At 46.4% G+C, this 72,089-nt stretch overlaps 1 protein-coding gene across 1 annotated transcript; it reads right to left on the bottom strand.

Moving 5' to 3' along the window:
* Nucleotides 1-34,764: 34,764 nt before the first annotated feature.
* HRCT1 (histidine rich carboxyl terminus 1) lies at nucleotides 34,765-51,373 on the bottom strand. Its single transcript, XM_063932266.1, has 4 exons — nucleotides 51,329-51,373; nucleotides 39,693-39,733; nucleotides 38,803-39,029; nucleotides 34,765-34,955 (listed from the first exon to the last, which is right to left on the bottom strand). The coding sequence occupies exons 2-3, from the start codon at nucleotides 39,721-39,723 to the stop codon at nucleotides 38,812-38,814; spliced, it is 249 nt and encodes an 82-aa protein (XP_063788336.1). The 5' UTR covers nucleotides 39,724-39,733; nucleotides 51,329-51,373; the 3' UTR covers nucleotides 34,765-34,955; nucleotides 38,803-38,811.
* Nucleotides 51,374-72,089: the final 20,716 nt, after the last annotated feature.

Genomic DNA, 72,089 nt, shown 5'->3' with positions numbered 1-72,089 from the left:
TTAGTATACACTCGGGATACCCGTAGGGCCTGGTGAAGTGTTTCAGGAATAGTTCGGCCATAGTCTTAGCAGTCAAGTCTTTCGCAGGGACCGCCACTAAGAACTTGCTATAGTGGTCGGTCATGGTTAAGGCATAGTTGTGTCCGCTGTTGCTGGGCTCTAGTTTTACGTGGTCGAGAGCGACAATTTGCAGTGGACGGTGACTCTTGATGGGGTGCAAATGGTCCTTCTGATGTGCATCTGGGTGCTTCTTCAGGTTGCAGGGGACACAGTCCCGGCACCATCGCTCTACGTCATCATGCAGACCTATCCAGAAGTACCGTGTACGCAAGATGGCTTCCGTTTTTCGTGTACCAAAATGCCCTGACTTGTCGTGGTAGGCGGTAAGTATAAAGTTTGCTTGTTTCCTGGGAACAACCACTTGGTCCACTGTCTGGTGGGTACCAGGTTCAAGACTGGCACGTACTAGGATGCCTTGTTTCAGGTGAAGTTGTCTCCGATGTCGCAGTAACTTTACCAGCGCCGACCCCGCTTCGGCACGTTGTGTCCGGGTCAGCTGGTGGTTCCGTCGGAGTAGGGCTGTGAGCTCCTTCAGCACTGGATACTGTCGCTGGATCGCTTCCCAGTCTACAGCAGGGGCTTCGGGCAAATCCGATCGCTGTCGGTCCATTACGGCTAATCGATCTGAGGTGACCGTCCACCTTTTCCTCGAGGCTTTGAAGACTGGGGCTTCTATTTCTTCCTCAACATCATTTCCCTCCTCCGCCACATCGGTGGTGGGCAATCGGGACAGAGCATCGGCGTTGCCGTTGGACTTCCCATTCCTGTAGGACACAGTGTATTGGAAATTGGCGAGCCGTGATATCCATCGCTGTTCAAGGGCACCGAGCCGGGCGGTGGACAGGTGCGCCAATGGGTTGTTATCCGTCATGATGATAAATGGTGTATCAGCGAGGTAGTGTTTAAATTTTTCCGTGACGGCCCAGATTAGAGCGAGCAGTTCCAATTTAAAAGCACTGTAATTCTCGCAATTCCGTTCTGTTTTGCGTAATCCTCTGCTGGCATATGCGATTACTCTCTTGTGCCCATTCTGCACCTGGGACAATACGGCTCCCAATCCACGATGGCTGGCATCTGTGCAGACTTGGAACGGCTGCACGTAATCGGGATAAGCCAATAGCGGGGCTTCCGTCAAGGAGGTCTTTAACTGGTGGAAGGCCTGTTGCTGTTCTTCACCCCACTGCACCGGTGACGATTCCCTTCTTTTGCGGCCAGACTGACCTCTCAGCAATTCATGGAACGGGGCTGCCACTTTGGCAAAGTGCTCCATGAAACGCCTGTAGTAGCCCACGAACCCGAGGTAGCTTCGGACATCCCTGATGGTCTTCGGCACTGGCCAGTCCCGGACAACTCGGACCTTCTCAGGGTCGTGCATCATGCCTTCTGTGCTGACGACGTGGCCTAAGTACTGGACCTCGGGTTTGAGCAGGTGACATTTCGTTGGCTTAAGTTTCAGACCACATTTTGTCAGATCCGTAAGGATTGAAACGCGTTGGTGGGGGCACCTGTGTTAACAAAAGGGACTTTACCTGGCAAGGAGAGGGTTCTGGGACTGCTGAAACGGGGCCCCGTTTTTATGCACACGTCATCATATTCCTGGACATCTCTCTAAACCGGGTATGCCTTCTTATACATTTTTAAAGAAAAGTAATTAAAGTTGTTTTATATCATCCAACACTGGTTTATTCTTCTGCTTCACATTGAGGATTCACCTTGGAAGTTGGCTGTGAATTTTAAAGAAAATAAAGACCCACCTGTTCTGCTTTTATACAAGGTTCAGACTGTGAGTTTTTTGGTGAAGGGGATATCCCCTGTCTCTTATATTCCCTCTATATGATGGAGTCATGAGGATGGAATGTTTACCACGCCTTAGTTAATTTATCCCCCTGTGAGTTCTCTGTTGAAGGGGGCATCCCCTGAGATCCATGGTGATGGTGTTCTAATAATGAATGATTATCTATGCCTTCTCTTCTTCTCACGATTGTGAGTGGTTTGGTTTAGGGGGTCAGAAAACCCCGACATAAACTTATTCATCATCACTGGTGTTGCAATTGTTGATCACCTTTGAATGTGCATGTATATTCAAACAGTATTACACAAGGGTTTTGCATTTTTTTCTTCCTTTTATGTCACAAACGTCGTTCCTGAATAAAAAGGGAATTGTGAAGAAGAGTGCTAAACCAGGGGAGTACATCTTTCTATATATCAATTTTTTGTTTTATTGGGGCGCACATATGAACTGGAGTCAAGTCTGTTTTTTCTGTATTGGTTGGGGGATTCTGGGTGTAATCCCATTTTCTCTGGTCCATTAGAGCTGCCCATTTGTGCGCAAGAAAAACAGCACCAATTTTCTTTTCTGTGCACATTTTGTCAGTTGTTGTAACACTTCTAGATGTTGCAAGTGGTTCTCGTAACTCTTTGAGAAAATGATTACGTCATCGAGGTATAGCAGGACCATCTCAAAGTTGTGCTGTCCAAGACAGTGTTCCATGATGCGTTGGAGTGTGGCGGGCGCGTTACAGAGCCCGAAGGGCATCCTATCGAACTCAAACAGACCCATCGGCATTGTGAAGGCTGTTTTTTCCATGTCCTCGGGGGACATCTGAATCTGCCAGTATCCACTGGTGAGGTCAAGGGTCGAAAAGTATGCAGCAGTCTTCAGGGCCGTCAAGGACTCTTTGATCCGAGGAAGCGGGTAGGCGTCTTTATGGGTGGATGCATTGAGCTTGCGGTAATCAACGCAGAAGCGAAGGCTGCCGTCCTTCTTCTTAACGATCACTAGCGGAGCTGCCCATGGGCTGTGACTTTCCTTGATAACTCCTGCATCTTTCATCTCCACTATCATTTTCCTCACAGGCTGGTACAAGGCTGGGGGAAGGGGTCGGTGTCTCTCCTTGATAGGAGGGGTCTTCCCTGTAGGAATATGATGGTACACTTTGTCGGCTCGTCCGAAATCAGAAGGGTATTGGCTAAAAGTTGCTGCATTCTGCCGCACCACTCGTAATACTCCCGCTTTCTGTTCGTTGGGGGTATCTGCGTTGCCGACCTGAATATCAGCCCACCATGGAGGTTCTAGACCCGTTGTCGACGGCCCCTCGGTCGCCGTCTATTGAGCAGCTGTGGTCACATCCTGGCCCACAATGTCTTGGAAGTCAACTGAGCTTATTTTCACCTCCAGGCAGCGCTTGTGTAGCCTGATAGCATAGGGATGCGGGTTCAATATGCGCACTGGCACTCTTCCGTGTTCCACCTTTGCCAGCATTCTCACCACCGTGAAGGGTTGTTGGCCCTCCGAGTCACAGGGTTCCACCAAGGCTTCATAATCTCGTCCTCCTGGACCGATTCTCGCCCTACACCAAATTACATGTTCAGAGTTCGGCTTCAAGCGGATAGACCGGTGGTCGCGATTCTGGCCTTCCCAACCTCCCCTCAATGGTTGGTGAATTTCTTCTCCCTCTCCAGCAGGTGTACCATCTGTTGCAAGGCTCTCCGCTCCACCGGGGCTGCTATCTGCATCTCCTGCCGAAAGGCTTTTACTAGCTCATCAGGGCAGTTCTTCAAGACATTCATGCCCAGGATGACGGGAGGTAGGTGAGTGTTAGGAGCAGTAGTGACGAGATACCCTTGCCGGGGTAATGTCGCATTTCCAATTTTTGTGTCCGCTTCCCAATAACCCTGATACGTTATGGGTTGCCCGTTGCTGGCCAGCAGATGGAGCCAGGTGGTTGGTGGGGACACAATGGCGGCTTCGTCCCTGTGCTGAAGGAACTCGGTGATCCGGATGGTGGAGACTTGCGACCCAGTATCCTACAGAGCTGGCATTTGAATTCCATTGACACAAATATTCATGTGCGGGCACTCTCCGACGTACCTGGACCATTCTTGGGGCAGTGGACCACTTACTGGTTCCTCTCCCGAAGGTCGGTCCGTTGCCTCGGGAGTTCCTCATTTAAAGCAGCCGCAGGGCAGTTCCATTCGATATGGCCACTCTGTCGACACCCTCTGCTTATCGGGCTCCCCTGAGAGTCGAACTGGTCGGTGGGTCTTCGGCCAGATTCTCTTACCACGTCCCAGCGAGGACGATTCTGCCCACCTCGTTCTTGACGTCATTATCGGCGTCTATTCCTATCTTGATCCCTGTCGAGTTCATCCATCCTTCGGTTCATTCCGGAGAGATTCATTGTCATCTCTGCCAGCTTCTGTTTGAGCTTTTCCATAGAATCTGGTCCCGGTGAGGCTTGCGCTAGCTGGAGGACCGCTCCTACTTGGGTTAGTCCGTCTGGCGTCCTGAGCGGCACGGTTTCTCTGTAGCCGTCTACTTCACTCCACTCTGAAGACGCGACTTTCTCAACATTATTGCTCTGATTTTTCCCAAGGATCTGCAGCACCGTCTCTTTGAATTCGGAGAAGGAGCGCCCTGGTTGCTGTCGTCTCTCCATGCGCATTTGAGAGCGAATCGTCTCTCCTCTTGCCCCTTCCACAAACAGGTCTGTAAACGTTCTGTCTATCCCTTTGACTTCTCGTTCATCCAGGGCCCGTATAGCCTTTGCAGCTCCTTGTAGGGCCAGCGCGAAGTCTCGCAGTGATTCGTCGGGTCTTTGTTTCCTCGCATAAAGGCGGCTCTTTAATTCCGCTATGGTGTGGCAGTCGAATATGGTCACCAGCTTCTTGAAGATGCATTCGACGGTCTTCTTCTCACTGTTTTCCCATGCCTTCACTTCCCGTAGTGCCGAATCCGTCAATTGACCCATCACGATCTCTATTTTCTGTTCTTCAGTTAGTGGGTACAGGCGGAACATGGAATACATCTTGTCTTTAAATTCTTTAAGTGTAATCAAACCCGGAACTTGTTTTCCTGCATATGTTGGTAGCCATGGTGCTCCAAAATAGTAGGGCATAGTCAATGGTGATGCCGCCATGGTGGTCGTGTTTCTTTGCCTGGGTGACGCTGGTAGCATCCTCCTGCCGGATGCCGATGTGGGGGTAGCAGGAACCCGTGGATCCGTCATCTTGTTCGTATCCTGTTTGTGACGCCAAATGTGAAATAGGAGCATACCTGGAATTCCCCGTCTGTCCTGTTTCGGCTTGTCTGTCGACCAGTTCCCAGGTGCGGCTCCTGCTGGATCTGCGTAGACCACCTGTATAGAATTTGGGCAGAAGGACGGAGATACCCCAGTACGGACAACACCCCCAAAGTGTGTAAGGACCACTACGGTGGGATACGGTAACACAGATTTATTATAAAAGTGAGTGGTACCTGTTCAAGTACGTGAGTGGCTGATGACAAGGCTTAGTACGTTTCAAAAAAGTCACATTACGGTATACCACATATCAATTGCATAGCAAGCTGGGACATATAACACTATCAACATAAGCACTCCTCAGCATCTCAATACACAAATTTTCGTCAGGAAAGTTGATGCAGTAATATTCAAACAATATATTAGTAAGTCACTAGATGGTGCTGTGGATCCAGCAAAAGGAGTCTCAGCCCCTATACACAATCCGGAGAAGTTCAAAAGTGCGTTTGCACGGTAATGTCACTGCAGTGATGTCTGTTCTTACACCAAAGGGGAGGCAGGTTAATGGCTCTTACTCCTTTAAGGTCAGGATGTCCCTGTAGTCAGGTAGCTGCTGTAAAAGTGGTAACTCAGGCTTAGGGTTATAGTGACCGAGGCACAGTGGTAGCTCAGAATCCTGCCTTTACACGGTCCTTGTGGTTGCAAAGGACCTACTTATTAAGGGGTGCAACTGCGGCCATATCAGTGCCATATATATATATATATCTGAGGGTCTCTAGGTGGGTTATCTCTGACCAGCAGTGGACAAGAGGGGGGTGGAATACTGTAAGTGCTGGGACTACCTGTGTGGTGATGATGTCTCCTCCCTCCAGCTCCACTCCTCTGTCTCCTTGGGCAGTACAGCTGCCCTGTGCTGCGGCTCCCACGATGCTCCCCTTTCTGGGTGTCCCCTCCTGTACAGCAGCAGTGGTCAGCGGCGCTTGGCTCCTCTCTGTGCAGTGCCTCACTCCTTGCAGATGGCAGCAGGGTCACCTCACCTCCGTCTGTGTGCAGCTCGGCGCCGACGGCACTGGCAGTGGTGCTCGCGCCGCTTTCCAGCTCCTGTCCGCGGCTCTCCTTCCACACTGGCTAGCGGCTCTCTTTCCTCACAGGGCCTGTCACGCGCCGCTGCTCTTCTCACTCTCCGCTTCCGTTCCTCTTCAGGCGCCAACCCCGCCTTCTCCTTCTCCCACTCGGCGGGCAGCCAATCACCCCCAGTCTCCAGCTTGTTCACTACCGGGTCCTAGTGTCCTCCAGGTACCTGCCCGGCCCGCTATTAACCCCTGCAGGGGAAGCGGCTGCAGTTGCGGTTAGCAGGGATCAAGGGGGGGCAGATGCTGGGCATCACACTAGCCAGTGCCTCCTCAGCCATTTTCCTCACCGCACATCACTGATATTAGTATCAATGTGTTATGCTAGAGTTAAACTCGACTAAGCCTGGGTACAACATTAAAGTGCTTCAAACACTGGTAAGAAAACACAATATCAATCATGTTTGAACTATCATCAAACAATGCAAATTAAAATAAATAACTATGGCTGCATGAACAAGGGATTTATATTTACTTATATTACTTAACCGTATTTAATTATTAAAGGCTGACAATCTGGTGGGTATATGACTGATATAGTGAATAATCTACCTCTATACCATTGTAGGAATGTACTATAGAGACCTGGCATTAAGGTAATATACAGGTGCAATATAGCCAATAAATCTATGTGATTGTTCTAACCCTCAGTTCAGGGACCCAGCATTAACATTACACTTATTTCATTCTTTTTACTCTCTTCAAATACTGTAGATTTGTTTTACCATAACATTTATTTGGGCCCCATGAACTCCGATGTGCAGGGCGGGGGTGGTTCATAGGGTCTAGGTCGACCATGTTTGTGTCAACCACTATTGGTCGACAGTAACTAGGTTGACAGGGATGCTAGGTCGAAAGGGTCTCTAGGTCGACATGGTCTAGGTTGACAGGTCAAGAGGTCGACATGAGTTTTTAATGTTTTTTTGGTGTTGTTTTCTCTGTACAGTGACCGGAAACCCCAATTAGTGAACCGTGTCCCCTCGCATGGCGAGAGAACTTTGGGCTGGTTACTATTCCCAATCGTAGTCCGCGTGGATCGTTAAGTATGAAAAAGTTACAAAAAAGGAAAAAAATTAAAAACTCATGTCGACCTTTTGACCCGTCGACCCAGAACATGTCCACCTAGCATCCCTGTCGATCTAGTTACTGTCGACCAGCAGTGGTCGACCTAAACACTGTCAACCTACTGTAGTTACTGTCGGCCTAGAGACCGAATCCCGTGCAGGATAAAGTGAGATATAGCTATTGGTGTGCCTTTTATTAATTGCTTCTACAGTGAGGTCAGAACTAATTCTAGTGCAATTGTGCAATTGAATTGTGAAAATAAACGTGTGAGTTTAGGATGGAATACCCTGGTTGCTTTTATAACGATTGTTTTAACATTGCATATTGTGTCTGATTGCATTTACTCTAGTTACAGTGTGCAGGCTGTCATGGAACAAATGTGTCAAAATTCCCATGTGCAAGAAGGTTACTGTCTCTTTACTGTATAGCTATGAGCTGCAGGAGACAGATAGTAGGGTACAAGAACTTGCCTATCACTTATCTGACAAACAGCAATGCATAGCGCATCCACTGAATGGCTTATGTTCTGCTGTGCCTCACTATCAATCTTGTGTACATGACCGACCTCCACCACCTTTTCTGTGTGACTGTCACACCCTGGAAAGCAATTTCAGTAACCCTGACACCCATAGGTGATGTGGCTGGGACTTTTTGTCAGCGCACACCTTTGTTTACAATGATATGCTGTGGTGCATGAGACAAAACGCTTCCCACACACAGGAGAACTTGGGCTAGGTGAAGTAACAAAAATAATCAAATCATTAAAAAAAGGACAGGTTACCCACAAGTATTGAGGAAGCAGCAGCGCTGGACTTCCTGGTCTGGTTTCCACTACAACATGGAGTCTCAGCTATAGACTACAGCAGTGGCTAATGGATTCCCTGAAGAATTGTGCCCCTTTCCCAAAGGCTACCAGCTCCAAACTGAAAAGTGGTCGGGCTCCTGCTAATCCACTATGGGGGCCTGGGTAATAAAATCATAACACCCCTGGCAGTTATACAGTAACAGATACTTGCCTTTTAAACAGATTGTACTTACATTATTTTTATTGTGTATAACATCTTTTATTGTATTTACAGTGCGTGGGCTGTCACAGAACAAGTGAGTCACAGTGCCCAGTTGCAAGGTTACTGTGAATGTATAGATATGTCCTCAGTTAGGAGATTGACACCGTGCTATCACCACAACGGCATTGCATAGCACATCCGCTGGGTGCTCTATGGGCCTAATTCACATTTGTACGTAGACCCAATGGTTAATGTACATATTTGATGGTGTGGGGTATGCGCAGGTGCAAGAACCGTTTGTGCATGTGCAGAACCGGTCTTGCGATATCGCTTGCAGCCCCCTGTCAGCTGCAGCATGAACGGCATGCTGCAGCACCGGTCTGCTACCTGTTTTATAGGCATGATCGATCCAGGGTTAAGTGTCGCCAGGCGCAGACTTGCTGGACCCGGGTGTCCGGATCTGACGTCTATCCTGAGTAAGCTTCAGCTTCCGCAGCCTGACCGGTGCCTAAAAATATTGCGAATCCTCAGTTCTCAGGCACAGCACTCGGATCTCGGAAATGCATGCAGGAGGCTTCTGTTCTATCTCCTGCAGACACCTCCGGCTGCATTTATACTTTGATTACACAGAATTGCACAGTCGCTTCCTTGCAGCTGTGCAATTCCTTACAAACATGAATTAGGCTCTATGTTACACTGTACCATACCTACCAACTGTCCCGATTTTTCGCGGGACAGTCCCATTTTTATGTCCCACCCGCGGGCTATAGTGTCCCGCGGTGTGTGGGGGCATTTGGGAGGCTCCTGTCACTAATTAAGTTACTGCTCTGCAGCGGTGGGTGTGGATCACAGGGTCGACAGTAACTAGGTCGACAGTCATTAGGTCGACCATTACTGGATGAGTGACTAGGTCGACACCTGAAATAAGTCGATACGGTCATTAGATCGACATGAACAAGGTCGACATGGAAAAGGTCAACATGAGGTTTTTTTTGGGTGTCGTAAAGTGACCAGGAGCCCCAATTAGTGCACCGTGTCCAAGGTACCTCGCTATTGCTGCGCTTGGCACAGGTTACTATTTCTAATCGTAGTCCACGTGGATCGTAAAGTATGAAAAAGTTCAATAAATGGGGGGGGGGGGGGAAATGTAAAAACTCACGTCAACCTTTTTCCATGTCGACCTTGTACATGCCGACCTAGTGACCACATCGACCTATAGCTCATGTCGACCCTAATGCATGTCGACCAATAGTGGTTGAGCTAATGAGTGTCGACCTAAGTGCAGTTGACCTAAAGACCGGATCCCGCAGCGGTGAATAGACGCTGTGCGCATTCACAGAAGGCAGAGAAGCTGGGGGCACGGCCAGCAGCTCACAGAGCACTGGCCGTGCCACCCCAGTGATGAATATGAGAGGCAGAGGCCACTCCAATTTTGGGGCGCACGCAGGAGTCCCGAATCCGGGATTTTGACTGTTGGAAGGTATGCTGTACAGTAATTGTGTACGTTACTGTCATTCTCGGTTCCATGACAGTCCTTGACTACTTCCCTGTGTATGACACACCTTGGAAAGCAATTACAGTAACCATGACACCCATAGGAGATGCAGCAGGAACTGTTTGTCAACACAAGTCTTTGTTGCACAAGTGCACTGTGTAATAAAAACCCCCATTAAAGACAGAGAACTTGCCTGGGCTGGTTTCCACTATAATATGGAGGGTCTACTATGGTAAAGAGTCAGGACCAGCCGCAAGCTGGTGCCTCTATAGCATGGGTGGGGAACTTTTCTTCTACCAAGGGCCATTTGGATATTTATAAAATCCTTCGGGGGCCATACAAAAAGTTCAACTTAAAAATTACCCTGCCCCCAGTAGTTATGCCCCCTCATAGATCTGCCCCAGTAGATATACCCCTAGTCAGTTGTTATGCCCCATCAGATATGCCCCCAGTCAGTTGTTATGCCCCCAGTCAGTTGTTATGCCCCATTAAATATGTCCCCTGTAGTTATGCCCCATTAGATATGTCTCCTAGTAGCGCCGGTTACACACACACACATTAAAAGAAAAAAAAACACAATACCAGCCCCGCTCCTGCTTCTGGACCACTGCCCTCTGCCTGGCCGCCTGCTCCTCAGAACTATGGGAGAGACATCATGACATCTCTCCCATAGCGCCGCACAGCCGTTCATGTACACTGCCTGAGCCGGATGCCGGAGCTCAGGAGTCAGCTGGTGCCTCCGGCTGCTGCTGAAGAGAAGGAGCCGGGCGCCCGCTGGTAACAAAATATCAGCGGGCGCCCGGCATCTCCCTCGGTTAGGTGAGCCCTGCCGGGCCGTATCAAGTGGCTTTGTGGGCCTTATACGGCCCGCGGGCCTGAGGGTCCCCGCCCCTGCTCTGTAGGAAGTGGGTCCAATAAAAATAGTGTGCCCTTTCTTCCAGAAGTTATGATGTGCTGAATAAGTACACATACACAGGCTGCTATAAACCAGCTACTTTACTGCAACTACTGTAGTTCAGCGTGTACAGCATTTACAACTCAGATGAATCAGTACAGAACTATATAGCTGGTTAGACTTGTTATACATTGTTGGGTTGTTATTTTTAGTGCAGCACAGTGTCACGCAAGGGGAGTATAAGCTGGCAAGGGAACTTCTTCCTGATTGCTTATTTGTGTACTAATGGTTGGCTGGTGTATTCTTGTTTTTTACTTGGATTTTGTTGTGTGTCTTTTGTATTATTATTTTTTTTATATTCATTCTCTTCTCTCTCTAGAGAGGCAGATGTACTAAGCCTCTGAGAGTGATAAAGTGGAGATAGATAAAGGGCGGGATATACTAAGCATTTGTGGTACATCCTGCCCCACATCGCATTGATACTAATTTCATATGTACTAACATATGTGATTAGTATCACAAAGCTCCCGATAAGAGGTGTCCTTTGCAATCAGAGTCGGTTACTGGACTTCTTGGTTTCGGCCCAGGAGTCGGATCCCTCGAAGGGGGAATGCGGAAAGAAGCCCATAGGCTTCTATGGGGTAACTATGCTTTGTAAATGATTGCCACTTTAAAAAAACATCAGAGATCGGCTGGCATCTCGCACCCCTGGCAAACTCGGACCCTATTACATATATACCCCCTGGTCTGGCCAGGTTTTTGAACATGGTTCTTACCCTGGTAAGACCCCATTCACACTGCACCTTCAACCCAGGTTATTCCAAGTCGGCCTTATTTACACTTCACCCATTTGCGGTCTATTCTGTCGTGGCTTGGATCTATCTATCTATCTATCTATCTATCTATCTATCTATCTATCTATCTATCTATCTATCTATCTATCTATCTATCTACAGTGGCAAACGCAGGATTTCTATAGGGGGGTTTCCAAATGCAATCCACAATCTCCTACTCTGCGGAACATGGAATACCATATTAATATTTAACACTATAGATTGCCTATAGTATTGGCTGTATCAAACACATTTAAATAATATAAATAAGTGGTCAGGAAAAGTTTAAACATACTGTAATAAATACACAAACATAATAGAACCAGTACTGCACTTTCTACGCACACATCCTCCCACCTCAGGGTAAGGCTCCTGTCTCTTCTTCCTGGTAGCAACTCTCCGGTCCATTGCACTGATTGAGGACTGAGAACCACACACACAGACTGGGCATGTGCAGCAGCTCTGCTCTGTCCCTTACACTGTATGATGTGGTAGCAGCTCTAGTAATCGTATTATATACCATTGCTATTGTCCTAATTTGAGCTACTTGCCAAGAGGAGGGGGTTTCCGGGCAACCGGAACCCCACCCCACCTGCGTTTGCCTATGATCTATCTATCTATCTATCTATCTATCTATCTATCTATCTATCTATCTATCTATCTATCCCTCTTTCTCTCTCTTCTATCTAGACTGTAATCAAGTTGATAGGAGAGCACTAAATAATAATCATTGCACAACAGTAGTCAGTCAGTCAGTGCACTTGATGTTGTGACACTAGATGTCACAATGTGTGAGGTGGAGTCTCTGGTTAGTGCACTGTCATTGTATGAATCACACTAGGTAAATAGGAAAGTTTAAGAATAAACACAGTAATCGAGATGGGCATGACAGCCTTCCCTTATAAGCGGATGTAACAAGCTGAAGAATACTGTAGTTAAATCACAGAGAATAATGTTTTTTTGTATATTCAATGTTTATTTGCTGTCACAAATGTATAAAAGCAATAAAATAATCTTCCAATACAATCACGGTGTAGAAAATAATATTCTGTTCATTAATAGTAACTTATGTAGCTAGTTCTATTCCAATCACATACAGTATGCCAGCAAAGTTTTTAAACACCTAGATCAGAGGGATATATTTTATACTATGAGATAATACATATGAGTGACATAACTCTATTTGTGTTACACAAGGTAATTGGTAATAAAAACACATGATCTCTTAGGTATTTAAATATAATCCAACAATTAGTCATCTTCAGAGAGCAATACCTTGTTTGACAGGCTTTGCAAAGTGATCGGAGTAAATCTGTATACTAAATGGCGATTAACTAGATTCCTGTTATTAAGCAAAGTTCTTACAAATACCGCCATCTGGTTGTTAGCTCTATGGGGGTCATTCCGAGTTGTTCGCTTGTTATTTTTTTCTCGCATCGGAGCGATTAGTCGCTAATGCGCATGCGCAATGTCCGCAGTGCGACTGCGCCAAGTAAATTTGCTATGCAGTTAGGTATTTTACTCACGGCATTACGAGGTTTTTTCTTCGTTCTGGTGATCATAATGTGATTGACAGGAAGTGGGTGTTTCTGGGCGGAAACATGCCGTTTTATGGGTGTGTGCGAAAAAACGCTACCGTTTCTGGGAAAAACGCGGGAGTGGCTGGAGAAACGGAGGAGTGTCTGGGCGAACGCTGGGTGTGTTTGTGACGTCAAACCAGGAACGACAAGCACTGAATTGATCGCAGATGCAGAGGAAGTGTGGAGCTACTCAGAAACTGCTAAGAAGTGTCTATTCGCAATTCTGCTAATCTTTCATTCGCAATTTTGATAAGCTAAAATTCACTCCCAGTAGGCGGCGGCTTAGCGTGTGCAAAGCTGCTAAATGCAGCTTGCGAGCGAACAACTCGGAATGACCCCCTATATCCTAACGAGTAAGATATAGGATGAACTCATGATATTCACTTTTAAATGCTGAGAGTACTAATCCCGTTTTAAATATCAATTCCTGTGAAATTATTATCTTGTAGGTGTTAATATTGTTATTCAAATATTAATAATAAATGTGCATCTGACTCAAATATTACTGTAGATCGAGACAAACGTTTATCAGGGTGAGGCCATGTATCCTTACATTGAACAAAAATACTGTATGTGGCAATACAGTAGATATTCCCATATAGGGCAAATAATTGAAAAAAATTGTGGCGCTAAAGGTATATAGGGTCATAACACAATGCAACCAATACAACACATTTATTGTACAAACTTAAACACCAAAGAATTAATAAAACATGTACTAACAACAACAAATTGATATAACTCCTGGGAGTGGGACATAAACTAATAAATAGCTATGCAGAAATGGCATATAGAAAATATATTCAATAAAATGAATACCTATCCATATATGCATGATTACTTCAATAAAAAACAGCAGTGAGATGAGTTTGTTAATGACACAGCATACCGGAGTGTGGTATGTTAGATAGACTAGACTTAGGTCGACAGTGTCTAGGTCGACCGCTATTGGTCGACAGTAAGTAGGTCGACATGGTTTGTAGGTCGACAGGGACTCTAGGTCAACATGTACTAGGTCGATGTGACAAAAGGTCGACATGAGGGTTTTTTTTACTTTTTTTGGTGTCGTTTTCTCCATACAATAAAGGGGAACCCCAATTAGTGCACAGTGTCCCCTCGCATGGCTCGCTTCACTCTCCATGCTTTGGTCAAGGTTCCTCGCTCGGCACAGGTTGCCATTCCCAATTGTGGTCCTTGTGGATTGTAAAGTATGAAAAAGTAAAAAAAAAAAAAAGTTAAAAACTCATGTCGACCTTTTGTCACGTCGAACTAGAGTTCCTGTTGACCTAGAAACCATGTCGACCTACTTACTGTCGACCAGTAGTGGTCGACCTAGTCATTGTCGAGCTAAGTCTTGTTGACCTAAAGATCGGATCCTGCATACTGTTGCATCTAAAGTGTCACCACAATTGATTCAATATAGTCAGTGTAGATAGGCAAAGTTCCTATTGTCTCACAGTATATCCACTGATGTTGAAAAAAAAGCAATAGTTATCACAATTCCTTACCCACAAACGAGGGAACTACTGAAGAGGGGTCTCCCAATCCTCCAGTAGCAAATAGGGAGTCTATAGATGATATCATCCAGAGATAAATTGGTGCTAGTAGAATCGCACTCTCCTCACTACCATAAAAGGAAAATCAAGAACAGAGTGGACTTCTCTACACTACTAAGGGACTTATATATCTTATATAGGAATTTTAGAGGAATTTTACCCTACAAAACAGCTTCATCTCTGTTATGTTGATGGGCTTTCTCCCATGAACTGCTTGCTTCAAGTCCTTCAACAACATTTCGATTGGATTAAAGTCAGGACTTTGACTTGGCCAATCCAAAACGTTAAATTTTTTTCTTCTTTAAACATTCTTTGGTCGAATGACTTGTGTGCTTTGGGTCGTTGTCTTGCTGCATGACCCTAGTTGCCTTGAGATGCAGCTCATGACCAGATGTCCTTTTTCCTTTAGAATATTCTGATATAATTCAGAATTCATTGTCCCATCAATGACGGCAAGCTGTCCTGGGACAGATGCAGCAAAACAGCCCAAACCACGATACCACCACCACCACCACCACCACCATGTTTCACAGATAGTATGAGGTTTTTATGCTGGAATGCAGTGTTCTCCTTTCTGTTAGGAAATGAGTAACTGGAACTCTGGAGATCGGGTGGCTACTGGGGAGTTCCAGAACCCACGTGTGGAGCTGTGACTGGGAATGAATAGTCACAGCTACACCTACTCTACCCCTGACTCCGTTACTCCTCCCAGTGGTCGGATGGTGCCTGCAGAGCTAGTCTTCTGCCTTTAGCAGCCGCATTTGAATGGGTGAATTTGGTCCGCGCAGACTCCGATGCCCCCAGGTCTTATTAGGTAACAAGGCACCAACCGAGACTACGGGTGAATAAGGGGAAATCTAGCTAAGGCTAATGTGATGAGTAACAGGTGAGAATACAGAGAAAACAATAAACAGATTATGTGTGGCACAGCCGCCAAAACCCCTGCATAGGAACAAAGGCAAGTGGTTGAACCGCAGATTACAACACTGTTGCTACCCAAAGAATACAACAAAAGTATTGCGGCCTAGCTGCATAATGCAACACCGTTACAAATAAACAACTAAGGCTATGCGGAAGCCACCGCAGAAATACACAACTGAAATAGAAACAGAAGATGTGACCTCTGTCGCCAAATACGGCAGAGCCGCTGGACTCACTATACCACGAGATGTGTATAAAGAAACCACCGGAGTTCCAAGGTGCTCTAGAACCAGGCTGAATCCACTGGAAGCAGAATAGGAGACGAGCTGGAAACAACCCCTCAGACTGGATACTGGGAACAGGACACCTGGAACCATAAACTGGAACTAAAGCCTTAGCCAGAGGCAGGCTGATTCACAGGAAGATGGAACTCAGGTAGTGGGTAATGCACACTGGACTCTGTCAGGACAGGATACTCAGGATTCCAACCAGATACCACAAGGAATACAATAGCACCAATACAAGATTTCACCATCGGACTGGGCCTGGACACAGGTACAAACTGGACATGAAGATAGAATATTCTATCACCGGCTCCAGGTGCAGTGCAGGCTGGGTAATAAAGGAAGCATGCCCTAATCAGGATGGCAGGAAGCCAGACACAAGATGATGGCCTAATTAACTAACAGGTGAGACAGCACAGGCCAAATACAAGAGACAGACTGCAGTTACACAGATTCACCACATAATGACCTAATGATCTGACAGGTGAGGCTTTACAAGCCACACATATAGGAAACAGGCTGCAGTTACACAAACTCACCAAGGGTGGCCCGCAACAGTACTCTAAACAAGTACATGAGAAAACCTGGCATGCAACCAGAAATATAACATAAAATACATGAACAGAATGCAAACAGGAATGAGCCACGACAGCGGCTTATAACAGTTTCTCCAAATATAACGCTTCTCATTTAATCCAAAAATCTCTATTTTGGACTCATCTGTCCACAAAACATCGGTCCAATAGCCTTCTAGCTTGTTCAGATGATCTTTAGCAAACTGCAGACGGGCAGCAATATTCTCTTTGGAGAGCAGCGGCTTCTCCTTGCAATCCTGCCATGCATACCATTGTTGTTCAGTGTCCTCCTGATGGTGGACTCATGAACATTAACATTAGCTAATGTGGGAAAGGACCAAATAGAAATACAGGGCCCAGACGCGCTGTCACTGCTGCCAGTAAGGGATTGTCAGTCCAATAATAATAATGCACAAAGAAAAAATGTGGGAAAGGCCTTCAGTTACTTAGAGGTTACCTTGGGTTCCTTTGTGACCTTGCGAACTATTAGACGCCTTGCTCTTGGCGTGATCTTTGTTGATCAACCACTTATGGGGAGGAAAAAGGGGAGAGTGTGGCACTGCGCTAACAGATAGGTATTCTGACTTTACTATGGATGCTGCTCTGGGAAGGGATGCGGAATCACTACCTGGTTCCGCTATGGAAATCGAGTACAGATGGGTTTTCTTCCCCTAGCGCAAGATTAGTAAAGATGAGAGACACAGAAGTGAAAAGAAATTTCTTTTATTCTAAAATTGTATAAAACATAATATGGTTATAATCATCAGTGTAAAATCACTGGTTATGTGATGTGCAAGTGATTATGACACCTATTACCGGTAAACATATAGACAAACTACATAAAACATATATAACATGTACTAATGCCAATTGTCCATAGCAAGAAAAGTCTATTTATTATAAAAGCTGTTGTCTGAGTACAGAGGAGGTGCACTTTTTAGCGACTTACCCTCTCTGATGTATTTCAGGTTCTGCAATTTCCAACAGGTGCAGGATATATCGGTGCATATGTAACACAGTCTTTAATGTGTGCTGTGACGTCAGAAGTCCCTGTTAAGCAACTTGTGACCTATTGTTTTTAAAGTTCAAGAGTACCTTGATATTAGTTGCATAGCCAGTCTTGAATGGTTTCAGGTGGGTCTTCCAGATGAGAGTATCCCCCCTAAGACAGATGGAGCTGAAGTCCGCCGGCGGAGATCCTGCAGATGCCGTTTCTCAGCGCTGAATGGCAAAGTGCGGGATCGATTCAATCTGTAATCGACGCGTTTCGCCTTGGATCAAGGCTTCCTCAGGATAGCAGATAGAATCCTCCACACTTCATCCCGTCTTTTTATGGGGTTTGCATGTAGCGTCATTTAAACGCACTTCCGGTATAGAGTGCGTTCCATAGTAATCACACATCCTGTATTTGCGTTCCAAAGAGCGTGGCGTGCTTCCTGGATGTCTTGCGTTCCACGGCGATTTCATATCCTATGTTTGCGTTCCAACCTGATGTTTGGTTTCGTGCATTGCACAGATCTTCAATTTCTTTTCCCCCATTGTTACACTTTATAGTGAAGGTATTCAAATCATATGGGGCTTAATTACCTGATTGTATCACTTTTAAGGATATTTTCAGTATTTCATTTGGCCACAAATGGTGTGGACCGAAAAGGACAAACAGACAAAACAAACATGACAAACATTTAACAAACAAAAATTTCTCACCTATAGATTAAATTCAATGAAAAAGTTAATGGGATATATAGATTGAATAGAGAATCGATAGTTTATTTTTAGTGTGTGTTTTTTTTATAAAAAATTAAGGAGTGTCTTCTATGGCTGGTCCTTATTTTGGTATGGTTATCTCTTATCTGTAAAATAAATATTAAATAAAATCAAGAAATAAAATGCACATGTAAAAAAGAAAAATATTGAAAATGGAAGAGATATATATAAAGATAAAGTGTATAAAAAAGAATGAAAATATATATATATATGTATAGATGGGGAATATGTACTATATATATATATAATGGATATATAAAGTTATATGAAATATAACTGAACCAATATTTTGGGGGGAAAAAAAAAAAAAATTTAAAAATAAGTACATAAATGAATAAATAGTGTATATTAAGCGTAATAGAGGTTGAGGAGGTATACGTACAGGTGGGACGGTCTTATCCTAATGTATGAATTATTTTATGTTAGGAACGGGTTAAGGTCGAAGTCGACGTTCAGCCCTTTAGGTTTCAATGTTCCCATTCTGTAAATTAGTTTTGTTTCCTCTTTAATAAGGTAATCTTCTAACTTCCCTCCTCTCCACGGTGTGGTAATTTTTTTCAGACCTATAAATTGTAATACATGTGGATTTGCATTATGTTTATCTTGAAAATGAACAGGGATGCTGTGTTCTTTCTTTTTGTTTTTAATATTGCAGAGGTGTTCTTGGATTCTAATGTGGAGTTTTCTCTTCGTCTGGCCTATGTATTGTAGGCCACAGGGACAATATAATAAGTACACAACACCAATGCTGGTGCAGCTTATTCGTTCCTTGATCTTGTACTCGGTCCCATTTGTAAATGAGGTGACGGATTCTACAATTTTGATAGAGTTTGTTCTTGTTTTTCTGCAAGCTGTGCAGGTACCGCACCTTGAGAAGCCTTTCCGTCCTTCTTCTTTCTTGTTCGTTGTTTTTTGGTGACTGTTGACCAGTATGGATTTTAAGGTTGGTGCTCTTTTATATACAAACCGTGGTTTCGGAGGTAGTACTTCTTTAAGAATTTCATCTGAAAGCAGAATGTGCCAATGTTTCCGAATACTGTGCTCAATTTCCCTATTTTGAGTAGAAAAAGTGGAAATGAAAAGAACATCTTTCATTTCGCTAGTTTTATGTTGTTTGTATTTAAGAAATTCTGTGCGGGATACTTGTTTGATGTTGTTTTTTGCCTCTTGTAGGGATGTCTTATCATAATTCTTTTCTTCAAAATTCTTGATGAGATCTTCGACTTGAGCATCAAAGTCGGTTTCCTTAGAGCAGTTTCTTTTCAGTCGTCTCATTTCTCCTCCCGGAATGTTTCGTATCCAATTTTTGTGATGATTACTTTTGGCATTTAAGTATCCATTGCAATCTGTTGGTTTTATATATGTTCTGGTCTCTAATTTGTTGTCCTCCACATATATTGTTAAATCTAGAAAATTTATAGATTTATCGCTGATGGTGCTGATGAATTCTAGATTTACCGTATTTGTATTTATTTCCTTAATGAACTGTTCCAAATCATTCTTCTCCCCTTTCCATATGATGATAATGTCGTCGATGTACCGTGCCCAAAGACGTAATTTATCTACATGTCTGTTGTTTTGCCATATATTTCTCGTTTCCCATTCTGCCAGAAATAAGTTTGCATATGAAGGTGCGAATTTGGTGCCCATCGCAGTTCCTGTGCGCTGGACATAAAATGTGTCCTCATACCAGAAGAAATTATGTTGTAAAATGAAGGTAATGGACTCCATGATGAAATCAATTTGTTTTTGTTTCAGAGTGTTGGCTTCTGTTATTTTGTTTCTTACATATTCGCATCCAATGTCATGGTGGATGCACGTATACAGGGACTTGATGTCACATGTGGCTAGTAATAGGCCATTTTCCCACTGTATGTCGTTCAAGATATTGATAACTTGAGTTGTGTCCTTTATATAGCCTTTTTGTTGTGTCACTACCGGCTGCAAGAATTTATCTATGTATCCTGAAAGGTTTGCTGTTAAAGAACCGACCCCCGCTATAATGGGACGTCCCGGAGGATTCTTTTTATCTTTATGTATCTTTGGGAGTAGGTAAAAGACTGGGATAATGGGATTCTTATTGTTCAAATAAGCAAATTCTTGTGCATTCAGAATTCCTGCGTTTTTTCCTCTTCCCAAAAGGAGACTGAGTTCTTTCATATATTTCGTTGTTGGATCAGTCTTTAGGGCCTCGTATGTTTGTGTGTCCTTTAGTTGGTTAAGTGCTTCTTCATTGTACTTCTCTCGGTCCTGAATGATAATACTACCACCTTTGTCCGCAGGTTTTATGATGATGTTATTGTTCTTCTTCAATTTTTGCAATGCTATTCTCTCCTTGTTCGTAAAATTGACACGTTTGGGGGGTAGCTTCTTTTGGACCTGTTCTATATCTTCCTCCACCAGTTTTTGGAAAGTTTTGATTTGTGAGCCCTTACAATGATGGGGATAAAAGGAAGATTTTCCTTTCAAAGTTGTGTGTACATATGGGTCCTCTTGTATTTGTTCAATTGAAGGTATATTTTCTCTGGTTTTGAAAAATTTCTTAAGTGTGATCTTTCTTAAGAACTTATGAAGATCAATATAGGTGTTAAAACGGTCCAATGTATTCGATGGTGCATATTTTAACCCTTTATTTAAAACACTTTCTTCAGTTCCGTTTAATGTATAGCTGCTTAAGTTGAAGATGCCCGTTTGCCCTGTTTTCTTTGCTCCTTCCTTTTTTTGTTTTTGTTGTTGTTGTTGAATCTTGCGCCCTCCTCGCTTTCCTCGCTTATACTTGAATGGTTTCTCCCTCTTTTTCGTTTTTTCTTTTCTTGTTGGGTGTCTGTTCTCACCTTCGGTATTGCTCCCGAGTTTGGTCGCAGTTGACTTCCATTGAAGGCCAGGTCTAAAAAAATATCCATACATTTTTCCGGGTCTTCTTCTTCACTATCTTCTGTTTCAGTATTAAAGACTGTGTTACATATGCACCGATATATCCTGCACCTGTTGGAAATTGCAGAACCTGAAATACATCAGAGAGGGTAAGTCGCTAAAAAGTGCACCTCCTCTGTACTCAGACAACAGCTTTTATAATAAATAGACTTTTCTTGCTATGGACAATTGGCATTAGTACATGTTATATATGTTTTATGTAGTTTGTCTATATGTTTACCGGTAATAGGTGTCATAATCACTTGCACATCACATAACCAGTGATTTTACACTGATGATTATAACCATATTATGTTTTATACAATTTTAGAATAAAAGAAATTTCTTTTCACTTCTGTGTCTCTCATCTTTACTAATCTTGCGCTAGGGGAAGAAAACCCATCTGTACTCACTTATGGGGAGGGCAATAATGGTCTGGAATTTCCTCCATTTGTTCACAATTTGTCTGACTGTTGATTGAGTCCAAACTCTTTTCCAGCCTGAACAACGCTTCTTCTCAGGTCCTCAAAAATCTCCTTTGTTCGTGGCATGATACACTTCCACAAACGTGTTGTGAACATCAGACTTTGACAGATCCCTGTTCTTTTAAAAAGACAGGTTGTCCACTCACACCTGATTGTCATCAAATAGACTGAAAATACCTGACTCTAATTTCACTTTCAAAATATCTGCTAACCCTAAAGGTTCACATACTTGTGACACTCACAGATATGTGTTTTTGGCAAGTTTTCTTCAATAAATAACTTAGCACGTCTAATTTTTTTGTCTCATTTGTTTAATTTGCTTCTCTTTATCTACTTTTAGGACTTCTGTGAAAATCTGAGGTCGTTTTAGGCCAAATTTCAGCAGGAACATAGAAAATTCTGAAGAGTTCACAAACTTTCAAGCACCACTGTATATAACTACACCTATAATCCATTTTAATTTGTTTCTCGAACCATCAAAGGGAGTGTCTGCTGTTGACACGGGATGCAGTCACGATACCGGCGGTCGGAATCCCAGCGATCAGCATACCGACGCTGGGATCCCAGCCGCCAGAGTGCTGGCAGGGGGCCGAGGGCTATTCCCAGTCGTGTCCACGACACCCATAGAGTGGGAAAAGAACCTGTGAGGAGTGCAGCGAGCCACGAGCTCGCAGTGTGGCGAGCGCAGCAAACCCTCATGGGGCGTTTTAAAGTGCATTTAAGGAATTTGGTAAATAAATAAATAGATAACACATACCATTACATACCCAATTGGTAGTGGGCAAGTTGTCCTCTAACTTCATATATACACAAATATACATATTTTTTGTCGATAACACCAAAAAGGTCCAGATGTTACTGGACACAATAAATGGGTTCACTACTTTCTGCATTATGTATCATAGAAAAAATAAAGGTAAATGCGCTGACAGTTGCATCGTCGTAACTGCTAGGACTACTTTTAAATCCAATCAAAACAGTTCATCTATTAATTCATATAGTGTGGAACACTTCTAAATTAAGACATCTGATTGGTATAGAAAACAAATAAATATATAGCCAACAGTAAATATATAATATAGTATCCATGCTCCTGTCAAATTCCTTCATAAACATGCAGATCCAAAGGGAATTACGTTATTGTATACACCCTTTATAGAATATGCATACATAAGCACATACAGTTAATCAAACCCAAAAGCAATGACCCACAGAGGCTTATATTATATTATATTGTTAAGTTCCACTGCCTCATTTAGTCCTTCTGGGAAGATCGAATTCATACATAACATCCAGAAGACTTCTTGACGGCACAATGTTTTAAAGCGATTCCCTCCCCTGGCGGTATTTAAAATATGTTCAACTCCTACCACACGAAGTCAGAGGGGTCACTGTTGTGGTGTTCAAAGAAATGTTTTGATAAGCTATGGGTCAATACTTTATTAATTATGTTTCGCCGATGTTCTTAAAACTTTATTTTTAATTTCCTAGTGGTCCTACCCACATGTTTGTAGTTACAGCTACAGGATAGGACATATATCACATAAGTAGAGTTGCAATTAATAAAGGTTTTAATTATCATAGATTTCTGGTTAGTCGAGTTTTCTATCTCAAGGATTTTATTTGGCACATGCTTGCACAAAAGACATGTAGTGCCCCCACACTTGTAAAAACCTCTGGGTTTTAATGTTAACCAGGTTTTAGTTGTAGTTACTGGTACCTTCTCTGTTCTTAGATAACTTGGTGCCAGAATATTCTTTAGAGACCTCTTTTTTTTCCGAAATAAAAAATTGAGGTTTCTCGGGGAGACTTTCTAATAAGAGACAGTCTTGTTTTAGTATATTATAATTTATTCGTATAATGTTTTTAATATGTGATGTATGGCTATTGAAAGTTGAAATAAAGGCAAGATCTCTCTTTCTCCCTTTCATTAGTACATATCGGCTTCCGATTCAGCAAGGTATTCCTTTCCGTCTGAGATACTTCTAGATAGGCTCTGTTAAGTAATGCCTTAGGATAACCTTGTTGTTCAAATGAGGATAGCATTGTGATTGCTTGTTCTTTAAATATATCAAAATTTGAACAGTTTCTTCTGAGGCCGGAGTAGCTGTCCCCGGGGAATGCTCTTTTTCCAAGGCAGATAGTGTGCACTTTGAAAATGTAAATAATTGTTAGTATTAACCTCCTTCATATAGTTGGAGGTGACAATTTGATCATTGTTAACCTCTAGGGTCAAATCCAGGAAGGAAATGCGGCTCGTGTCATAGGTGTGAGTGAATGTGAGGTTGTAAGGGTTAGAATTAAGGTGTTCAACAAATAGTGAAACAGAGGATAGATCCCCATCCCAAATAATAAACAAATCACCTAAAAAGCGGCCATAGAGGACCAGATTTGTGCCAAAGCCACCACCCCAGATGAGGTAACGCTCCACCTCACCCATATAGAGGTTGGCATAGCTAGGCACAAACCTGGTCCCCATGGCCGTCCCCATCACCTGTAGATAAAAAGTGTCCAAAAACAAAAAATAATAGGGCTGTAAAATAAAAGAAATTGACTCAGTGATAAAGCGTCTGTTTCTCCGTCAGATACCCATCTTTGTCGAGCCTTGCTGATATGGCTCCAACTCCTAAGTCGTGCAGAATATTAGTATATAAACTTTGAACATCTAGGGTAAGGAACCCATATGAATTCTTCCATTTTAAATTTTGAATACGCTGTAAGAAATGTGTAGTGTCCCTGATATGGGATCTGAGGGTGGAGACCCGAGGCTGTAAAAGCGAATCAACATAAAAAGACAAATCAACTGTTAAAGAATGAATACCCGAAATAATAGGTCGCCCAGGGGGTAAGGATAGTGAATTGTGAATTTTGGGCAAATGATAATAAATGGGCACCACGGTATGTTCATTGTGAAGGAACCGCAATTCCTCTCTGGAGATGACCCCATCGGTGAGTGCTCTATCTAAATGATCATACAAATCTTTCAAATACCTGTTAGTGGGATCATTCTGTAATTTCATATAGAAGAGGGGGTTATTCTGCTTCCTGTTGGCCTCACAGACATAATCCTCCCTATTTTGGATCACAAGCTACCCCCTCCCCCTGTCAGCTGCCTTAATAACAACAGTTGTGTTTTTGGTCGGATTATTGAGAGCTCGCTTTTCCCATTTATTAAGATTAGTTTTCTGCTCTTCTCGGGGCTGAGTACCGATTTCTATACACATCTGTCTGAAATCTTCTAATGTGGTCTTGTAAAAACTTTCTACATTTGTTCCCTTGTATTTAATCGGGAAGAATTCAGATTTTTTCTTAAACTGTCCATAAGGTCTGGTCAAATCAAAAAGTTTTGTTGGACTGTTAGATGATGTGGTTTCCCCTTCCTCCAGCAGTTCAGCAAGTGTGGTTAGAGCTAAATGATCATCCTGATCTAATAGAATAGGAGTGGCATCATCCTGGTTCAATTTTAGGGTCTGTTGTGCGAAATATCTCTTCCGACACAATGACCTAATGAACCTATTCAGTTCAACAAAAAGATCAAATATGTTAGGGGCTGAGGTGGGTGAAAATTTTAAGCCTTTTTTAAGGACAAAAAATTCTACTTGTGTAAGTTTTTAGAAGATAAATTAAATATATTTGTTTTGATGTTCTTATTCTTAGTTTTTATTCTCTTCACCTGTTCCTTCTTCCCTCCCCTTCTTCCTCTATACTGTGCTCTCTCCTACGTTTTGGTGTTGCGTATTTTCCTAACTCTGGTTGGTAATCTCCCTGATGATGAACCTGGTATCCCTATCTCAGACAGGCTTCTAAAAAAACTTCTGAATTGATTTTATTATCAGCTGGTCTAGATGTTTTCTCTTTTGGTCTATCTGCAGTATCATTAGGGTATCTCTCGGGGGCATAGTGATATCTGGGGGACCTCCAATTGATCGCTCAGAAACTTTTCTTGGTTTCTAGCATGTATACCCCTCACCTTTACTGGTGGAGTACCGATCTCCCGTCTTTATATTTGATCTATATTGTTGCATAATTTTATTATTGTATCTTTCAGAATTTTTATCTTCTGTGGTCAATCTATTTTTATATGACCTAACCATATTATTTTGATAGTCATAGAGGTCTCTTCGGAATTTTTTACACTTGTTATCCAATATCATCTGTTCAAACCTATTTACCTTTTCGGTTGTGTTTTGATCTCTTTCTTCAAATACTTGTGTCTGACATAGAGGTTCTAATTTAGTTTTAATCGTGTCTATTTCTTTCTCTAGTGTCTGTAATTTATCTTTCCTATACGTAATAACCAATTCCATCAATGCTAGCGAACAGTTGCCCAATTTCTTTTCCCACTTATTCTGGTACTCAGGATCCCCCTGAAAAATAGGCTTAAAAAGTCTCTGGGGATCATCTGATTATTAGAATACTTTTGCATATTCACACTATCCAACCAGTGATACATCTCTGATTTCAAAAGATCTTCAAGTTTATAAAATTCTACCTTTAAATCAACATCAGAATCATTCTTTGGTGGATCTTCTTCTAGGTCCCATTTAGTAAAATAGGTCTGCCTCCTTTTAGCCCTATCAGCATAATTTGCAAAAGCAACTCATGACAGCAGCCGATTGAAACTAAGTAAACAAACAAAATAATATACCATAGTATATACTGTATAAATAAGTGGCTCTTATGTCACGACCTGCTATGACAAATATAGCTGTTGCCACACTATCTATTCTCCCTCCAGGGGGGTCGTGGACCCTCAGAGGGAGAAAAGCTGTCGGTATGCCGGCGGTCGGGATTCCGACGCCGGTATGGTGGTCGTCGGGAGCCCGGCCGCCGGCAACCTGAAGACCACCCATTGGAACAATGAACAATTACAGTAACTGAAAAACTAAAACAGAGCACAGGTAACAATCAGCAACACAAATCTCAGTACACACTACAGCCGAGATGTAAGAAAGCAAATGAGTAATCAGCATACTACTAGGGGCGGGCAGCCGTTGGATGAGATTGACTTTTACAAGCGAGAGGAGATGCGGGTATAGATGGTGCTGAGTAGGAGAGAGCTGTAACTGAAGTGCGAGAAAAGAGGGCTGAGAACAGAAGGGAAGAGGGCCCTGCTCCAAGAAGCTCACAATCTAGGAGGAGGGTGAAGATAGACAGGTGACATAAGGTTTACATACAAATCCGATGTTTGAGGAACTGCGCATGGGTAGAATGAGTCCTCCATGATTGCGTGCAGGCCCCCCTATGATTGACATGCGGCAGCATTTGGAGGCATGGGCAATGACCACTGAGACCCTCATGGAGACCACAGCCCTAGGGATACTACATGCTCATGAAGTCAGGACAACTTCTCTAGACTTGGAACTGGGTTTGAATTTGAAAGGATGAGATGGATTTTTCATGACACTGCACATTGGGGGTCATTCCGAGTTGATCGCTCGCTAGCAACTTTTTAAAGCGCTGCAATCAGGTTAAATCTCGGCAAAACTGCGCATGCATACAGGTACAAAGCGGATCGGTGCTGGGCGATGGTTTTAACGAAGAATCCATTTGCACAGATGATCGCAAGGTGATTGACAGAAAGAGGGCATTTGTGGGTGTCAACTGACCGTTTTCTGGGAGTGTTTACAAAAAGGCAGGCGTGTCCAAGCGTTTGCAGGGCAGGTGTCTGACGTCAGTTCCGGGACCAAAAAGACTGAAGTGATCGCAGCGGCTGGGTAAGTCCAGAGCTACTCAGAAACTGTAAAAAACTTTTTTGTGTCGTCGGCTGCAACAGCGTTCGCACACTTGCAAAGCGAAAATACACTCCCCCATATAGGCGGCGATTATCTGATCGCAGCGCTGCAAAAAGTTGCTAGCGAGCGATCAACTCGGAATGACCCCCATTGTTGTACTTCTGCTGGTGAGTCTCTCTGCAAATACGCATCTCTGACTTATGGGGCCCCTCAGTGGTGTAACTACAGGTTTCGATGCCCGGGCAAACTCTCAAGGTGGACCTCCTATTTTGATTTCTACAGTATAAACCCTTAGGACTACATGTGCAGCTGCAGCTGTGTATGTACCAATGGAGCCAAACAGATGAGGAGTGAGCTCTACAGAATGCTGGTCAGAGGAACTCCCAGGGAAGAGACACACCAGCGGACAGCCGCGGGGGTACCTGCGGGGACATCAACTTCCACAGGCGGACCCCAATGATGGAGTATGCAGCAGACAGCGGGGGAATAGGCGGGCCCTACAGGCATCACCGTCAGCATGGCTGCAGGAGGTGATCCAGGAGTCCTGGAAATCCAGCCCGCGGCTTAAGGCCTATCCAGACACAGGAGCTCAGTGGGTCCCCTTCAACTAGTGGGCTCTGCACATTTGCAAGTCTAGCCACCCTGTAGTCACACCCCTGGGTCCCCTAAAAAAGTATAGGGCTTGACAGAAAAGAGTATTCTAAGTACACCTCAATGTCACGAACCTCGGGCAGCGGCGACCGCGCTTGTCCCTGCGGGTGGCCTGGTCTGCCCGGCGCCTCTCTTCCCCTGACGGTCTCCGGCTTCAGCGGCGGGTCGGCGCTGCTCTCCGGCGGCTTCCCGGAAGCAAGGACGCCGCCATCACAAGCGAGGGCAAGGAGGCGGAGCAGGTCTGACGTCACCTGCCTGCTCCGCCAATCAGGCTAGGGCGGGGAATTTAAAATCAGATACCAGGCAGAGATCCGGTGCCTGAGTATCTTCGTTTCTCCTGCGGAAGCTGTGATTCCAGAGCTCCCTCGTCCCTGCAAGCATCCCGTGCTTCCAAGCATCCTGTGCCTCCAAGCATCCTGTGCCTCCAAGCATCCTGTGCCTCCAAGCATCCTGAGCCTCCAAGCACCTCCGTGCCTCCAATTATCTCCGTGCCTCCAATTATCTCCGTGCCTCCAAGCACCTCGTGCCTCCAAGCACCTCGTGCCTCCAAGCACCTCTGTGCCTCCAAGCACCTCTGTGCCTCCAAGCACCTCCGTGCCTCCAAGCACCTCCGTGCCTCCAGTTACCTCCGTGTCTCCAAGCACCTCGTGCCTCCAAGCACCTCATCCCTCCAAACACCTCGGTGTCTCCAAGCACCTCCGTGCCTCCAAGCACCTCCGTGCCTCCAAGCACCTCCGTGCCTCCAGTTACCTCCGTGTCTCCAAGCACCTCGTGCCTCCAAGCACCTCATCCCTCCAAACACCTCGGTGTCTCCAAACACCTCCGTGCCTCCAAGCACCTCCGTGCCTCCAGTTACCTCCATGTCTCCAAGCACCTCGTGCCTCCAAGCACCTCGTGCCTCCAAGCACCTCGTGCCTCCAAGCACCTCATCCCTCCAAACACCTCGGTGTCTCCAAACACCTCCGTGCCCCCAAGCACCTCCGTGCCTCCAAGCACCTCCGTGCCTCCAAGGGCCTCCCTGCACTCCCTGTACTCCCAGCACCTCAGTGCCTCCAATACCACAGTGTCTCCAATATCTCAGTACCCCAGCCTTCAGTATTTCTACAAGTCTTGTCTTACAGGAGACCTTCAAGAATTCCTCTGGGCCTCCCGCCTGCCGTCTTAGTCCTGCATGAGGAAGACCTACATCCGGCCATCTCTACTATGACCTAGTGGCGGTTCCTCTTCCCGGTCATCGGAAGAAGCCCCGAGTCCACAACACTCCCAAACCAGGTCAGTGATAGTATACTCAGGCCACATGGACTCGGGGAATCGGAACACGGACTCGAGTGCCATCCAGAACCTGGCTTCTCGAGTGCAAAGTCAGGAAGCAGCGCAAGGCCAGGTGATGCAGTACCTCCAGCAGTTGTCCGGGCGTCTGGATCAGATTCAGGCGTCTCTGGCCTCAGTAATTCCGGCACCTGTTCCAGTAGTCGCACCAGTTGCCATTGCCAGCAATGTTCAACCATCGGCCGGTGTCACTCCACGCCTTCAGTTGCCTACTCCGTCCCGCTATAATGGGAATCCCAAAAATTGTCGTGGTTTCTTGAACCAATGCGAGGTACATTTTGAGCTACTTGCACACAACTTTCCTACAGACCGGTCCAAGGTAGCATATATTATTTCTCTGTTGGAAGGTTCTGCTTTGGATTGGGTGTCTCCATTATGGGAACGATCTGATCCCATGGTTTCCAACTACACCAACTTCATCTCGTCCTTTCGAAGGCTTTTCGACGAGCCCGGCAGAATGACCACTGCTTCTTCCGATTTGCTCCGTGTTCGGCAGGGCGCCCGTTCCGTGGGCCAGTACGTGGTTCATTTCCAGACCATTGCTTCCGAACTACGCTGGAATAATGACGCCCTGAGAGCTGCCTTCTGGAACGGTCTTTCCGACCGGCTGAAAGATGAGCTGGTTACTAGAGATCTGCCGGATCCATTAGAAGATTTGATTTCCCTTTGCGTCAAGGTGGATCTTCGGATGCAGGAGCGTGGAAGAGAACGTAGCCGTTCGGATCGTTCCAGGTTCCGGAATCCTACTCCTAGGCCGGTGGCCTCACCCAGCTCAGATGAGCCCATGCAAATTAACCGCTCCCGACTGTCTCCGGAAGAACGACAGCGTCGTCGTGAGGGTAAACTCTGCCTTTACTGTGGAGCCGCAGATCATTTTCTTAAATCTTGTAAAGCCCGTCCGGGAAACGGGCAGGCCTAGCTTGTTCCGGAGGAGTCAAGCTGGGAGTTACGACAAAAGCTTCTCCAACTTCGGACTGCTTGCTTCCAGTAACTCTAGTCTCCAATTCAGTCTCCAGGTCTTGTGAAGCCCTATTGGATTCCGGAGCTGCAGGGAACTTCGTTTCTTCTTTCTGTGCCCAAAGTTTGGGTTTAAAGTTACGGCCTATCGAGCGGCCAATTTCACTGACGGCTATCAACGGGACTAGAATTTCCAAAGGTCTTATAATGTGGCGCACGGGGCCAGTTAAGCTGCAGGTCGGGGCTCTACATCAGGAAGATTTGGAACTCTTGGTAATCCCAGAAATGCCTCATGATCTGGTTCTTGGAATGCCTTGCCTGAAAAGTCATAATCCCCACATCGACTGGAAGTCGTCACAAATTCTGTCCTGGAGTCCCTTTTGTCACACTAATTGTCTTACTCCTGTTTGTCCGCTCCGTGTTACCTCCAAAACGGATGAAGAGCACATTCCGGAGGCATATCAAGGGTACAAGGACGTATTTTCGGAACAAGCTGCTGACCTGTTACCACCTCACAGGCCTTGGGACTGCCCTATTGACCTTGTCCCAGGGAAGACGCCACCTCGTGGTCGCACATATCCTCTGTCTCTTCCCGAGACTCAAGCCATGTCGGAGTATATTAAGTCCAATATGCTCAAGGGATTCATTCGCCCCTCTTCCTCCCCTGCCGGTGCAGGCTTCTTTTTCGTGAAGAAAAAGGACGGGGGGTTGAGACCATGCATCGACTACCGCGGCCTAAACGACATTACTATTAAGAATAAATACCCCTTGCCACTAATCACAGAGTTATTTGATAGGGTTCGTGGTGCCCGCATTTTTTCAAAACTCGACTTGAGAGGAGCTTATAATCTTATACGCATCCGAGAGGGGGATGAATGGAAGACTGCCTTTAATACCCGAGATGGGCATTACGAATACTTGGTGATGCCGTTTGGTCTTAGTAATGCTCCCGCGGTTTTCCAGGGGTTCGTCAACGAAATCTTTCGTGATATGCTGTATCAGAGCGTTGTGGTATATCTGGACGACATACTGATTTTTTCCAAGAATCTTGTCGAACACAGGACTCAAGTCAAAGAGGTGCTACACCGTTTACGAGAGAATCATCTCTACGCCAAGCTTTCCAAATGTACCTTTGAAGTAACATCTATTCCGTTCCTCGGTTATGTCATCTCGGGGACGGAGCTTCGCATGGATCCGGAAAAGTTGTCGGCCATTCGTGACTGGACTCAGCCTCTTTCCCTGAAAGCAATACAAAGGTTCCTGGGCTCTGCGAACTACTACAGGAAATTCATTAAGGGTTTCTCCACCATTGTTGCGCCCATTACTGCCCTGACGAGGAAGGGTTCTAATCCTAGTTTGTGGCCTCCGGAAGCCATTGTAGCTTTTTCTCGCTTAAAGTTAGCTTTCATGACGGCTCCAGTTCTCCAACAACCAAATTTCGAGGAACCCTTCTTCTTAGAAGTTGATGCATCTTCAGTCGGGGTTGGGGCTGTTCTCTCCCAGTATTCCTCTGATAAAAAATTACATCCGTGTGGCTTCCATTCTCGTAAATTCTCTCCAGCCGAACGAAATTACACTATTGGAGACCAGGAACTCTTGGCAATCAAATCTGCCTTGGAAGAATGGAGATATCTTCTAGAAGGGGCTAAACATGTGTTTACCATCTACACGGATCACAAGAATTTGCTGTACATCAAATCCGCACAATGCTTGAATCCTCGCCAGGCGAGATGGGCACTTTTCTTTTCCCGATTCTCGTTCATTATCAAGTACCGGGCCGGGACTCTCAATATTAAAGCAGATGCGCTTTCTCGTTCACAAGTTCCCACAGACGAGGATGAACCTCCGGAGCGGGGTTTAATTCTGAATCCAGTTTCTGTCTCTGCTGCTTTAACTACTCCAGCTCCTCCTCCTGGAAGAATGTCCGTGCCAGCTAGATTCCGCCCAGGAATACTACTGTGGGCCCATAACTCCATGTTTTCCGGTCATCCCGGCGCTCAGAAGATGTACAAGTTTCTGCAAAGGTCTTACTGGTGGAACACCATGAGGAAGGATGTACAAGATTGCGTTAATTCGTGTCCCCAATGTACACAACATAAATCTCCTCGTCTGCCTCCTGCAGGGTTACTGCGTCCTCTGCCTATCCCTGTGAGACCCTGGACTCACATTTCCATGGACTTCATCACTGACTTGCCCTGTTCCAAGGGTTGCAACACCGTTTGGGTTATCGTTGACCGTTTTTCGAAGATGGCACACTTTGTGCCCTTGACTGGTCTCCCGACAGCACCGAAACTGGCTCTATTGTTTATCCGAGAACATTTTCGTTTGCATGGGTTGCCACAAGAGATTGTTTCTGACCGTGGAGTACAGTTCACCGCCAGGTTTTGGAAAGCCCTTTGTTCAACTCTACACATTAAACTTAAGTTTTCGTCTGCTTATCATCCCCAAACTAATGGGCAAACGGAACGAGTCAATCAAGATCTAGAGACTTTTCTTCGTTTGTATCTCTCTCCTTCACAGGACAACTGGGTGGAGTTGTTGCCTTGGGCGGAGTTTGCCCATAACCATTTGTTTCATTCTTCCACTGGGGAATTACCATTTTTCGTCAACTACGGGTTCCATCCCCGTGTTCCGGAATTTCCAAGCCTTCCGATAATAGAGGTTCCTGCTGTAGTGTCCACTCTACGACACTTTGGACAAATTTGGAGAAAGGTTCATGCTAATCTTAAGCAGGTTTCTGTTCGGTACAAGTTCTTCGCAGATAAGAAACGGCAAGCCGCACCTCAATATAAAGTTGGGGACAGGGTATGGCTGTCCACACGGAATCTCCGGTTGAAGGTGCCCACCATGAAATTCGCTCCAAGGTTCATCGGTCCTTACCCTGTGCTACAAGTCTTAAATCCTGTGGTCTGTAAACTGGGTTTGCCTGCCCATCTTCGAATACCTAACGCCTTTCATGTTTCTCTACTCCGTCCCCTCATTCTGAATCGGTTCCACTCAGCACTCCCTAGGCCAACGTCCATAGTGGCAGAAGCTGGAGCGGAGTTTGAAATCAAAGCTATTCTTGACTCTCGTTATCTTCATAAAAAATTACAGTACTTGGTGGACTGGAAGGGTTATGGTCCTGAGGAGAGAAGTTGGATTGGGGCTACTGAAGTAACGGCTCCTCGTCTGATTCGGATCTTCCACTCCAGACATCCGACTAAGCCCGGGAAGTGTCCAGGGGCCACTCCTGGAGGAGGGGGTACTGTCACGAACCTCGGGCAGCGGCGACCGCGCTTGTCCCTGCGGGTGGCCTGGTCTGCCCGGCGCCTCTCTTCCCCTGACGGTCTCCGGCTTCAGCGGCGGGTCGGCGCTGCTCTCCGGCGGCTTCCCGGAAGCAAGGACGCCGCCATCACAAGCGAGGGCAAGGAGGCGGAGCAGGTCTGACGTCACCTGCCTGCTCCGCCAATCAGGCTAGGGCGGGGAATTTAAAATCAGATACCAGGCAGAGATCCGGTGCCTGAGTATCTTCGTTTCTCCTGCGGAAGCTGTGATTCCAGAGCTCCCTCGTCCCTGCAAGCATCCTGTGCTTCCAAGCATCCTGTGCCTCCAAGCATCCTGTGCCTCCAAGCATCCTGAGCCTCCAAGCACCTCCGTGCCTCCAATTATCTCCGTGCCTCCAATTATCTCCGTGCCTCCAAGCACCTCGTGCCTCCAAGCACCTCTGTGCCTCCAAGCACCTCTGTGCCTCCAAGCACCTCCGTGCCTCCAAGCACCTCCGTGCCTCCAGTTACCTCCGTGTCTCCAAGCACCTCGTGCCTCCAAGCACCTCATCCCTCCAAACACCTCGGTGTCTCCAAACACCTCCGTGCCTCCAAGCACCTCCTTGCCTCCAAGCACCTCCGTGCCTCCAAGCACCTCCGTGCCTCCAGTTACCTCCGTGTCTCCAAGCACCTCGTGCCTCCAAGCACCTCATCCCTCCAAACACCTCGGTGTCTCCAAACACCTCCGTGCCTCCAAGCACCTCCGTGCCTCCAAGCACCTCCGTGCCTCCAGTTACCTCCGTGTCTCCAAGCACCTCGTGCCTCCAAGCACCTCGTGCCTCCAAGCACCTCATCCCTCCAAACACCTCGGTGTCTCCAAACACCTCCGTGCCCCCAAGCACCTCCGTGCCTCCAAGCACCTCCGTGCCTCCAAGGGCCTCCCTGCACTCCCTGTACTCCCAGCACCTCAGTGCCTCCAATACCACAGTGTCTCCAATATCTCAGTACCCCAGCCTTCAGTATTTCTACAAGTCTTGTCTTACAGGAGACCTTCAAGAATTCCTCTGGGCCTCCCGCCTGCCGTCTTAGTCCTGCATGAGGAAGACCTACATCCGGCCATCTCTACTACGACCCAGTGGCGGTTCCTCTTCCCGGTCATCGGAAGAAGCCCCGAGTCCACAACACTCCCAAACCAGGTCAGTGATACTCAAGCTTTGCACACACACTAAAGTGCAAGTAACAGACAGACCACACTAAGGGGTTGGTCTAATCACTTTTATTATACAATATAATTATTGTACATTCAGAAATGTATGAATAGACTCATGAGAAAAGGATGTTGGTTCAGGTTATCCATATTTGGGTAAGTGTATGAGGATTACACAAGCATCATAATATCTTATATACTCTTCTCAGCGACAGACATCTCTGCTGCTCAGTGCACACCCGTCCTGCAATGAGAATAAACACCAGTTAGTGCTGTTTGTAGTCATCTCTAAATCAAACTAATTGCCAAACATTTACAGCTAAATATAACAGGTAATGTTACCTTAATAATTACCACATACAGTATGACCCTGGATATACTTATATAAGCACACAGGTTAGCATCGCTGCTGTATAACTCTGAAGTCATGGGTTCAATACCAACCAGAGCCCTATATGTGTGGAGTTTGTATGTTTTACATGTTATGCTTCGATTTCCTCCTGGCACTACACACACATTACAGAAACGTAATGGTACAGACAGTGACGGACTGGGCCTCCATTTTGGCCCAGGCAGCGCTCGTCACGTAATAAGGGAGCGTGCCGCGAGTCATGGGGGCGTGGACTTGTGGCGTGCCCCCATTACCATGGTGATGCTTGCTGGGGGTGGGGGCACAACGCGAGTCCGGGGGCGTGGACGCGCGGCACGCCCCCATCTCCATGGAGCTGCGCGCGGCTTTCCCGGATCTCTGAGGGACCGGACCGGCCCACCTGCCCATCGGCCCTTCTGGTATATGCCAGAAGTGCCAGATGGCAGGCCGGCCTACACCTATCCTCAAAATGGGCTAGTCCTTGGACAAGGATGTAGCTACCATAGGTGCAGGGAGTGCTGCTGCTATGGGGCCCAGAGCTGAGAGGCGCTACCCTGATACAGTTACATGTGTTACATACATTTTTACCATGGGTAGATGCATAGGGGCCCTTAAAATTTGTTGCCTTGGGGCCTACAATATATCTAGTAATGCCCCTGGACCTGCTCATTGCAGTTTTCCATACAATGAACTGGACAAAAAAGAAATAAAACCCTGGTATGTATAGTTGTGGTCAATGCAATAGTGAATATAGATTGTAAGCTCCAGTGGGGAATATTTTCTGGGCATGCACAGAATACATTTGCATGTTTTACACGGGTGTAGTATGGTTTGCCGGCAGTCGGGGTCCCGGCGACCAGCATACCGGTGCCAGCATACCGACAGCTGGGCGAGCGCAAATGAGCCCCTTGTGGCCACGGTGGCACGCTACGCGCGCCACTCTATCTATTCTCCCTCCAGGGGGTCGTGGACCCCCAAGAGGGAGAAAAGATGTCGGTATGCCGGCGGTCGGGATTCCGGCGCCGGTATGGTGGTCGCTGGGAGCCCGGCCGCCGGCAACCTGAAGACCACCCGTTTTACACAACCTCTCCTCAGTGTCTTAGAGTTCATTGAGGTGGATGGGTTTTGGTGACTCAAAGGGGCTTATGCAGAGTAGAAACATATATTGTGCTATACAATTGGGAGATGAATGCTGATGTGGCCCTGAGTACAATTAAATGGTAGGCAACATAAGAGGATGGTAACACAGAGAATCACACATAAATTATACTGGCACACACAAGGCACAGTGCTAGATTACTACTGTACTTTATAATGTACATACGTACAGTATATAAACCTTTACACATATTCTGTATAAGATTGCAAAAGGCGGCACTCAGGAGACTTCTTATAACATGTAAAATTCTCTTTATTCCATCCTATATTTTGGGCATTCCTGATGATGGGCGGATGTCCGAAATGTAGGATGGAGACAACTGTACACTTTATAAGTAGTCTACTAAGTGCTGCTTTCATCATGCCCTGCATGCTCGGTTGCTAAACTTAAGGAGGACTCCAGAGTATTTTACTAACCACTCATTAAGGGTGGAATGTACTCAGGGCCGGTTCTAGACCTTGTGGCGCTCAGGGCTAAAGTTTCCTTTGGCGCCCCCCCTCCTCCCCGATAGGTAAAACAGGGTTAGTGCGCGCCACAGGCGTGCGGTAAAATGTAAGGGCATGGCTTTATAGGGAAGGGGCGTGACCACAGTTATGCCCCCTGTAGTTGTGCCACCAGGAGAGTTATGCCCCCTGTAGCTGTGCCCCAAGTAGATTTGGCCCCTGTAGTTTTGCCCCCTGTTGCTGTGCCCCCCTGTAGTTTTGCCCCCTGTTGCTGTGCCCTCAGTAGATTTGCCCCTGTTGCTGTGCCCTCAGTAGCTGTGCTCCTGTAGTTTTGCCCCCTGTTGCTGTGCCCTCAGTAGTTTTGCCCCTGTTGCTGTGCCCCTGTAATTTTGCCCCCTGTTGCTGTGCCCTCAGTAGTTGTGCACCCTGTTGCTGTGCCCTCAATAGTTGTGCCCCGCTGCTGTGCCCTCAGTAGATGTGCCCCCTGTTGCTATGCCCTCAGTAAATGTGCCCTCAGTAGTTGTGCCCCGTTGCTGTGGCCTCAGTAATTGTGCCCCTGTAGTTTTGCCCCCTGTTGCTGTGCCCTCAGTCTGCACACAGACACAAGAGGTCAATTATGACCTCTAGCGTCTGACACTGCTCCCACAATGCCATGCGGTGTGCAATGACATCAGATGCACTGCATGGCACCAGTGGGAAGGGACAGGCGGCGGCGGTGGTATCGGCGGTGGTAGCGGCGGCGGTAGCGGCGCCCCCAGGACAGCGGCGCCCCGGGCAAAAATCCTGTTTGCTCACGGCAAGAGCCGCTACTGAATGTACTAAGCATTTGTGGTGCATCCCACCACACACCGCATTGATACTAAAGGCATATGTACTAACATATGCGATTAGTATTGCAGAGGACAGCTCTCCCGATAAGAGCTGCCCTTTGCGGCCCTGGGAGTCCATCTGCGCATGCAGAGAGTGCGATGGCAGGCGTGGGGGGTGCTGGGAGAGATCCAATCAATTTGTGCGACGTTCATTGTTACATCTACTTTGTGAACCTGTCGACCCTTTGTACCTGTTGACCTTACCCACTGTTGACCTATTGTACCTGTCGGCTTTTTGTACCTGTTGACCTAATGCATGTCGACCATTTGGTGGCGACCTATTGACTGTTGACCTAAATACTGTAGATCTTCCTTACCACACCATGGTTGAATTTGGTAACTGAGCATTTGGTATAGTAAGTGATACAAAGGATAGAGTGGGTGTTGATATAAATAATATAGGAAAAACAGGAAAAGGTCTGAGTCATTAACAAGGTGAATTAAGATTCCGAATGTATCATCAGACCTAAATTTTGCATTCGTCTACTGGAATAATATATCCTTTATTATTAAAGTTATGCATTTGATTGATTTTTTATGTTGGCTTTTAATTAACACATTATAGAATGTGTACCAAACAAACCACAGTCCTCCTATAAACCTCAATGTTCTCAAAGATCCATCCTGGTTCTACATAGTAGCAACTATTTTGATCTTCCTACATATTTTTTATTCCCACAGGTTGGTTACTAGGAAATACCATTCACTGGCAGCACCAGTGTTTTGTGGTTTGAATCATGGTTTCAATGTTTGTAGACCCCACTGAAGGTATGACATCTCTGGGTCCTGTTCTGCTGTTCTGAGGTGTCACAATGGAAATATGATTCTAAGTCATGGCCACTGGATATAGGGACATGACAAATAACGGTAAGGAAGTTCCTTTATATCATGAGCTTGGATACATATAGATTCCTTTCATGATGTATGCATTCATTTCATATTGAGTACTGAGCGAATAAGAATATAGCTCAGCCATATTTTTCATATTCATAATTGTGTGCCACTATAGTAATTTCAGAATGCATGAAAATGTCCAGCCGTCTAAAATAAAATCAGCTCCACATTAAGATTATTAAGCATTTTTATTGGTAGCTACTGGACATAGGTAATCAGTACGTTCCCAGCCCCACCTCTCAGAGCCCGAATTGTGTTAAGTTAACTTCATTGTATCTTGACTGTCTTAATATTATCACAAAATACTTTGACCTGTGTGTTAGAGAGCAGAATGTCTTTATAAACACAAAACATACCGTTTTGTGCTAGTGGTGTCCATGATGATGATGGTGGTGATGTCCAAAAGGTCCATGGTGGCCAAAGAGACCATGATGTCCATGGTGGTGATGGTGTCCATGATGTTCATGGTGGTCATGGTGTCCAAAGTTTGGACCATTAGGCCAATAACCTGGTGGGTATTGTGCGGGGTAGTACACTTGTGGAGGAGGTGGTGGTGCACAACCTGGCTGGATGATTGTTATCCCTTTAACAAAACAAAATAAGAGTCATTTACTAGTCTGATGGGCCTGATTCAGAGTTGCATGCAAGCCTGCTCTACAAGAGTCAGAGCCTGCATACGCTACTTTGAGCAACTACAGCAATTCAGATTCAAATGCATTTCAGTACATCTCCTCTTGCAGCTCAGTGAGTGTAACTGATTGGCAGCTGGGCATTCACACCTAGAATAAGTGGGCTATGGGCATCTAGATGGAATTATGGGCTACTCAGGATTGGGAGCGTATGCAGAGTTCCAGCTGATTTCAGATGTTCCTCTTCACCAAAGATAGGACTGATAGTTCTGCACTGATAATGAGGATGGCTACTTTCACACACGGGTGGACGGGGGTGGCGAGGTCACATAAATAAGACCAACTGTGAGTACAGGCGGATATGGAATTTAATTCCAAAAATGCAGAGTGGCAAGGCATCATTGAAAGTCTACATAGAACCCTAAAGCATTGTAACATTGGTTGTTCTGCTTGCTTGAGGTTACTTTAATGATGTTAATCAATAGTTATCCAATAACTTAACTTATTGGGGATCAGGTAAGGACTGAATGAGGAATTAATAAGGAACTTATGTCACATTTGTTATTAATTAATGATGAGGTCATTTCTGCGAATTCTTTGTATCAGAGATCACTTACCTTGGTTTGGCATAGGGTTAGGGTTCCACATGTTCAGGAATCTTGAAAATAAAGACAAATATAAAATTAATATCAGGAAATCAATGTGTGTATTTTACTTTACTAAATAGATGATAATACTGTATTTCTTTGTGAATAACAATCCGGCAACAGCCTATGTTGTTTTGGAAGTTTGTCCGCTTACCACATATGCATCAAGCTCTGGAATGCGATACATTCTGGAGCTTGTACTCGGTGGGTAACGCCATCTAGCCTATAGGCTTCTGTTCGCATTTAGTAACATAGTAACAGTATCTGAGGTTGAAAAAAGATATTTGTCCATCGAGTTCAACCTATTTGTGGTCTCCTATGCATGATGATTTGACTAAAATTTCTGACTGATGCTGCTGTCAGCCATTGCATTTTATCCCTATTTATAGTAACTATAATGCATGACTATGCACCATACCCCTGGATATCCTTATCCATTAGGAATTTATCTAACCCATTCTTAAAGGTGTTAACAGATTCCGCCATTACAACTCCCTCAGGCAGGGAATTCCAAACACGTATTGTCCTTACCGTGAAAAAGCCTTTACGCCGTATTGTGCGGAATCTCCTCTCCTCTAACCTGAGCGAGTGTCCACGAGTCCTCTGTGTTGATCTAACCAAAAACAGGTCCCGCGCAAGCTCTGTGTATTGTCCCCTTATATATTTGTAGATGTTGATCATATCCCCTCTTAGTCTCCGCTTTTCCAATGTAAACATACCTAGTCTTTCAAGCCTTTCCTTGTATTCCATCGTCTCCATGCCCTTAATTAGTTTGGTCGCCCTCCTCTGTACCTTTTCTAGCTCCAAGATATCCTTTTTGTAGTACGGTGCCCAGAATTGTACACAGTATTCAAGGTGTGGCCTCACTAGTGATTTATATAACGGGAGTATAATACTCTCGTCCCTAGCATCAATACCCCGTTTTATGCATGCTAATATCTTATTTCCCTCCCATCACACCTCTGTGGCGGATGCATCAGCTGATGCAATGATCACAAAGGACAGCTCTTACCGGGAGGGCTGTCCTTTATGATTTTCTTCATGCATAAGGCATTAATAAATGTCATTATGCACGCAAAGAGAGTGGTGGGATGTTCAATACTGTGTCAGCCACACAGTTTATATTGATCTCCCCATGCGCTTTCTGCAAGCAATGAAGGTAAAGTTTGCTATTCACTGTTCCTTTGTAGCAACTGCAAGGAAGGGGAACTCTGAAGTCAAATGTGTATATTTACTAAAGTCCGGGTTTATAGAAGTGGAGGTGTTGCCCATAGCAAACAATCAGATTCTAGCTATTATCTTCTAGAAGGTGCTAGATAATTAATGTTATGAATGCAACTGAGGTTCTTCATACCCTCCAACTGTACCTTTTTATTAGGTACAGTACCTTTTTTTTATGGTCTGTACCGATTTTTGGCTCTGCAAACTTCCATTGAAAGTATAGGAAAAGGGGCATGGCCACGCCCCTTTACCCATGGCCACGCCCCTTTTCAACTTTGTACCGATTTTCATGTGTAAAATGTTGGAGGGTATGAGGTTCTTTGCAGGAGTTGAGATTGTAGTTAGTCTTCTGGGAAGTGACCCCTGTACACCCTGAGTTAAGTGTCATAGAACCCACCAGCAGGTCTTCTCACCTGAAAGTGTGGTACCCATGTCTGGGGTACCGTGTTATGCAATAGTTTCACCTTAATTGCAGCTAATGCTACCAGAGAAGCTTTTCTGCGAAGGGACACTGTAAGGGTTAAGTCCCTTGTCCGGTTGCCTAGCGATGGTCAGATCCCAGAGAGTGGGAGCCCTGGAGCGTGAGTGATTGCCTCTAAAGAGCACGCGAGGAGGAGCTTACCGTGGGGAGAGAGGAAGCAGGACTGGTGGCTAGAGAGCGCGGCGGGAGGTGAACAGGAGAGACCCGCCGGGTGTATGACAGGAGAAGCCGCTACGGGGACCGGAAGGCAGAGTAGACGCGGCTGGGACCAGCAGCAGGCAGAGATAGGAGCCGCTGCACCAGGAGAGCGGGGAGACGCAGCTGGGAGCAGCGCGACCAGTGTGGTTGCGTGAGAGCAAGGGAGAGACTGTTGCGCCACAGGCAGCGGTGCTGAGCTACCAGCAGCCCAGAGAGCGGGATCCCAGTGGCCAACACCCGGGAGAGGCGCACTGAGCGGACCAGCGGGGACACAGATCACCACTGCAGGTACACTCACAATCGCCACCCCAGCTGGCTGTTAATGTTGAGAATCTTCCACCAGCTGGCTGTTATTATTGTGCACCCCCACTCCTGCCGGTACGCTCACCAATCTGTCCCAGCTGACTGATATTCTAATGCACCCTTACTCAGGCAGATAAAAATTTATAGTGGGGAATAATGGGAATGCCCCTGACCCCAAATAGCCCAGCCAAAGACTCCCAAGTTAAAAGTACCTTACCACTGCTCCAGGTGGTGACACTATATAAGAACTGCATTCAGTTGTTATTATACAGTTCCATAAAAGTGACACAGTTGTTCGGATCCCTGTCCTCACTCTGCCAGCCAGAACTGTTTTATGACTTTGCTAGTCTGCACTACGAAACTGTATGCTAAAATTGACTTACCGTTCCGTGGATACAAATATCCTTAACACGAAAACAGGAAGGCGCACAACTCTGCTAATTGACTTACCTTTCCGTGGATACAAATTAGTGATGTGCACCGGACATTTTTCGGGTTTTGTGTTTTGGATTCGGTTCCGCGGCCGTGTTTTGGATTCGGACGCGTTTTGGCAAAACCTCACTGAAAATTTTTTGTCGGATTCGGGTGTGTTTTGAATTCGGGTGTTTTTTTTCCAAAAAACCCTAAAAAACAGCTTAAATCATAGAATTTGGGGGTCATTTTGATCCCATAGTATTATAAACCTCAATAACCATAATTTCCACTCATTTCCAGTCTATTCTGAACACCTCACACCTCACAATATTATTTTTAGTCCTAAAATTTGCACCGAGGTCGCTGGATGGCTAAGCTAAGCGACACAAGTGGCCGACACAAACACCTGGCCCATCTAGGAGTGGCACTGCAGTGTCAGGCAGGATGGCACTTCAAAAAAATTGTCCCCAAACAGCACATGATGCAAAGAAAAAAAGAGGCGCACCAAGGTCGCTGTGTGACTAAGCTAAGCGACACAAGTGGCCGACACAAACACCTGGCCCATCTAGGAGTGACACTGCAGTGTCAGGCAGGATGGCACTTCAAAAAAATTGTCCCCAAACAGCACATGATGCAAAGAAAAAAAGAGGCGCACCAAGGTCGCTGTGTGACTAAGCTAAGCGACACAAGTGGCCGACACAAACACCTGGCCCATCTAGGAGTGGCACTGCAGTGTCAGGCAGGATGGCACTTCAAAAAAATTGTCCCCAAACAGCACATGATGCAAAGAAAAATGAAAGAAAAAAGAGGTGCAAGATGGAATTGTCCTTGGGCCCTCCCACCCACCCTTATGTTGTATAAACAGGACATGCACACTTTAACGAACCCATCATTTCAGCGACAGGGTCTGCCACACGACTGTGACTGAAATGACTGGTTGGTTTGGGCCCCCACCAAAAAAAGAAGCAATCAATCTCTCCTTGCACAAACTGGCTCTACAGAGGCAAGATGTCCACCTCATCATCATCCTCCGATTCCTCACCCCTTTCACTGTGTACATCCCCCTCCTCACAGATTATTAATTCGTCCCCACTGGAATCCACCATCTCAGGTCCCTGTGTACTTTGTGGAGGCAATTGCTGCTGGTGAATGTCTCCACGGAGGAATTGATTATAATTCATTTTGATGAACATCATCTTCTCCACATTTTCTGGAAGTAACCTCGTACGCCGATTGCTGACAAGGTGAGCGGCTGCACTAAACACTCTTTCGGAGTACACACTGGAGGGAGGGCAACTTAGGTAGAATAAAGCCAGTTTGTGCAAGGGCCTCCAAATTGCCTCTTTTTCCTGCCAGTATACGTACGGACTGTCTGACGTGCCTACTTGGATGCGATCACTCATATAATCCTCCACCATTCTTTCAATGGTGAGAGAATCATATGAAGTGACAGTAGACGACATGTCAGTAATCGTTGGCAGATCCTTCAGTCCGGACCAGATGTCAGCACTCGCTCCAGACTGCCCTGCATCACCGCCAGCGGGTGGGCTCGGAATTCTTAGCCTTTTACTCGCACCCCCAGTTGCGGGAGAATGTGAAGGAGGAGATGTTGACGGGTCACGTTCCGCTTGACTTGACAATTTTCTCACCAGCAGGTCTTTGAACCTCTGCAGACTTGTGTCTGCCGGAAAGAGAGATACAACGTAGGTTTTAAATCTAGGATCGAGCACGGTGGCCAAAATGTAGTGCTCTGATTTCAACAGATTGACCACCCGTGAATCCTGGTTAAGCGAATTAAGGGCTCCATCCACAAGTCCCACATGCCTAGCGGAATCGCTCTGTTTTAGCTCCTGCTTCAATGTCTCCAGATTCTCCTGCAAAAGCCTGATGAGGGGAATGACCTGACTCAGGCTGGCAGTGTCTGAACTGACTTCACGTGTGGCAAGTTCAAAGGGTTGCAGAACCTTTCACAACGTTGAAATCATTCTCCACTGCGCTTGAGTCAGGTGCATTCCCCCTCCTTTGCCTATATCGTGGGCAGATGTATAGGCTTGAATGGCCTTTTGCTGCTCCTCCATCCTCTGAAGCATATAGAGGGTTGAATTCCACCTCGTTACCACCTCTTGCTTTAGATGATGGCAGGGCAGGTTCAGGATTGTTTGGTGGTGCTCCAGTCTTCGGCACGCGGTGGCTGAATGCCGAAAGTGGCCCGCAATTCTTCGGGCCACCGACAGCATCTCTTGCTCGCCCCTGTCGTTTTTTAAATAATTCTGCACCACCAAATTCAATGTATGTGCAAAACATGGGACGTGCTGGAATTTGCCCAGATGTAATGCACGCACAATATTGCTGGCGTTGTCCGATGTCACAAATCCCCAGGAGAGTCCAATTGGGGTAAGCCATTCTGCGATGATCTTCCTCAGTTTCCATAAGAGGTTGTCAGCTGTGTGCCTCTTCTGGAAAGCGGTGATACAAAGCGTAGCCTGCCTAGGAACCAGTGCCGTAACTAGACATTTTAGCGCTGTGTGCAAGAAACAGCATCGGCGCCCCCCCCCATATACAAAACAGGGCCAGTGCCAGCCGCAGGTGGGCGACAAAATTATAGGAGCATGGCTTCATGGGGAAGGGGCTTTGCCACAAAGTAATACCAATTTAATATTACACTGTACAGTAGTCTCAACAATTTTAAGTTATGCAGCACAGTAGCGCCACTTACACACATTAGAGGTAGGCACCAGGTAGTGCCCGTCACACATTATGCCAGGTAGAACCCCCTTTTACACATTACAGCAGGCAGAGTCCCCCTTTTTACACATTAGGCAGGGGGAGAGGGAGGGAGAGAGAGACTAGCTTGCCATTGGGGGAGTCGCCACTCTTTTCCGGTGAGCCCACAGTACGGGGGAGTCACCGCTCCTAGAGCCCGACGCCATTGGACAACAGGGGGAGCAGCTACCCCTGACACAGCAGGGGAGACCAGCATGGAGACCACAAGCTGCAGTGCCCGGCAACAAATCTATATCACACGATGACAAGGTTGCCGGGCGCTGGTCTCCCTTGTGCGGCGCAGCCCTATGTGGTACGTGTGTGACAGCGGAATGCGCCCACAGTGCAGATGCGCTGTGGACAACACACCGCAGGCACACACCTAGTTACGGCTATGCAGCATTTTTACATTTATTTTGTTGCTCTAACTCAACTTATAAATAAAAATAAATGTGGGACTCTGTGAATTGCATATTGCCTCTGAAATAAATTGTAAAGGATCAGAGCAAAAGTACCTTCTCTTTGAAGAACAAGATTTGTCAAAAGCTGCAGAACAACTCACGATGCTGTTCCAAGAAGAATGAGCTTGTATTAGATATTACACTGACTGTGTGCAGGCTATTAGTGGAATTACGGTATCAGGAAGTAAGTGCAATGGACGGAAGGTTGGTTCTATATCGGAGGGGCTGAAGGGACCTTGTGACGTATTGAGGGGAGGAGCTACGTCACCAGGGGGAGGAGCTACGGGCGAACAGGGTACCCGAAAAGTACCCTCGCGGGCTCGCTTCGCTCGCCACGCTTCGGGCACGGTGGCTCGCTTCGCTCACCACCTAATTACTAAAGGTAATAGTTGGTGGCGTGGATAGTAGAGGAACTATCCCGCTGGCCTAGCTCCTCCCCCTTGCGTCGTAACTCCTCCCCCTTACGGAAAAGGTCCCTTAGCCCACTTGATTCTAGCATCTACCATGGACGGAATCTCCGTGAAGGATCCTCTCTGTTGAAGAGTCAGAGTGACAAGCATCTGCAGAGTTGGGGTTCTGTGCGCTGCCAGGCACACACTCACTGATGTATATACAGTCACCCAGGTCCTCCGTCTCCACACTACATTCAGATATAGCTGTATGCACATGACTGCTGGAGTCAGGAGGTAGATGTAGCAGAAGGGTAATGTCGGATCACTGCAGTGGCTGGTTGCGCCCCCAGGCAAAGTGCGCTGTGTGCAAGGCACACTTCGCACACTGCTAGTTACGGCACTGATAGGAAGGAGTTGGCGTTTGCGAGATGCTGCTACTGGTGCCGCCGCTGCTGTTCTTGCTGCGGGAGGCAATACATCTACCCAGTGGGCTGTCACAGTCATATAGTCCTGAGTCTGCCCTGCTCCACTTGTCCACATGTCCGTGGTTAAGTGGACATTGGGTACAACTGCATTTTTTAGGACACTGGTGACTCTTTTTCTGAGGTCTGTGTACATTTTCGGTATCGCCTGCCTAGAGAAATGGAACCTAGATGGTATTTGGTACCGGGGACACAGTACCTCAATCAAGTCTGTAGTTGCCTGTGAATTAACGGTGGATAACGGAAACACGTTTCTCACCGCCCAGGCTGCCAAGGCCTGAGTTATCCGCTTTGCAGCAGGATAGTCAATTGCTTACTGGAAGTAGTACAAGTGGTCTTCCGACTTCCCCTCTGGGATGACGATCGACTCCCAGCAGCAACAACAGCAGCGCCAGCAGCAGTAGGCGTTACACTCAAGGATGCATCGGAGGAATCCCAGGCAGGAGAGGACTCGTCAGACTTGCCAGTGACATGGCCTGCAGGACTATTGGCTTTCCTGTGTAAGGAGGAAATTGACACTGAGGGAGTTGGTGGTGTGGTTTGCAGGAGCTTGGTTACAAGAGGAAGGGATTTAGTGGTCAGTGGACTGCTTCCGCTGTCATCCAAAGTTTTTGAACTTGTCACTGACTTATGTTGAATGCGCTGCAGGTGACGTATAAGGGAGGATGTTCCGAGGTGGTTAACGTCCTTACCCCTACTTATTACAGCTTGACAAAGGCAACACACGGCTTGAAACCTGTTGTCCGCATTTGTGTTAAAATAATTCCACACCGAAGAGGTGATTTTTTTTGTAATTTGACCAGGCATGTCTCCTCAGTGCCAGCAACACCCATAGCCTCATCCTGGTGTACTTCAACAGTGACATCTTCAATTTGACTATCAGGAACTGGACTGCGGGTGCTCCTTCCAGCACTTGCAGGGGGCGTGCAAATGGTGGAAGGCGCCACCTCTTCCCGTCCAGTATTGGGAAGGTCAGGCATCGCAGCCGACACAATTGGACTCTCCTTGGGGATTTATGATTTAGAAGAAAGCACAGTTCTTTGCTGTGCTTTTGCCAGCTTAAGTCTTTTCATTTTTCTAGCGAGAGGATGAGTGCTTCCATCCTCATGTGAAGCTGAACCACTAGCCATGAACATAGGCCAGGGCCTCAGCCGTTCCTTGCCACTCCGTGTTATAAATGGCATATTGGCAAGTTTACGCTTCTCCTCAGATGCTTTTAATTTTGATTTTTGGGTCATTTTACTGAACTTTTGTTTTTTGGATTTTACATGCTCTCTACTATGACATTGGGCATCGGCCTTGGCTGACGACGTTGATGGCATTTCATCGTCTCGGCCATAACTAGTAGCACCAGCTTCAGCACGAGGTGGAAGTGGATCTTGATCTTTCCCTATTTTACCCTCCACATTTTTGTTCTCCAATTTTTAATGTGTGGAATTATATGCCAGTATCAATAGCAATGGCCTACTACTATATATACTGCGCACAACTGAAATGCACCACAGGTATGGATGGATAGTATACTTGACGACACAGAGGTTGGTAGAGCAGTGGCCTACTGTACCGTACTGCTATATATTATATACTGGTGGTTCGCAAACTGTGCAAAACTGAAATGCACCACAGGTATGGATGGATAGTATACTTGACGACACAGAGGTAGGTAGAGCAGTGACCTACTGTACCGTACTGCTATATATTATATACTGGTGGTCAGCAAACTGTGCAAAACTGAAATGCACCACAGGTATGGATGGATAGTATACTCGACGACACAGAGGTAGGTAGAGCAGTGGCCTTCTGTACCGTACTGCTATATATTATATACTGGTGGTCAGCAAAATTATGCACTGTACTCCTACTATATACTACAATGCAGCACAGATATGGAGCGTTTTTCAGGCAGAGAACGTATAATACTGGTGGTCACTGGTCAGCAAAACTCTGCACTGTACTCCTATATAATACTGGTGGTCCCCAGTCCCCACAATAAAGCAGTGTGAGCACAGATATATGCAGCACACTGAGCACAGATATGGAGCGTTTTTCAGGCAGAGAACGTATAATACTGGTGGTCACTGGTCAGCAAAACTCTGCACTGTGCTCCTCCTATATAATACTGCTGGTCCCCAGTCCCCACAATAAAGCAGTGTGAGCACAGATATATGCAGCACACTGAGCACAGATATGGAGCGTATTTCAGGCAGAGAACGTATAATACTGGTGCTCACTGGTCAGTAAAACTCTGCACTGTACTCCTCCTATATAATACTGCTGGTCCCCAGTCCCCACAATAAAGCAATGTGAGCACAGATATATGCAGCACACTGAGCACAGATATGGAGCGTTTTTCAGGCAGAGAACGTATAATACTGGTGGTCACTGGTCAGCAAAACTCTGCACTGTACTCCTCCTATATAATACTGCTGGTCCCCAGTCCCCACAATAAAGCAGTGTGAGCACAGATATATGCAGCACACTGAGCACAGATATGGAGCGTTTTTCAGGCAGAGAACGTATAATACTGGTGGTCACTGGTCAGCAAAACTCTGCACTGTACTCCTCCTATATAATACTGCTGGTCCCCAGTCCCCACAATAAAGCAGTGTGAGCACAGATATATGCAGCACACTGAGCACAGATGTGGAGCGTTTTTCAGGCAGAGAACGTATAATACTGTGGTCACTGGTCAGCAAAACTCTGCACTGTACTCCTCCTATATAATACTGCTGGTCCCCAGTCCCCACAATAAAGCAGTGTGAGCACAGATATATGCAGCACACTGAGCACAGATATGTAGCGTTTTTCAGGCAGAGAACGTATAATACTGGTGGTCACTGGTCAGCAAAACTCTGCACTGTACTTCTCCTATATAATACTGCTGGTCCCCAGTCCCCACAATAAAGCAGTGTGAGCACAGATATATGCAGCACACTGAGCACAGATATGGAGCGTTTTTCAGGCAGAGAACGTATAATACTGGTGGTCACTGGTCAGCAAAACTCTGCACTGTACTCCTCCTATAATACTGCTGGTCCCCAGAATAAAGATATTTGCAGCCCCCTGAAACAAAGTGAGAGGACGCCAGCCACGTCCTCTCACTATCATTTCCAATGCACGAGTGAAAAATGGCGGCGACGCGCGGCTCCTTATATAGAATCCGAATCTTGCGAGAATCCGACAGCGGGATGATGACGTTCGGGCGCGCTCGGGTTAACCGAGCAATACGGGAGAATCCGAGTATGTCTCGGACCCGTGTAAAATGGGTGAAGTTCGGGGGGGTTCGGATTCCGAGGAACCGAACCCGCTCATCACTAATATATATATATATATATATATATATACATATTTCTAACAGGTCTGTATGTCGCTAGACATCCAAGTCATGCGCATACACCATTAGCTCCATATGCAGGTGTATTATTTACATCGGGATACGGCTCACTTCCGGTCTGCGTCTCACGGCTGCGGTTCACGACCGAATTAGTGCTATTATGTACTGGTAGGACTACCTCTACATGAGCCCCATCCCTATACATCATGTCCAGCTAGTTATGTATGTAGCCATATGCGTAGGCTATGTGCACACACCGCTAACATCGAGACACGGCGCACTTCCGGTATTGACCGGAAGTGACATCTGCGGCTCACCAATGCGTTCCACCTCGTCTCCGGCGTGGCTGGAGGCGGAACTTGCGCCTTTTTGTGGTATAAAACAGGGGCCTGTGAGGCTGTGATCTTGGGCTCCAGTTTCCTACCTCCACTTTGACTTGTGCTGAAAAACTGAATATCTTGACTGTGCTGCCTGATACCTTGAGAAAGGTCCTGGTGTGGACCGAAATGTTGGGACACCTTCTGGAAACTGTGAGATTGACCTTGTCAATAAATGTGAACAATCTTTGATTTAAGTGATATCCAAGTCTGGAGAGTGCTATCATTTCCACATTGTGGAGATACAGTATGTTGTACTATGGGTCCCGCCTTGGTTATGGTTGGACCTTGATCGGCACCCCAGCTGCTGGCTGTGTTATGTGAGAGTGCAGGGATCCCTACCTATATATATATATATATATATATATATATATATATATAAACAAATGCGTTTGGCACTCCCCCATGGGCAAATTGAGCTGAGCTCCTGCTCCGGTGCCCTCCTCTGCAGACTCGACAGTCTGCTGGTATACAACAGGAAAACAATGGCGGCACTCTGGAGACTTGGTTGAAGTAGTGAAAAAGTAGTGCTGTTTATTCAACGTTTCGGGGTACAAGCCCCCGTCTTCAGGAAACACGTGTTTCCTGAAGACGGGGGCTTGCACCCCGAAACGTTGAATAAACAGCACTACTTTTTCACTACTTCAACCAAATCTCCAGAGTGCCGCCATTGTTTTCCTGTTTTATATATATATATATATATATATATAGAAAAAAAACAAAAAACAAGCACATTGATTTGATTGCTGTCTTATCTCTAATATAGTAGCTACAAACAAAGGAAATACTGTCTATGTATTTATAAACAAGAACAGACTGAAAACAATATAAAACTTGTGAGATACTAGGAAGCTTAGAGTAGTAATAATAACAGACAAAGATTTGTTATAGTTGGGGAGGAGCAACAATCCCACCCACCGTACAGGTTTCTCCTAATAAAAACTGTAATAATAACAAAACTCTGCGTCCTCACACAGCAGACACAAGATGACATTAAACTAAACTCGTCTATACAGCTTTAAGTATATAGAAAATACAGCACTATGGAGTTGTGACCTGCTCCTGGATATCGCACTTACCAGGTACTGGAGTCTTCGTAATGAGAATACTTTGTATAAGAATTCTAGAATTTTATACCAAAGAAGGAACAGGGAGTGTAAAATAGGGAGGAGACAAGTACCTGTATTGCCACAGACAGTGACTAAGCTCAGGCTGGGAATTACACATACCTCAGAGAGCAGCCTTCTTTCAAAGATATTGCTTTCCTCTCCCTACCAGTGACTCACCAGTGTCACAAGACCAGCAACAAAACAAAACACGTGCATTTTCCAACCTTTGTCACCGTATCAGTGTTGTATTTCTTACACAACAGGTTACTGTTGCGTATAGGGCCTGATTCAGTAAGGATTGCAAATTCTGCTAATTAGCAGATTTGCAATCCTTTGAAGCGCATGCTGGGGGCCATCCATCGCAGGGCAAAGCCGCCCAGCATGCTGACCGGAGCCTCCCCCCCCATTGAACAAGCAGAAATTGCGAATGCAACACAATTTCTGCTTGTTAGTAGAAACGAAGGAATCCTCCTGCCGGCGCAGCTTAGCTGCGCCCGCAGGAGGCCTGCCGCCATCTTCCAGATGGCGGCGGTGGCGTGTGACATCACGCAGCCGCCGTGGTCACGCCCCTGCCATGCCCCCGTTTTGCAGCCTCCGCCCCCGTTCGAGCTGCACCTCCCCAGCAACGCTCCGTCTCCTCCCTTTCAAAAAGAGTATACACTCATAACATTTGTGAGTGGCAGCTCTTACACAGTAAGTAATGTGTTGGTGGACACATCTAGAGCAAAATACAAAGAAATGGAGAGGAAGAGCACCTCCTAGTGCAGGGGTGACCAACCAGTCAGAGGCAAAGAGTCAGAAATGATCTGTAGTTAAGAGCAAGAGTAACTGTCATGCGCGCGCCAAAGGCGCGCACGCAAAAATGGGGGCGTGGCATAGTTGTCACAAAGTCACGCCCCAGTGCCAAATACATATATTCCCCACAGTGCCAAATACACATGTCCCCACATTGCCAGATACATATATGCCCCCAGTGCCAGATACACAGTGCCAGATAGAATGGAAGAGCCGCAAGCAGCTCGAGAGCCATGGGTTGGCCACCGCGGCTCTCTTTCATTTTTATAAACATATCACCAGTTGATGCATGACTCAAAAGCCAGACCATGGTTCCTGACATCCTGGATGCCCCCTTCAGGAGGATAATGTCACTAGGCTGCCCAGGTCACCCATTTTGATCAGGAAATGGGCTGCTGCAGGGGACCACCATGAGTCTTGCCTACTTTTCCAGCATCCTGGACCCACCATGGAATCTGGAGTCTCCTGGACATTCCAGGAGAGTACGCAAGTAAGAACCAGACTCTCCTGAAATCTTTCATTTTTATAAACTCCTCTAAGATTTTACTGGTAGTCTGCATGTTTTCAGTGTGTAAACAAGACATTGTCAGTGAGACAATACTAGGAAGGAGAGATACTCAGCTGGTCCAGGCCAGTGGTATGGGTCCTGAGCAGCAAGGGGGCAGTATTTACACATTAGTGCATGTGTAACAATATAACATTACAACAAATATATGACAGTGTTCACATAGGTACAATCAGTTATATAATTTGATGTAACACATTGCAGCGTAATAAACACCTTTCAGTTCATAAATATAAAATAGGCTTACCCAACCAAGCCTAGAATATAAACACAGCTTGGGTGGAGGCACATGTAGTAATTTATTAATTTGTAATACCCTCAGAGTAAAGGGGGTTACATTCCAGAGGCACCGCTAGGATAAAAAGAATTATAATTATACTTAAAATTAGATGCAGGGGTAAAGATGGAATAATACTGTACCCCGTTATCAGTTGCAGCAAGCACACTTTAAAAAGTATAATCACGATGCGGCACTCAGGGATTGAAATACTACATCCTGATTATAATTTTTATATATATGTATATATATATATATATATATATATATACACACACACACACACACACACACACACACACACACACACACACACACACACAATCCAGAACACAGGCGGCACTCGGAGACTGATGAAACTGTGAAGAAAGACCTCTCAGGGTGTGTTTTATTTAAGTGACATTTTGGGGATGTATCCCCTTCCTTAGACAAAGAAAATAGTGCATACAAGTAGCAATAAATAGACAATAGGTGATTACAAAACTTACCCCCCTCAAGCGACCCCCCCTTTCCCCACAGTGTGGTCCATGATCCTGGCTGTGGACTTCCTCCATTGGGCACTTCCGGTCGTGGCTGGATCTGGGGACCATGGAAACAAACTGTAAACAGAGCAGTGTGATTAGAGCAAAATCTAAAACGGGGTGCAAAAAACGAAGTGAATAACATGATGGCATCTCACTCTCTGCCCAAAGTGTGCATGATAAAAATTGTTCATACATTGTAAGTAATAGTGCACTGTCCAACTTTGCAAAAGTTTACACAGATGGACAGTGTCCCTGAAAACACTACGCTGGTGACCTTAGATGTCACTAGTCTCTATACCTGTATCACTCACAAAGCAGGGCTGGAGGCAGTGAAACATTTATTTTATGGGCAATGCACAATATGTGGGACAAGATATTAAGCTATTTTTGTCTTTACCTAAATTTACCTTAAAACACAACTACTTTCTCTTTAATGGATTTTTTTTTAAACAGCTAACATGGTGTGCAATGGGTTCTGCGGTGGCACTTTCCTTCGCCAAAGGCTACATGTTGGAGGTTGAAAGGAGTTTATTTTTTTATTAAAAATCCTGGCATCACTCAGGCTATTGTTGTGTATTAAAGATACATAGACAATCTCTTGATCTTCTGGAAATATGATCTGAAGCTTCTCATTTGTTTTGATTCGGAGTAGATACCTGGGCAGCAATCTGGATATGAGATGGATATAGTGGGTTGGCCGGATATGTGGAACAACTTTAATGACTGTGTTACAAAGGCAACCAGGTAGTACAAGGTGGCCCTCACATGATAACACTTGCCCAGCAGTCTTTTAGCCTCCTGCAATGCTAGGCTTCACCTTTAGCAGCCGCCTTTCCAGGGTGAATTAGGTCCACCCCATACTCAGCTGCCTCCAGGACTTCTGGATGGACAAGGTGACTATAGGAGGCTGGGCAAGAGTAAAACACAAGTGCAGAGAGACACTCACTGAATACTACCTTGATTAAGGTGACCAATTCACAATCTGGGATAAGTAACAGAATGTATGTGAGTGCAACAATGCACAGGGTGGTATTAGCAACTGAGTATAAACTGTATGTAAATGCAACAATACATAGGATGGTATAAGCAACTAAGTACAAGCAATGAATAACTTAGCAGTGAGTTCCTTAAGGAACTTGGCAGAGCAAAGCAAGGTACCGATAACAAGATAACTTAGATGCAGGAGTCCCCTGGATCCCAGGCAAGGCAAGGTAAGGCTGGAACTGGAGCTTGTCTAAATGGACTTCCAGGCTAGGTTTCACATACACAGTCAGGAACTCAGGTGACACAGGTAATGAACTCAGGATTCTGGCAGGACAGGGTACACAGGATTCAAACTGGACTGGGTATCACAAGTAATGTAATAGCACCAACTGCACAGGTTCAAGATACCACCATAGGACAGGGACCGGACACAGGTACAAACAGGAACAAGAAGCTATATCTGGCGTCTGGTACAGGACAGGCTGGGTAATAAAGGGAGCAAGTCCCAATCAGGATATCTGGAAAAGCACAAGCCTCCTGAACACAGATTAACTGCAGCTGGAAACCCAGACACAAGCTAATGACCTAATTATCTGACAGGTGAAACTGCACAGACCACACATACAGGAGACAGGCTGCAGTTACACAGAACACAGACAGGAATGTGCCACAGCAGTGGCTCGTGACATCATTGAGATTGTCAATACACAAAATGAGTCAAACAGTCCCATTAAACTCACTTTAACAGCAAGTACAACTGAGCTTTGCTACCTGGATATCCTAATTCAACTTAAGAAAGGCAAGATCCATACCTCTCTTTATACAAAACCCACAGACCGCAGCACTGTATTACATTCCAATAGTTTTCATCCCAAGGCCACGATACGAGGCTTAGCATATTCACAGTTTTTGCGGGTTTGTAGAAACAACAGTGACCCTGATACCCAGAGAAACAACAGTGACCATGATACCCAGAGAAACAACTAAAAAAGCTCACAATATGGTGCATTGGGTACATACACAAAAATGTAATGCAGAAAAATCTAGAGTAAAAACCAAAGAGAGAGTCCCATGGGTCAACGAGTATAACACCAGTAGTACTTATACTACCAAAAAGGCTGTCACAATCCTGACTAAAATCATATCATTTGGTGACTTACCTCTGCCATCTGTCCTGTATCCTGTGTGTTTTCTGCTCACTGGGTTAAACAGCTCTCCAGTATCATGAGTTGCTGAGTTCACTGCCTGTAAGGTAAGAGTTGCTAACGAGTGGCACTTGTGTTGATTAACCTGCGTGAATGCTGAATTTAGCAAGTCTCTTCATGCTGTCCTATACTTCCGTGCCAGCATCCCCAAGTCTAGTGGTCACCAGATACAACTCCCTGTGCTCTCAGGGCCTGCGGCCATTACTGTCTATCTATGCACACACCACGCCGGAGTTCCCTCCAAAACCAGCTATGGACGTCACCATGACAGTTCTTGGTCAGCTGACCTTCCTGGGCCCAATCCGGAATCTCTTCCTTGCCATGTGAATCCCTCATCCAGTCAGCAGTGAGCAAGGGGAATAAGTTCCAAGTCCCAGCACTGGCAAGCAGTCAGTGCTTTATTGTCTCTTGGCCTGGTGTGAGCTTCAGTATCTCCTGCTGGTAAAGACTTAGTGCAATATCCATCTCCAGCACTACCTGACTCCCTGGATGATCTTAACGGGCCACTACTGCAATAACACTGCAGCATTTCCAGATTCACTGGTGTGCCATACCAGTGGCCCAGAGGGACTGTCCTGCATATCATTGCAGCATTAGTGACTTTGCTGGTTCCATCCTGCATTCTGGAAAACCTGCTGTGCTGATACAGCACCATTCAGCATTCGGAAAACTGCTGTGCTGAAACAGCATCATCCAGCATTCCGGAAAACCTGCTCTGCTGGTACCGCCCAGAATCCTGCAAACCTGCTCTGCTGGTTCCGTCCAGCCTCCTGCAAACCTGCTCTGCTGGTTCCATCCAGCCTCCTGCAAACCTGCTCTGCTGGTTCCGTCCAGCCTCCTGCAAACCTGCCCTGCTAGTTCCGTCCAGCCTCCTGCAAACCTGCTCTGCTGGTTCCATCCAGCCTCCTGCAAACTTGCTCTGCTGGTTCCGTCCAGCATCCTACAAACCTGCCCTACTGGTTCCGTCCAGCTTTCTGAACTCCTGCCTTGCTGGTTCCGTCCAACATTCTGAACTCCTGCCTTGCTGGTTCCATACAGCATTCAGAAAACCTGCAGTGCTGTTTCCGTCCAGCACTCCGAAGACATGCCTTGTTGGAAATCCAATCCCGACATCCTGAAAACCCGCCTTTGTTGGAAAGCCAATCCCGACATCCTGAAAACCCGCCTTTGTTGGAAAGCCAATCCCGACATCCTGAAAACCTGCCTTGTCGGAAAGCCAATCCCGACATCCTGTAAACCTACCTTGTCGGAAAGCCAATCCTGACATCCTGAAAACCTGCATTGTTGGAAAGCCAATTCCGACATCCTAAAAATCTGCCTTGTCGGAAAGCCAATCCCGTCATCCTGAAAACTTGCTTCGCTGGTCAAGCCAATCCCAGCATCCTGAAAACCTGCTTCGCTGGTCAAATCAATCCCAGCGTTCTGATTAACCTGCTCCTGAGCATCCATCATCCACCCAGTCGCTGGTCTCCTCATCCCGGTAACATCCAGATACAGGTGACATCCCAGCTGTCCATTGCACTGGTGATTCCATTCACCAGTGTTCCAGTACCCACAAAGCTGGTAACCTATCACTCTCCTTTCTAGACTCGTTAGCCAACCTGCCATGTCTTCATGAGTAGAAGATATCTCAAGCCTGCCCAATTTTGCCCTCAGCTCTCAAATCCAAACCCAGTATCTAGTCCTCCTAATCCAGATTCACAAATAACTACAGCCGTGACAAAGGCCAGGGATTTATGACAAATGGTTACTGCTGACCCAGACCTCAAATGCTTTGATAACTCTAAACTCATACCTAGCTATTCCCGTGGCAAGAACATGAAATATTTACTAGTTTAACTTTAAACAGATGTGACAGGTTTCAATTATAAAAAAAACACTTTTTGAGCAACAGAAATGCCTGTTACAGGTGTCTGGGGTGCACCCATGGCCAATGCTTCCATTAGGCAGCTGCCTAAGGGCGGCAGAACCTGAGGGGTGACCTGCTGAGGCTGCTTGTGAGAAAATGAAGGATGTCTCTGAAAGAGAGAGATCCTTCTTCTAGATCAGGGATTGGTGGGCATAGGAGTAGTGCTTTGTGCAGATCACTCAGCTGCTCAGGGAATCAGGCACACGTGACTCCCAGCCATAGAGATTGGCGCCAGGAAGAGAGGACACTCTTGCAGAGCTGACAGTCACTCAGACTTCCAGGTTCCCTGCAGGTGTCATGATGACCGTGCACATGCGCAGAAGCTGTACCCGGGCCGGCGCTGTCAGTTCATGAGTTACTGTTTTGCCGGTGCCAACCACCAGACAAACCTTGCCAATCAGCATCTGACCAAAGCCGCCCCCTCTGCACAGGATAGTTACCAGGCAGAGGAGGAGAAACTGAGATGAGGAGAGAATCTCCCTTCAACTATACAACACTGAACCGGCGACACAGTGCAGGTCCCCGGGTCCTGTGTCCCTCTTCCCCCTTCCCCTCTCCTGTGCCCATGTCCTGTGTCACCCCCTCCAACTCATGTCCACAGTTACTGTGTCACCCCCTCCCCCTTCGCTCATCATGCTTCAGGCAAAGTTGCTATTCCCAATCGTAGTCCATGTGGATTGTAAAGTATGAAAAAGTAAAAAAAATTAAATAAATTGTGAAAAACTTATGTCAACATTTTCATGTGTCGACCTTTGCCATGTCGACCTACTGACCGTGTCAACCTAAAGACCATGTTGACCTAAAGCATGTCAACCAATGGTAGTTGACCTAATGACTGTCGACTTAAGTGTGGTCGATCTAAAGACCAGACAACGATTTGGAGGTTACTATAAACTATTTGGAGGTTACTATAAACTATGTTATATCATAATAAATAGTGTTCTATAGCCAGCCATTATCCCCTTATTTTGTATCTAATAAGTATATGATCTATTATAGAACCAGGGCGTATTATGGGGATCATTCCAAGTTGATCGCATGGTGCAACTTTTTGCAGCCCGTGCGATCAACTAGACGCTGTCTATGGGGGAGTGTTTTTTTGCATAGCAAGGCTGCGATCGCTTGTGCAGCCCTGCTATGCAAAAAAAGTTTTGTGCAGAACTAGACCAGGGTATGAGTTGAAGGTCCCGTAATTGACGTCAGACATCCGCCCTCCAAATGCCTGGACACGCCTGCGTTCGCCGCACTACTCCCAGAAACCGGTCAGTTGACGCCCTGGAATGCCTTCCTCCTGTCAAGCTTCTTGCGATCACAGAAGTGATCACTTTCTTCGTTGGTGGCGTCGCTGCCCGGCAACGTCCGTCGCTGTGCAACAATGCGCCTGCGCAATGTGGCCGCAGCGCATGCGCTGTTCCGATCCGATCGCACGGCTGCGATGAAGCGCAGCGTGCGATCAGGTCGGACTGACCCCCTATATCCATATAATTATTTTTGCTACTTTTAACCACTAGATGGCAGTACATTCACATCTAATCAGAGTATTGCACTGTTCACAATTTACTTTTATGTTTTAGCTGTCTATCTAACAGCTTATAATGCGTTTAAGAGTCACACTATTAATATTTGTGATATTATTGCACCTATGATGAAATTTACATCACCAATGGCGTTTTTATGCACAGTGTCTGTTTTATACAAATATTTTTGTAGATTACTTACGATGTATGGAAATCATGCACATGTCGAGTATCGGCACTCAATGGTCAAAGCAGCTTCTTTCAACAAAATAATTACCATGCCAGGTTTGCAATGTTTCGGGCCTTTATTAGCCCATCGTCAGGCAGTACATATAAGAAATGTGAACATGACAAGACATACCTTATATACCATGTGTGTCTCCGCGTCTGCCAAGCCGCCGTGGGTGTCCTGGTCGATATACCGGAAGTTCGGAATTACCGCTGCTGCTGGCTTCTGCTTACCTGGCTGTCCTGGCCATTCCCCTCGCAACCCAACGCCTGCAGGGGACATCAATACATAAGAACAAAATCCCATACCCCACACTACTAAGTCCATATCAAAAAGACATATATAACATTTACAAAATGACTGCCTGTAAGAAACAGGTTAAGCATAAAACCATAATATAATGCAGTGGCGTGCAGTGAGGTCAGTGGCTGGTGAGGCTCTGCAGCCATAATCTCTGTGGAGTCCAGACAATGTCATCTTCTGCCGCCGTGCCAATGCCCACTACTGCCGCCACTAATGGGTGCCAACCCTGCCAATGGCCTACAAAATCGCCGCCATCAACTGCCTGACCCCCAGCCGCTAACCTGCATCTCAGTCTGATGCCGCCAGTGCCTGCAGCCTTCCTGCTCATCAAACTTGTGATGAGCAGGCGGCTAATACATTGTCAATTTTTATACATTTATGGGAGACAGAGAGGTGGAATATGGGGAGATGGGAGAGAGAGGTGGAATATGGGGAGATGGGAGAGAGAGGTGGGAGATGGGAGAGAGAGGTGGAATATGGGGAGATGGGAGAGAGAGGTGGAATATGGGGAGATGGGAGAGAGAAGAGAAATATGGAGACAGGAGGAATAGGGATAGACGAGAGAGTAGGAATAGGGGAAGATGGCAGAAAGAGAGAGAGGAATAGGGTGAGAAGAAAGAGAGACGGAATAGGGGGCAGAAGGAAGATAGAGAAGGAATAGAGGGAGATGGGAGAGGAGGAATAGAGGAGATGGCAAAGAGAGAAGAGAAATAGGGGTATACGGGAAAGAGGAGTAGCGAGGAAACAGGAGAGAGAGAGAGAAATAGAGGGAGATGCAGAGAGAGAGAGAGAGAGAGGAGGAATAAGGAGAGACTAGAGAGAGAGAGGGAGGAGGAGCAGGCTGGCAGACTGGGAGTAGTGGTGGTGGAGAGCAGAGGGCAGGATTGGAGTAACAGTAGTGCAGAATAGGGGGACAGGTAGGGAGTAATAGAAGGGGGGGCAGGATGGGAGTAGTGGTGGGAAAAAGTGGGCAGTATGGGATCTCACGTCCTCTTATGCAGCTCCCAGGTCCCAGCCACCGTTGCTCCTTCCATGCAAGCTCACACAGGACGGACAGACAGCCTCAGCAGAAGTTATGGGTTCCGCTCCTCTGGTGTTCTCCGCGTAGTCCAGGGAAGCATGGGCGTGGCCTGCGATCGGGTTGGGGGTGGGGCAGGGCCGCACCTCCGCACCAGGTGTACATAAGGCTCTTCGTTTTCTGGCTGCCCGCAGCAGTGCCCTCCTCATCACTGGAGCTGTCTGTCCCAGTTCTCTTCATGACTAGGGGCGTGTGTGTGTGTGTGTGTGTGTGTGTGTGTGTGACGGAGAGACAGACATGGGGAGAGTGGGGGACATGGGGGGGAGGTAGTGAGACACAGACATGTTGAGAGAGAGAGAGAGAGAGAGACAGACATACATACTGAGAGACAGTTTTGGAAAGAGAGTAACTTGGGTGGGAGATAGAGACAGGGACAAAGAGACACAAACATGGAAAGAGAAATGGACATGGGGAGAGAGAGACAGACATGAGGAGGGCTAGAGACACACATGAAAAGAAACAGACACAGGGAAAGCGACAGATATGGGGAGACAGACAGACACAGGGAGGGATAAGACATGGAGAAAGAGACAGACATGGAGAGGGAGAGATACAGGGAAAGAGAGTGAGACACACAGACATGGGGAGGGAGCAGACATGGAGAGAGAGACAGAAAGAGACACAGGGAGAGAGATACAGAGACGTGGAGACAGACACAGGGAGAGAGAGACAGACAGACATACGGAGAGAGAGACGGACAGAGAGAGAGAGAGAGAGAGAGAAAGAGAGTGACATGGGGAGGGAGGATATATGGAAAGACAGACACAGTGACCAAGGGAGACAGACATGGGGAGGTAGAGATACAGGAAGAGAGAGAGACACACACACAGACATTGGGAGGTAGGAGGAGACATGGAGAGAGATACAGACACAAGGAGAGAGAGACAGACAGACATGCGGAGAAAGAGACCGAGACAGGGAGAGACAGACAAAGGGAGGGAGAGAGAGACTGAGGAAAATGGTATGTTAACCCAGTGGTTCTCAAACTCGGTCCTCAGGACTCCACACGGTTCACGTTTTCCATGTCACCCGGCAGCTGCTCTGTGTGTCACCAACTGTCACATTTTAAAAATCTACAGGTGACCTGGAAAACATGAACCGTGTGGGGTCCTGAGGACCGAGTATGAGAACCTGTGCCCCTATTCCTGGTGCTACAAGGGCAGCGTTTCCACAGCAGCTGTTAATACGTAGAGGTTAGTTACGCCCTGAAACAAAATACATGATGAAACAGCGCTCAACAGAATAATATAATATAAAAGAGATGGCATGGCTAATATATTAAAACACGTTCATATGGCAAATATCCCATGTATATCACAGAAATAGTAAAGTGACAACCAGCTTGCAATTAGCATTAAAATCACATATGTGTAAAAAGTAAATGAAGTAATATGTTACAGTTTATGCCCCTGTTCCAATAATACAGAATACATTTCTGTATACCTGTTCCTAGTATAGTCCCTGAGGGGTGATAGGCAGTCTATTGATGAGCACAAAATCAGCAGCATTGAATAGTTACCGCAGCTGATGGTAGGGTCACAAAGGAACAAGGTCGCATTCTAGTGGCCGGGATCCCGACGTTGGTATGCTGACTGCCAGGATCCCGGCCGCCAGTCAACCATACCCAATACATCTGAATGACTACTTGTACCTGGTGTAGGATTGTGACCCTACCATCAGCTGCGGTAACTATTCAATGCTGCTGATTTTGTGCTCATCAATAGACTGGGTGGTCTTCAGTTTGCCGGCTGTCGGCATCCCGGTGCACAGTATACCGACGCCGGAGTCCCGACAGCCGGCATACCGACCCTTTTTCTCCCACTTGGGGGTCCACGACCCCCCTGGAGGGAGAATAGATAGCATGGCGCGCTTTGCGCGTCACCGTGCCCGCAGCGTGGCGAGCGCAGCGAGCCCGCAAGGGGCTCATTTGCGCTCACCACGCTGTCGGTATGCTGGCGGTCGGGATTCCGGCGCCGGTATGCTGGCCGCCGGCATACCCTACTACACCCCAATAGACTGCCTATCACCCCCCAGGGACTATACTAGGAACAGGTATACTGACATGTATTCTGTATTATTGGAACAGGGGCATAAACTGTTACATATTACTTCATGCACTTTTTAAACATATGTATTTTAATGCTAATTGCAAGCTGGTTGTCACTTTACTATTTCTGTAATATACATGGGATATTTGCCATATTAAAGTGTTTTAATATATTAACCATGCCAACTTTTATATTATTATATCATTATATGTTATTCTATGGAGTGCTTTTTCATCATGTATTTTTTGGTAGGGGAGAGAGATAGAGAGAGACAGAGACTGACATATGGAGGGAGAGAGGCATGGAGAGACACACAGGGAGAGAGAGACAGAAACAGGGAGAGACAGACATACAGAGAGAGAGACAGACAGACAGACAGACAGACAGACAGACAGACAGACATGAAGAGAGTGATATGGGGAGGGGGAGGGAGACTGCTATGGGAAGGGACTCACAGAGAGGGACAGAGAGAGAGAGAGACAGCTAGACACATGGAGAGAGAGAGAGAAACAGGCATAGGGATAGAAGACAGTGACTACTTACCCGATCAGCCGGCCAGCCAGCCCCCCTCCAGCATGCCAGTCACGAACCTGCTGCAGAGTCACTTCCTCCAGAGGCGGCACTACCGCCAGTGCAACCAGCGCGTTGCACTGGGGCCCACCTCTGTCCAGGGGCCCAAAGCATGTAATGAGTCAAACCGCTGCACACAGCCGCCCGGAGAGGAGAGGAGCAGCGGTACGGGGGAGAAGGAGGAGGAGGGAGGTGGAGGAGGGAGCCGCAGCAGCGCTTTGTTACTGGTTGAGGCGCTGCTGCTGCTGGCCCTCTGATTCACTATAGGCTGTCTTCCGAGAACAGCCTATAGTGAAGCAGAGGGCCAGCAGCAGCAGTGCCTCCACCAATAACACAGCGTTGCTGCGGCTCCCTCCTCCACCTCCCTCCTCCTCCTTCTCTCCTGCCCGGGAATCGTGAGTGACCAGAAGCTGCACCGAGGAGCCTGAGCCAGCGGAGAGGGTAAGTATAATTATTCTTCTTTCTTTCTTTCTTTCTTTCTTTCTTTCTTTCTTTCTTTCTTTCTTTCTTTCTTTCTTTCTTTCTTTCTTTCTTTCTTTCTTCTTCTTTCTTCTTTTCTTTTCTTTTCTTTTCTTTCTTATCTTTCTTTCTACAAAATGGGGGACTGTCTGCCACAATGTGCAAAAAGGGGGTATCTGCCTGCCACAATGTGTAAAATGGGGGAATCTGCCTGCCACAATGTGTAAAAAGGGGGAATCTGCTTGCCGCAATGTGTAAAAAGGGGGAATCTGCCTGCCACAATGTGTAAAAAGGGGGAATCTGCCTGCCGCAATGTGTAAAAAGGGGGAATCTGCCTGCCACAATGTGTAAAAAGGGGGAATCTGCCTGCCGCAATGTGTAAAAAGGGGGATGCTGTCTGCCGTAATGTGTAACAAGGGCACGCAGTCTGCCGCAATGTGTAAAAAGGGGGAATCTGCCTGCCGCAATGTGTAAAAAGGGGGAATCTGCCTGACGCAATGTGTAAAAAGGGGGAATCTGCTTGCCACAATGTGTATAAAGGGGGAATCTGCTTGCCGCAATGTGTAAAAAGGGGGAATCTGCCTGACGCAATGTGTAAAAAGGGGGAATCTGCCTGACGTAATGTGTAAAAAGGGGGAATCTGCCTGCCCCAATCAGGGCCATCTTAACGGCAGTGTCGGCCCCTGGGCACAGCAATGCATTGGGCCCCCTACCCATCCTCCAGCGGTAGGGGTGGGGTGTGCTATCAGCGGCAGCTTTGATGTCCCACGGGCGGTTTGGGGTGTTCTATCTTCCGCTCAGCATGTAGGACCTGGAGCAGTAATTTCTGCTAATTGCTCCTTTACTGCACAGATGAGGTGGGAGGGAGAACACTAAACTGTAGAAGGGGGCATTGGGCTGAATGAAGGCGCCCTGGTACATGACTTCCGGGGTGGTAGGGGGTGTTTAATACGCAGGGGAGGAGTGGCTAATGGAGTGGGCTTAATATTCATTATTTTTTGGTGGGAGGGCAGCTTGCTTGACTGCAGATATCTCAAGTTCCTGAAAATATAATTCTTAGCATTAATGGGATAAACAACTAGAGAGTCCCACCTTTCAGAAGGTTCTGGCGCCTTGGGGATCAGAGGTCAGGAGCCAGAGCAATCCTCCAATGAATATATAAAACTGTATACCAGGCGTGTGGAGCTGGAGCAGGGACAATCTGCCTGAAGGCTGATATCTCTGGTTCTGGGCACAGTAGAGACAAGCTGACAGTGTCCAGCAAAAGGGGAGAGTCTCAGCTTTTGGATTATACCCTCAGAAAACTCTATATCAGACAGAACCTGAGATATCTGTCTAGGAAGAGCAATTAACAGGCTCGGATGGGGACCGCTGCTTTCATGTTGGATATCTCAGGTTCCCCAAGGCCGATTTTAAAAAATCTGGTACCCCTGGAAAGAGGGGCCCCTCAGCTATCAGCCTAGGGCCCTTATACTCTTGGGGCCCTTGGGCAAGAGCCCATTGAGCCCATACGAAAAGACGGCCCTGGCCCCAATGTGTAAAAAAGGGGATGCTGTCTGCCGTAATGTGTAACAAGGGCCCGCTGTCTGCTGTAATGTGTAACAAGGGCACGCTGTCTGCCGTAATGTGTAACATGGGCACGCTGTCTGCCGTAATGTGTAACAAGGGCACGCTGCCTGCCGTAATGTGTAAAAAGGGGACGCTGTCTGCCGTTATGTGTAAAAAGGACACGCTGTCTGCCGTTGTGTAAAAAGTGCACTCTGTCTGCCGCTATGTTTAACAAGGGCACGCTGTCTGCCGTTATGTGCAAAAAGTGTACGCTGTCTGCCGCTATGTGTAACAAGGGCACGCTGTCTGCCGTTATGTGTAAAAAGGGTACGCTGTCTGCCGCTATGTTTAACAAGGGCACGCTGTCTGCCGTTATTTGTAAAAAGTGTACGCTGTCTGCCGCTATGTGTAACAAGGGCACACTGTCTGCCGTTATGTGTAAAAAGGGGACGCTGTCTGCCGTTATGTGTAAAAAGTGCACGCTGTCTGCCGCTATGTTTAACAAGGGCACGCTGTCTGCCGTTATGTGTAAAAAGTGTACGCTGTCTGCCGCTATGTGTAACAAGGGGACGTTGTCTGCTGTAATGTGTAAAAAGAGGAATCTGTCCGCCGTAAGGTGTAAAAGGATCTCTACCTGGTGTAGTGGTGCTACTGTGCGGCGTAATTTGAATAATGGAGACTACTGTGCACTGTTTTATGAATTGGTATTATTTTGTGGCCACACCCCTTCCCCACGAAGCCACGCCACTATGTATTATTGCGCGCGCCTGCGGCGCGCACTGCCCCTGTTTTGCATGCAGGGTTGGGTTTCCGATGCCGTTTCTTGCACACGGTGCTAAAATGTCTAGTTACGGCACTGTTGTTAGGTATCCACTTCCCTGAGCAGGTCCCCCTTACCAGATCCTCTCCAGGGGTGAGAGGGTGGACTTGGATGGGATGGGATGGGGGGGCCCAAGCCATTTTGTCGCACTTGGGCCCACCGCTCGCTAGTTCCGCCACTGACTTCCTCACCCGACCTCTGAACTCTCAAAGGCCCATGGGAACTGCCTGAGAGGAGCTGGCCGGGTGAGGAAGTGACTCTGCAGCTCCCCCTACGTACAGCCAGCCCAGCCTCCACATAAGTGTAATGAGGCTGAGCTGCAGCTGCACATTACAGACAGAGCCTGCCCTGCTGCTGCCCTGAAGTCCTCCGTTCCCGGTAAACATCGGGGTGTGGGGGTGGGGGGTGACAATCGGCAGGCCACTGGTGTGATGGGTGGGGGCATTGTTTGCGGCAGTCAGCCCGGGAAGGGGGGTGGCTTGGTGTCCTGACTGTTCAATCCACCCCTGCTGCCACTGGCCAATCATTCAGTGACAGGGGTGTGTTCTCATATCTGACAGCACGCCCCTTGTCACAGCGGCACTTCTAGAGGTGCCGCTTGCAGGGCTTTTTGTAATGGGCTTTTACTGCCCGATGCCTGGCCCCGCCCCCCGCTTCCGGCCCTTTCACATAGCCATCGGGAGGCACCGAGAGCGGTGCCTCCTATTCACAAGTAAAACAGGTTTTTTTTTACATAAAAAGATTATTAAAATAATATAAAGGCTAAGCACATACTTATGACACATCATATGTGTCATAAGTATCTTCTTTCTATTATTTTAATCATTTATGACAGGGGAGGCACTGCCTCCCCTGCCTCCCCTGACTGCACGTCCCTGAATAATGTTGTTGCATAGATGTTAAGATTAAAGACAGTATGAGAGATTACAGTAGTTGAGTACCAGAAAATATATTGACATTATTCCATAATGGATAAAATTAATGGTAAGTATAATCCAGCACTGTAAATTATTATTGGAAAACACTTAGATTAAGCAGTTCATTTAGTCCCCTTGGCTTTACTGTATCTAATATATGTATCCACTTGGACTCCATGCGTAACAGTTTTTTGTGACAGTCTCCTCCCCTATTATCATTTGGGACTTGATCAATCAACATATGCCTAAGAGTAGACATACTACTGTATGTCTGTACTCAGCAAAATGTTTAGCTATAGGTTGATCAGTATTCTTGCCATTTAACGCTCTTCTAATAGCCAACTTATGGAGGGCCATACATTCCTTAAAAGAACGTATGGTTTTCCCCACAAAAGTAAGGCCACAGGGGCACTTGATAATAAATGACATACAGTACGAACTGTTACAAGATCATGCATGTCGAATCTTGTATTTGGACCCTGTATGAGGATGATAGAAATAATTTCCTGTAATCATATGGTTACAAGTCGTACATCCAGTGCTTTAATGACAACCATTCTTTCTTTTCCTTACGCCCTCAGCCAGTGAAAGCTGTTCTGTAATATCTGTACGAACAGGTAGTAATTTTTAAACAGTATATATTTCTTGGTGATATTTACAAGTTTATTATGCCTTAAGTAGTGTGGGATGTGGGATTTTGTTATCATGTATTGATGTCCCCTGCAAGCGTCAGGTACGTGGAAGCCAGCAGCAGCGATAATTCCAAACTTCCGGTATGACAGCCAGGACACACTAACGGTGGCTCGGCGGACGCAGAGACACACATGGTACTGTATATAAGGTATATCTTGTCACGTTCACATTTGTTGCAGTATATGTACTTACTGATAAAGGCCCAAAATGTTGCAAACCTGGCGTGGTAATTATTTTGTTGAAAGGAGCTGCTTTGACCATTGAGTGCCAATACTCGACTTGTGTGTATATATGTGACATCCCATTAAGATAAAAGTACCATCTGCAGGAGTGATACATACAGTATATAAATATATATTGAAGTTCATTGGACACATTATGAATAGATATGATTATATTTATATGTAATTATAGCCCTCACAGAGGGGAGATTCAGGGGGAGGAGTTATACAGGGCAGTGTGTGTGTGATCTGTCTCTGAGGTGAGGGGCGGAGTGATACACCCTGAGTGTGATGAGTCCGGTGAGGAGAACTCTTGAGGGAATAGGCAAGCTGAGGGGAGTCTCCTGAGGTAACAGAGCAGTGAGAAGCGGGTGACGCGCCCTGTGTAAAACTAACCTCCGGTGGTTGACACAGTTACTGTCTGAAGTGCGACTCTGGGAGATTGACAGCAGCACCAGCCTTAAGCAGCAGTGACAAGCGGAGCAACTTCCACATACACGGCTCCAGCTCTCTGTACAACACAGGTCAATCAGGAATCAAGGTGGACTGAGAGGCGGGCCTGGACTTCCCAAATAAGGTTAATGGTAGGCCCTGGCTTGAGGCAGTAGCCCATTAGAGAGGAGAGACCAGCCCTGATCTTGTGATCCTGCACTGATAGCCCGGAGCTTCAACTACTGCAGGAAAGGTATACTTTCTGTATTTAAAATCCTTTTTTTATTGATTTTATGCAATATTATAATTTTCTGAGATTTTGAATTTGCGGTTTTCTTAAGCTGTAGGCCACAATCATCAAAATCATAACAAATAAAGGCTTGTAATATCTCACTTTGCATGTAATGAGTCTACATAATATATTAGTTTCACCTTTTAAGTTGAATTACTGAAATAAATGAACTTTTGCACGATATTCTAATATTCTGAGTTTCACTTGTATTTTTCTGGAGAACTCTATTTTGCTGTTATGGATTCAGGTCATTATCGTTTGACTCCTGAGGAAGAAGACGCTGACGTATGTTCCAGTATAATAAAATTGTTATAACAGGGCAGATGTATTAAGCCTGTAGAAGGGATAAAGAAGTGATAAAGCGGTGATAAGTGCAAGGAGATAACGCACCAGCCAATCAGCTCCTAACTGTTTATTTACATATTGGAGCTTATAGTATTATATAATAATATATAATATGTATTGGATAAATTTAATTATGATATTTGAGGGTATTTATTGATGTACATATAAAAAATGTGATTCATGTGCTAATTTATATGTTTACTATTAGGAGGTATACGGAGATGGGATGTGGTTATGTCACAACGACGGTGCCGGCATCCCGAACACTGATTAGCCCGCCGATCGGGCATGCCGACCAACAGAGACTATTCCCACTGGTAGGTGTCCACGACACCCAAAGAATGGGAATATAACCCGTGGCAAGTGCAGTGACCCACCCAGCCTACAAGGAGCTTCGTTGCACTCGCCCCCCTAGCCAACCATTTTACAGACGTAATCCCAGTGTCGGTATGGTGACCGACGGTCTCCCAACCGACGGTCACCCGATTCCAACCCGCGGAGATGGTACTGTATAATGAATGTATGACAATGTGCAGGCAGCTGTAGTGGACAGGGAAGCTTGTACAGTTTCCACATACTGCAGCCAGTAGTACTAGGTTGCCAACTTTCTGGCAGCCACCTCCGGGATTGGGCAGCCAGCTCGGAGTAGCAGGGGAGGGGAGGGCTGGGGATTATGTGCCATAGGGGCGTAACGGGGGCGTGGCTACATATTGGACGCAGCACAGGAGGTGTGGCAGTTGGGGTCGAGTCATCGTGGCTATGCCCCTGCTATCCAATGCCGATATTACAGGCTTTGTATAGCGGGGGTGGAGCTACGACACAATTCAGCACGAATTGTGTCATCGAGTCCCCTCGGACTACCCACTTGTGCTTTGTAATGGGTGGATAAGGGGAGTTGTGGGGGTGTTGCAGCGCTGCAGGAGACCTGCCTACCTTTCTGGGAGGCTCCCGGCCATTCCGGGAGTTTAGGCATTGATGGAAACTTAAGTAACAAAATGGTGCAACAGGACACAGTTTATATCTAAGTGGAGCAGTTTATAGACTCTATGGGGTATATGCAATTGCGGTCAAATTGCCGCAAATGTAAAAAAACGGGGCATTTTCGACACAAAAAAAATATTCGACAATGCAATACAGTACTTTTCGACAAAAAAAATGACTTTTCAGATTCGACTTTTTGAAATTCGACAGTTCACAAATTCGACATGTCTGCAATGGTAAAAATGCGGCTTTTCGACAAAAGTATATTCAATTGAAGAATGTCGATTCGACAACAGTGCTTTTCGACAGTAATTTCGTCAATTTCATTCCGCCTCACTTTGCTGGCGGAATCTAATAAAAAAATTTCAAAACATGTTTTTTTGTGCTTTTTTTTTTATTGCTCATAGCATATCTATTTATATTAGAAGGGATTAGGTACTTGGTTTGTCTATTAGGATTTACAACTATTATTTATATATTTTTTTTTAATAAATTTTTTTTTTAACTGACTAAAATTGAGAGAGCATGGTTTTCAGTGGGAAGGGGTGGGAATGGGTTAAAATTTAGAAAAAAAATGCGTGGGGTCCCCCCTCCTAAGCATAACCATCCTCGGGCTCTTTGAGCCGGTCCTGGTTGTAAAAATACGGGGAAAAAATTGACTGGGGATCCCCCGTATTTTTAGAACCAGCACCGGGCTCTGCATCCGGTCCTGGTGCAAAAAATACGGGGAACAAAAAGCGTAGGGGTCCCCCGTATTTTCAACACCAACACCGGGCTCCACTAGCTGGAGAGATAATGCCACAGCCAGGGGACACTTTTATAACGGTCCCTGCGGCCGTGGCATTAAATCTCCAACTAGTCACCCCTGGCCGGGGTACCCTGGAGGAGTGGGGACCCCTTAAATCAAGAGTTCCCCGCCTCCAGCCACCCAAGGGCCAGGGTTGAAGCCCGAGGCTGTCCCCCCCATCCATGGGCTGCGGATGAGGGGCTGATAGCCTTGTGTAAAATGAAAGAATATTGATTTTTTTTTGCAGAAGAACTACAAGTCCCAGCAAGCCTCCCCCGCAAACTGGTACTTGGAGAACCACAAGTACCAGCATGTGGGGGTAAAACGGGCCCGCTGGTACCTGTAGTTCTTCTGCAAAAAAAAATACCCAAATAAAAACAGGACACGCACACCGTGAAAGTACAACTTTATTACATACATGCTGACACACACATACTTACCTATGTTGACACGCCGACTCTGGCCACGTCTCCAAGTAGAATCCGGGGTACCTGAAAATAAAATTTTACTCACCTAAATCCAGTGTGCCCTGTTCTTTTTTTTGTAATCCACGTACTTGGCAAAAAAAAAAAAAAAAAAAAAAAAACGCATTTACCCGGACCACGTACTGAAAGGGGTCCCATGTTTACACATGGGACCCCTTTCCCCGAATGCTGAGACACCCCGTGACTCCTGTCACAGAGGGTCCCTTCAGCCAATCAGGGAGCGCCACGTCGTGGAACTCTCCTGATTGGCTATGCGCATCTGAGCTGACAGACAGCGCATCGCACAGCCGCACAATTATCTTCAATGGTGGGAACTTTGCGGTCAGCAGTGAGGTTACTCGCGGTCAGCCGCTGACCACGGGTGACCTCACGTGGCGCTCCCTTATTGGCTGAAGGGACCCTCTGTGACAGGAAGAACTACAGGTACCAGCGGGCCCGTTTTACCCCCGCATGCTGGTATTTGTGGTTCTCCAAGTACCAGTTTGCGGGGAGGCTTGCTGGGACTTGTAGTTCTTCTGCAAAAAAAAATATTCTTTAATTATACACATGGCTATCAGCCCCCCATCTGCAGCCCATGGATTGGGGGGGGCAGCCTCGGGCTTCACCCCTGGCCCTTTGTTTGGCTGGAGGGGGGGGACCCCTTGATTTAAGGGGTGACCACTCCTCCAGGGTACCCTGGCCAGGGGTGACTAGTTGGAGATTTATTGCCACGGCCGCAGGGACCGGTATACAAGTGTCCACCGGCTGTGGCATTATCTCTCCAGATAGTGGAGCCCGGTGCTGGTGTTGAAAATACGGGGGACCCCTACACTTTTTGTACCCTGTATTTTTTGCACCAGGAACGGACG

Source organism: Pseudophryne corroboree, chromosome 7, assembly GCF_028390025.1.
Source record: "Pseudophryne corroboree isolate aPseCor3 chromosome 7, aPseCor3.hap2, whole genome shotgun sequence".
Taxonomy (NCBI): domain Eukaryota; kingdom Metazoa; phylum Chordata; class Amphibia; order Anura; family Myobatrachidae; genus Pseudophryne; species Pseudophryne corroboree.
This window is presented reverse-complemented; position numbering and strand designations above follow the sequence as displayed.

What these genes read in the sequence shown, in the direction of transcription:
- HRCT1 (XM_063932266.1), bottom strand. Translation starts at nt 39,723, where the DNA reads ATGTGGAACCCTAACCCTATGCCAAACCAAG. An exon ending in TAACCCTATGCCAAACCAAG is followed by an intron (nt 39,030 to 39,692) that starts GTAAGTGATCTC and finishes GTTTTGTTAAAG; the next exon opens with GGATAACAATCATCCAGCCA.